This window comes from Rhamphochromis longiceps, linkage group LG12, assembly GCF_057381845.1.
Source record: "Rhamphochromis longiceps isolate RC_006_pf linkage group LG12, R_longiceps_female_GT1.1, whole genome shotgun sequence".
In the NCBI taxonomy this organism is placed as follows: Eukaryota; Metazoa; Chordata; class Actinopteri; order Cichliformes; family Cichlidae; genus Rhamphochromis; species Rhamphochromis longiceps.
In genome coordinates, this window is record NC_140568.1 from 4,921,297 (window position 1) to 4,993,385 (window position 72,089).

Genomic DNA, 72,089 nt, shown 5'->3' on the forward strand with positions numbered 1-72,089 from the left:
ACCTGGTCTTGTTAGGAGAGACGGCATCCATCCCACTTTTGATGGAGCAGCTCTCATTTCTAGAAATATGGACAAATTTATTAAACCCCCCCAAAATATGGCTATCCAGAGTTGGGACCAGGAAGCAGAGTTGCAGTCTTACACGCCTCTCTGCAGCTTCTCTCCTCCTGCTACCCCCCAAAAAACCCATCTCCATAGAGACTGTGTCAGCTCCCAAACAGACAAAAAACAAACTAAAAACCATCAACAAACAACGTAAACATAAACAATTACAAAGAAAGAACAATACAGTATCCACATCTGAACCAAAGAGTAAAACAGTGAAATGTGGATTATTAAATATTAGGTCTCTCTCCTCCAAGTCTCTGTTAGTACATGACTTAATAATTGATCAACAAATTGATTTACTCTGCCTTACAGAAACCTGGTTGCAGCAGGATGAGTATGTTAGTTTAAATGAATCAACACCCCCGAGTCATTCTAACTACCAGAAATCTCGAAGCACAGGTCGAGGGGGAGGTGTGGCAGCAATTTTTCACACCAGCCTATTAATTAATGAAAGACCAAGACAGACTTTTAATTCATTTGAAAGCCTGATGCTTAGCCTCGTCCACCCCAGCTGTAAAACTCAGTCTTACTTGTTATCATCTATCGTCCACCTGGGCCTTACACAGAGTTTCTCTCTGATTTCTCAGACTTTTTATCTGATTCAGTTCTCAGCTCAAATAAATTAGTTATTGTGGGTGATTTTAACATCCATGTAGATGCTAAAAATGACAGCCTCAACATGGCATTAAATCTGTTATTACACTCAATTGGTTTCTCTCAAAATGTAAAAGAACCCACCCACCACTTTAATCACACTCTAGACCTTGTTTTAACATATGGCATAGAAACTGAACATTTAACAGTGTTTCCTGAAAACCCTCTCCTGTCTGATCATTTCCTGGTAACATTTACATTTACAATAATTGATTACACAGCGGTGGAGAGTAGACTTTATCACAGTAGATGTCTTTCTGAAAGCGCTGTAACTAAGTTTAAGAATATAATCCACCCACTGTTATCATCTTCAATGCCCTGTACCAACATAGAGCAGAGCAGCTATCTGAATGCTACCCCAACAGAAGTCGATTATCTTGTTAATAATTTCACCTCCTCACTACGTACGACTCTGGATACTGTAGCTCCTGTGAAAACTAAGGTTTCTAATCAGAAGTACCTGACTCCGTGGTATAATTCTCAAACACGTACCCTAAAGCAGATGACTCGTAATCTGGAGAGGAAATGGCGTGTCACAAATTTAGAGGATCATCATTTAGCCTGGAGAAATAGTTTGCTGCTTTATAAGAAAGCCCTCCGCAAAGCCAGAACATCTTACTATTCATCACTGATTGAAGTAAATAAGAACAACCCCAGGTTTCTCTTCAGCTCTGTAGCCAGGCTGACAAACAGTCAGAGCTCTGTGGAGCCAACAATCCCTTTAACGTTAACTAGTAATGACTTCATGAACTTCTTCACAAATAAAATTTTTATCATTAGAGAAAAAATTACCAGTAATCATCCCACAGATGTAATATTATCTACAGCTACTCTTAGTACCATTGATGTTAAGTTAGACTCTTTTTCTCTAATTGATCTTTCTGAGTTAACTTCAATAATTACTTCCTCCAAGCCATCAACGTGTCTTTTAGACCCCATTCCTACAAAACTGCTCAAAGAAGTCCTGCCATTAATTAATTCTTCGATCTTAAATATGATCAACCTATCTCTAATGATCGGCTATGTACCACAGGCCTTCAAGCTAGCTGTAGTTAAACCTTTACTCAAAAAGCATCTCTAGACCCAGCAGTCTTAGCTAATTATAGGCCAATCTCCAACCTTCCTTTCATATCAAAAATCCTTGAAAGGGTAGTTGTCAAACAGCTAACAGATCGTCTGCAGAGGAATGGTTTATTTGAAGAGTTTCAGTCAGGTTTCAGAGCTCATCACAGCACAGAAACAGCTTTAGTGAAGGTTACAAATGATCTTCTTATGGCCTCTGACAGTGGACTCATCTCTGTGCTTGTCCTGCTAGACCTTAGTGCAGCATTCGATACTGTCGACCATAATATCCCATTAGAGCGATTAGAACATGCTGTAGGTATTACAGGTACTGCACTGCAGTGGTTTGTATCATATCTATCTAATAGACTCCAGTTTGTTCATGTAAATGGAGAGTCCTCTTCACACACTGAGGTTAATTATGGAGTTCCACAGGGTTCAGTGCTAGGACAAATTCTGTTTACATTATACATGCTTCCCTTAGGAAGTATCATTAGAAGACATAGCATACATTTTCACTGCTATGCAGATGACACCCAGCTCTATCTGTCCATGAAGCCAGATAACACACACCAATTAGTTAAACTGCAGGAATGTCTTAAAGACATAAAGACCTGGATGGCCGCTAACTTTCTGCTTCTTAATTCAGATAAAACTGAGGTTATTGTACTCGGCCCTGAAAATCTTAGAAATATGGTATCTAACCAGATACTTACTCTGGATGGCATTACCCTGGCCTCCAGTAACACTGTGAGGAACCTTGGAGTCATTTTTGACCAGGACATGTCCTTCAATGCACATATTAAACAAATATGTAAGACTGCGTTCTTCCATTTGCGCAACATCTCTAAAATTAGAAATATCCTGTCTCAGAGTGACGCTGAAAAACTAGTTCATGCATTTATTACTTCCAGGCTGGACTACTCTAATTCATTATTATCAGGATGTCCAAAAAACTCACTGAAAAGCTTTCAGCTAATCCAAAATGCTGCAGCAAGAGTACTGACAGGGACTAGAAAAAGAGAGCATATTTCTCCTGTTTTGGCTTCCCTTCATTGGCTTCCTGTTAAGTCCAGAATTGAATTCCAAATCCTGCTCCTCACATACAAGGCCTTAAATAATCAGGCCCCATCTTATCTCAATGACCTTGTAGTACCATATCACCCTATTAGAGCACTTCGCTCTTGCTCTGCAGGCCTACTTGTTGTTCCTAGAGTATTTAAAAGTAGAATGGGAGGGAGAGCCTTCAGTTTTCAGGCCCCTCTTCTGTGGAACCAGCTTCCAGTTTGGATTCGGGAGACAGACACTATCTCTACTTTTAAGATTAGGCTTAAAACTTTTCTTTTTGCTAAAGCATATAGTTAGGGCTGGACCAGGTGACCCTGAATCCTCCCTTAGCTATGCTGCAATAGACATAGGCTGCCGGGGGATTCCCATGATGCATTGAGTTTTTCCTTTCCAGTCACCTTTCTCACTCACTATGTATTAACAGACCTCTCTGCATTGAATCATATCTGTTATTAACCTCTGTCTCTCTTCCACAGCATGTCTTTTATCCTGTCTTCCTTCTCTCACCCCAACCGGTCGCAGCAGATGGCCGCCCCTCCCTGAGCCTGGTTCTGCCGGAGGTTTCTTCCTGTTAAAAGGGAGTTTTTCCTTCCCACTGTTGCCAAAGTGCTTGCTCATAGGGGGTCATATGATTGTTGGGTTTTTTCTCTGTATCTATGAAGCGCCTTGAGGCAACTTATGTTGTGATTTGGCGCTATATAAATAAAATTGAATTGAATTGAATTGTATGACTGTCATTACACCATAGAAACACAAGACAAGAAACAGGGGTGGATAAGGGTATGAGAGAGCCAGTGTAGACAGCACATCCGGTCGAACCTGCCATCTGCCCTGGGAGGGGACAAGCATCAAAGGCATTTGAAAAGGGCGGGGGGTGAGTGTGTATCAGTGTATGTGTATGCGTGTGTGTGTCCTGAGTTTAGCTGAGAGAGTGTCCTTCGCCCTGCCAGGCTAAGTAACAGTCTTCCATCTGACCCAGGTGGCCTTGAGGAGGGAGAGAGTCACAACAAACAGTCTGATTATGTAAGGGAGAATTGTTATTCCCGTCAGCTTCGACCTTGAGCATCCAGCTGCGCCAGGGGGCCGCATGAGATGAACATGGTAGCTGTTTTGGTTAGTGTGACCAAACTGCTTCCAATCTTACAGTAGGTCCAATGTCCGTCACTGGTCACCAGGTGTCATATTCCTGGGTCTGTTGACCCAGCGTTTTAAGTTTTAGTTTATTTGGATGTTGATGTTTATTTTTAAGTTTATTAGATTAGCGAAGTTCATTTGTTATTAGACTCCTTGTGTTTTCTTCCCCTGTATTTAAGTTTCCCTCACGTTCATGCCATGTTCTCCACACCATATTTCTAGGTTTCATGTCCAGGTTTTTCATGTTGTTTGTTTAGTTCTCCTAGTTTAGGTTTATGTTAATTTGGCTTCGGTTTGCTTTGCCCTTTGTTTGTACCTTTTACCAGCCTCATTAAACGGCTCACTTTTTGTTAACATTCAAGTTTTGTTCCCTGTTTGGTAGAGTCTGAGTTTTGGGTCCTTTTTCGTCAATTCATACAGTCTGCCTCAGACAGACTGTGACACCAGGTCTCTCAATTCCCGTTGTTCTTCAAGATCTTATCCATATAGCAAAGCCATGAGATTCTCCAAGATCTTATCCATAATCTGTTAAACGATGGGCAGGGCTGTGTTTTCTTTTATTATATCGGCCAGCCTTGTGGGATTTTGAACAGCTGTAGCCGCTTCTTGTTCTTCAATAAGCCAGGTTCGAGCAAGCTCCAACTGGCCAGAACTCTGTTATCATGGTTCTGAATTGGTAGATGTCATTCATTGTCCTCCATCGAGAGTGTCGCCAGAGACACAACACAACCGACCATCGGGTATCCGACAGCAAACGTCTCCCCAGGACAATTGGGCTCTCCCAAGGACACGAGAAGCCAAGCAGGGAAGATAAGGGAAAGGGAGAGGAGAAAAGTGCGACTGCCTTTGTCAAGAGCCAGAAGAGAAAGCCCCAAAATACAATATGATAAAAAAGGAAAAAAAATGCCGTTTCTAACCAGATTCTTACTCTGCATGGCATTACCTCAGGTTCCATCAACACTGTAAGGAACCTTGGAGTCATTTTTGACCAGTATATGTCCTTCAATGCACATTATTCACATTGATGCACGTAAACTGCTGTTAATCCTCCCTTAGTTATGCTGTAATTAGTGTTGGCTGCTGGGAGATTCCCATGATGCATTGATCATTCTCTTCTTTCTTCCATCCAGCTGTTGCAAAGTCGCTTGCTCACAGGGAGATGTATGATTGTTAGATTTTTTTTTTATCAGTTTTCTTTGTATTATTGTACAGTCTACCTTACAATATAATATACCTTGAAGCAACTATTGTTGTGATTTGGTGGTATATGAGTAAATAATATTTAATAGAATTGAAATCACCTGGACACTCTTGTTAGCGCTGTTAGAATTGTTCCTAAATACTTTAGTAACAACAAGTAAGCCTGCAGTGTTAGAGCGAAGTGCTCTAATGATGTGATGTGGTACTACAATACCATATCACCCAATACACGTGAAATATGCTCTCTAGTCCCTGTCAGTACTCTTGCTGCAGCATTTTGGATCAACTGAAGGCTTTTCAAGGAGTTTTTAGGACATTCTGATAATAATGAATTACAGTCGTCCAGCCTGGAAGTAATAAATGCATGAACTAGTTTTTCAGCATCACTCTGAGACAAGATATTTCTAATTTTAGAGATGTTGCACAAGTGGAAGAAAGCAGTTCTGCATTTTTGTTTAATATGTGCATTGAAGGACATATCCTTGTCAAAAATTACTCCAAGGTTCCTCACAGTGTTACTGGAGGCCAAGGTAATGCCATCCAGAGTAAGAATCTGGTTAGATACCATATTCCTAAGATTTTCGGGGCCGAGTACAATAACCTCAGTTTTATCTGAATTAAGGAGCAGAAAGTTTGCGGCCATCCAGGTCTTTATGTCTTTAAGACATTCCTGCAGTTTAACTAATTGGTGAGCGTTAACTGGAATCATGGATAGATAGGCAGTATCATCATAAAACATATAATACATTTTCACTGCTATGCACATGACACCCAGCTCTAGGGGAAGCATGTATAATGTAAACAGAATTGGTCCTAGCACTGAACGCTGTGGAAAGTCTGTGCTCAGAGCATGAAATCTATCAGCGAATCTTGATGATCAGAATGTGACTGCACCTGCACATTTCACCTTCCTGTCCCCTAAGATAACTTCTTTGTGTTTGGACCCAGATTTATTTTTCCCCTCTTACCTTCTCGGACTGCCCTCCAGTCACAGAGATTTGTGTGGGGTCCTGACTCAAGATGGTCTGTGCTTTCTTTGTGAGGTCCGACACAGCTGCTGACACTTCCTCGAAGTACCCAGAAGCAGAAAGGCTGATGTCAGCTGAGCATGTGCGTTCACTGAGGGCAGACAGTGAAGAGTACCTGAGGAGAAACTGGCTGTACACCTCTGTGTGTGACAGCTCCTCCAGCTCAGCATCTCTCTTCCTCAGCTCAACGATCTCCTGCAACAGTTTCTTCTCCAGCTCTTTGGCCTGACCAACTTCAGCTTGCCACTTGGATGTGATCAGCTCCTGTACCTCAGAGTTTCTTTTCTGCACCTGATCTATCAGTTGTGTGAACATGGTCTGGCTGTCGTCTGAGGCTTTTTTATGAGATATGTTGTTGGCCATCACGTGCTTGTTTAGCATCGCTATGTCTTTCTCTGTGTCCTCAATTCTCTGCTTGATGTCACGCCTCCTCTGCCCTAGCTGTTGCTGCCTCTTGGTCTTCTCTGCTGCTACTAAGACTGTGTCATGGCCTCTGTGTTCAGTTATAGCACAGAGGGTGCAGACGGACTGCTGATCACTGCAACAGAACACTTCCTTCACTCTGCTGTGAAGAGAGCAGATGATCTTCTCGAGTTCTGCCGAGGCCTCCACCAGCTGGTGTTTGTCAAAAATCTGGCGATCATAGTGAGGCTTGAGGTGGCGCTCACAATAAGACACCCCACACTGTAGACAGAACATCAAAGCTCTAAACTTGTAATCACCACACACTTCACAGGGCATACCGCCCCACATAAATCTTTTCTGTTCCATTTCACGTCCTCTCAGCAGATGAAATCTTATCCTAAACTGTGTTTCTGTGCTCAAATCTGCAGTGAATTAACTCGTCAGTTGCTTGCTTCTGCCAGAAATAAGAAATACTGCCTGCATGGAGAAACAAGTCGCTGTGTTTAAAAGGAGACAGGAGAGGGAGGAGTCATGAGCTTTCACTTCATTCCAGGAGGAGTGGCTTCAGTCTGACACTAAGCAACAGCCTCAGCTGCAAATATGATACCACATACCACATGTACATTAGGCAGCTTCTCGCTTATTCCAAGATTTAAAAAAAATATGAGCTTGGAGTTTCAACCACTAAGTGTAGCCTACTCCTCTTCCTGCAAATACAGATGTTATCTGATCCTATTTCAGTGACTTGATCAGGTTAGCTTGTTTTTATCAATCACTTTGTGCACATTTCTAAACCTTTCCTTGCAACATTTAAAAATACATATACTGTCAGGTTTTTAAGCTTCTTGGACTACATAGATCAGCACTTTAATACCAAGTTCAACATTATTTTCTTCTTCTTAAGGTTGTATCATTTCCTGGTGTTTTATCTTGAAAACTTGCAGAAAGAACTCTAAGAATGAAATGTAGAAAGTCAGAGGATAAAATCAGCTCCCTAGTGCAGTGTAATCAATTATTGTAAATGTAAATGTTATCAGGAAATGATCAGACAAAAGAGGGTTTTCAGGAAATACTGTAAAATATTCTGTTTCTATGCCATAAGTTAAAACAAGATCTAGAGTGTGATTATAGTGGTGGGTTGTTTTATAACGTTTTTAAAGAAGCCACATGCGTGTGATAAATAGATTCAATGCTGTGTTTAGGCTATACTTTCTGGTAAATGGTAAATGAACGGCTAACAAGCAGTAAATATACCATTTATATATCGAGTGTTTTGTTGTTTATTGGTGTTTATTAGTGGATTCAAAAATATATGTTATGTTCACAATCTATAATATAATCGTCTGGATAACTTGTAAAACTCATAAACCCTTAAAACATCTTCTTAAAAAACGTATTTTATTAAATCTTAAAACTTGAAAAGACTTCTTTGCCAACTTTGCCTTTGTCTTAGCTCTTCACCAAGAGCAATTTAACTGCCTCATATATTATCATCTTTTGGATGGCTGTGGTTCAGGTGGTAGACTAGATCGTTTACTAATCAGAAAGTTAGTGGACCCATACACTAATCCAGGTTGAAGTACCCCTGGGTAATACAGAATCTGGGCTTGGCCTTGGTGTATCCATTACAATGGGAATATAAGATAAGAGTGTTTATGCATAGGTAAAAAGAAAAATGCTATATGAAGGTGTTTGATTGGGTGAATGAAACTTGTAGTGTAAAACACTTTAAGTGCTTGAATTTATTAGAAAAGCATGTTTTCAGTGGGTGGAGGTGCCCAAAGAGAACCCAGACAACAACAGAGAGAGACAGTTACCAAAGGAGGAAATACAATACACCTTGTTGTTTTCTGAAAAATGATATTTTACTGTGGTATGATAAGATGTTGTCTGGGGGCCTAAAAAGATGTCAGAAAATAATGACGATCTATATCCTCGAAGACATTTTTATACCTGTTCGATGTTACCAAGTTTTTCCAACAATTGGTTTCAGGCTTGAACTCATGTGAGGCATCCACGAGAAGTTAAGTCCACTCCTAAGCAACAGGCTAAGTTTCCTCATACAATCAGACAGAAAGTGAGTCCACACATGATAGTTCGCTTGTTTCCTTGTGGAACTTGTTAGATGAGTTCTTGGAACATTTGAAAAGTTCAGTGAACTAACAGGAGTTTCAGTGTTCACATAGCATCATGGCTAAATTTTGTGTACCACCATCAAGTCCAAGGACAGAATATAATGTCACTTAGTTGGTTCATTACTATTAGCAGTCCTACAGCAATTACACTAGTCAGTTAGTGACCCAAATTAATGCCCCCTGACTGTGATGTGCACAATGCAAACATGAGAAACAACACGTCTAAACAACATGTAGGAAAGCTATCATGTCTATGACACAGGGGGAGTTGCACCTTAATTTACAGGCTTGCTACAATATATGGTTATATCTTTGATATTTGTGCATTTGTACATTTCTATAAAATATTGATGTAGATATTTCCTGGGAAGAAATGCAGTATAGGTTGTTCCCACTGAGCAAACAAGAATTCAATTAAAATCAATTAAATATATTTATATACCACCAAATTACAATAAAAATCACCTCAAGGTGATTTGTATTGTACGGTAGACCCTACAATAATATATGCAGAGATATACCCAACACTTACATGACCCCCTATGAGAAACTACTCTAGTGAAAATGGAAAGGAAAAGCTACCTTTGACAGCAAGAAACATCAGGCTGAACCTGGCTCAGGGAGAGACAGCGATGTGCTGCGAATGATTGGGGTGAGAAAAGGAGGACAGGATAAAAGACATGGTGTGGAAGAGAGACGGAGAATAATAAGAAGTATTATTCAGTGAAGAGAGGTCTGTTAACAAATGATAATTGAAAAAGAAACACCGAGTGCATCACGGGAATCCCCCAGCAGCATACACATATTGCAGCATAAGAGAAAGAGGATTCAGGGTCACCTGATCCAGCCCTAACTTTATAATTTAGCAAAAAGGAAAGTTTGAAGCATAATGTTAAGAGTAGAGATAGTGACTGTCTCCTGAATCCACACTGGAAGCTGGTTCCATAGAAGAGGGGCCTGAAAACTGAAGCCGCTGCCTCCCATTCTACTTTTAAACACTCTAGAAACTACCCTACCCCTAACCCTAGAGAGACAGTGGTGAGGTGTGTGGTGAGAGACGGGTTCAAAGTGGGGTGGGATTCAGATGCACTACATTTAAACACTGAAAAAAATGAAAAACATCTCAAATAGCCATGATGTCAAAGTGTGTTTGTGTGAGCACTGAAGCTAATGTGAGTTCACTGAATCCGTCAAATCTACCAAGAACTCATCTAACAAGTTTGACCAGGAAACAAGTGAGCCACCACATGTCAACTGCATTCACTTTCTGTCTCTTGCTATGAGGAAACTTAGCCTATTATTCAGTTGATAACACTACTACATTTGGATACCTCACATGGGTTTAAGCCTGAAACCGAGTGTTAAAAGGAATCTGAGATATTAAACAGAAACAAAAATGTCTTGAAGGATATCCTCATTCTTAACTGACATCTTTTTATCTGCCAGACAATGTTTTTCATACCAAAGGAAAAGAGAAGGTATTCGAGGGGGGAGGGGTGTTGTGCTTTACTAAAACAACAAGGTGTATTATAGTTTCTCCTTTGGTAACTGTCTATCTCTGTTGTTGCGTGGGTTCTCTATGGGCACTCTGGCTTTCTCCCACCACCTGTCATGGTCCTGGGTCGTTGACCCAGCGTTTTGTGTTTTGTGATTATTTTCCTCTGTTCTAGTTATTCTGTGTCCTCCCCCCTTGTGTCCGGTTCGGGTCCTAGATTTCCTGTTTTGTTCTGAAAGTCTGTGTCTGTTGTCATTGTGTTCAGCTTGTCTCCTCCAGTCCTCATGTGTATTAGGTTCAGCTGTTCTTCCCTCCTGTGTGTGATTACCTGATTACCTTGTGTGTGTATATTTAGTGGGTGTCGGTCTGTGTTCGTTGTCGGCTCGTCTGCGTTCGTCTGCATTCATCCATGTATCGCTGCGTCTCTCTACCCCGCACCCCTTTTGTATGGTCTCAGGTTTGTCAGTTAGTTTCTCCCAGTTTAGGTTTCCGTTTGTAATTACTCGCGCTTCGTTGCCTGTTTTTGCAACTCCCACTTTGCAAATAACATCACTCGTATCATCAGTCACTGCTGCATTTTGGGTCCTCCTTTTCCTCCACACCACACGGCTCACCCCGCCAGCCGTGACACCACCAAAATCAAGTGTGTATGTTTCAAGGTTGCTTTGGTGCAGGACTCAATCGCAGGACTCCAAAACTAGTGAATCGTGAACCAGGTGGAACACATACATATGCACATGTCTCAACTCTGTATATTTTTATATATTTTATTTATTGTTTACTCTATTTAACTTGTAAAATATGTGTGTGTACACACACACACACACACACACACACACACACACACACACACACGTAGAAAAATATTTAGTATACACATCCAGGAATACATATACTATTATATATTGTACATATATTTATTAGTTTCAGATTTAGCCATTCTTGTATTTTTCTTGTTTACATTATTGTATTTGCACAACTGTGTTGCTTGTGAAGCTCGCACACAAGAATTTCACTCACATGTACTGTACCAATGTACCTGCACATGTGATGTGACAATAAAAGTGATTTGATTTGATTTGATTTGACATATGCACAGTGAATAAGGGGAAGAGGGGCTCTGGGGAATCCAAGGGGGAAAGGTCCAGGGCAGGCACACTTTCACAGTCCTCTTCACACTGTCCGTGACTCACAAGCGACTCCAATCCAATCCTCAAATGTCCACTCATGTTCACTCACATGCACTCGGGGTCCGAAGGGCAGGGAAAACAGGTTGGGGTCCGGGAAAGTATGTAGACGGAGAAGAGAAGGTCATTGGGAGCGAACACTAAGAAACCACAAAAAATTACTCAGAGAGCCAGGGCAACACTGACACTAATTGTCACAACGATCCAGTGAAGAAGCAGACTCTCCTGTGGTCTTAGGTAGTGTAAGGAGAAAATCAGTCATGATGAGAAGCCAGAGGGTGATTACTGTAGATGAGCAAAAGGTGAGCATTGTAGGCGATGCCAGTGACGGGGAGCTTATTCCAGCTCAGCCTTGGCAAGAGAGGGATGATTTCCTGTGTCGTTCAGGGGTGCTTTTTGGTAATCTCAGTCTCTCACTGAAAGTGCTCCTGTGGCTAGCCAGCATGTCATGGAGTGGGTGGGAGGTATTATCCAATGTTGTCTTTATCTTGGACAACATTCGCCTCTACGACACCACCTTAAGGGAGTCCAGCTCCATCCCTGAAGCAAGCAAAACTACAACACATCTTTCAGATTCATAATTGGTTTCAGCCATTAGACAGCTACTTATATAATGCCTTTCTAATCAATTTGAGTATTCAAAGTGCTTTCTACTACAAGTTTTGTTCAGCCCGTCGCACACATTCATTAGGCGCTTTTATTTAACATTCAAACATACTCACACTCCTATGGATGTAATGAAGGCAACTCAGTATCTTACCCAAGGGTACTTGGGCACGACCTTCTGATTCAAAAACAACCCGCACTAAATGGCCTGTATTTGTATAGTGCTTTATTAGTCTCTATGACCCCAAAGCACTTTACACATCCAGTCATTCACCCATTCACACACACTGGTGATGGCAAGCTAGATTGTAGCCACAGCCACCCTGGGGCGCACTGACAGAGGCGAGGCTGAAGGACACTGGCGCCACTGAGCCCTTTGACCACCAACAGTAGGCAACAGGTGAAGTGTCTTGCCCAAGGACACAACGAGCGAGACTGTCCAAGCCGGGGCTCGAACCGGCAACCTTCCGATTACAAGATGAACTCCCAACTCTTGAGCCACGATCGCACTACCAACTAAGCCACAGCTGCCCAAGGATGCAAGGTAGATAAATTGCTTTGACCTGGTCCTGCACCAGTAGGCACATTGGCAATAAAGTAACTTGCCAAAGAAGTCAAGTTGTCAATTTTTATTTCATTTTTCAAATTACAAGCAAAATGTAACTAAACAAGTGTTCAAGGAGGTAGTTTAGGAGTTTTGAGGCTTTTACAAATCATTTGGATCATTACTCACAAAGTGGCAACCTTAGTTATGCTGCAGTAGGCCTAGACTTTCTTCAGTTTCAGTTTTCAGGTAACTTGATTCATCCCCATGGGGGCATTTAAAAAGAGTGGTAAAAACAAGAAAATAAAACTGAAAAGAAAAAAAAAAAAAGAAGAAAACAATAAAAATCAGATGAGATGGAATACATAGCTCCATATTGGCTGAGGTATAGTGTATAGGATATGGAATAGACTATGCTTAGAAAATTATACAGCTATTGACTTGGTAGTCAGCTCATACAATATATATACATTAAAGTGGAAAAAATGACTAGTTGCCAATACTGATATGATACACAGTTTGAAATAATGAAATAAATACATTTAAAAAAATCCTTGAGAGGCATGGCATTTCAAAGTGGAGAAAACCTGAGGAACCAAGGTGCTCTTCTCGTCTTGGTCCAGCATGCCGGACAAAGAAGACTTTGGCCCAATTCTTCAGGGTCACCTCAGTGTTGGAGGACAATCTCAGATGGTCATTGAAGCTAGTTCCCAAGTACATCTCTACTGTTGACCCATGGGTAGCAGTGGAAACAACTACAGCCAACTCTCACTGCCTGATAGAGAAAGTAACCACCATTTCTTTGGTCTTGCTGATGTGTGACTCAAGCTGGGAGAAGTCACACCACTCAACAAACCGCTGCAAAGCCAGTCCATGGTGGTGCAAGACAGGAGTCGGGCCTGAAAACTGAAGCCGCTGCCTCCCATTCTACTTTTAAACACTCTAGAAACTACCCTACCCCTACCCCTAGAGAGACAGTGGTGAGGTGTGTGGTGAGAGACGGGTTCAAAGTGGGGTGGGATTCAGATGCACTACATTTAAACACTGAAAAAAATGAAAAACATCTCAAATAGCCATGATGTCAAAGTGTGTTTGTGTGAGCACTGAAGCTAATGTGAGTTCACTGAATCCGTCAAATCTACCAAGAACTCATCTAACAAGTTTGACCAGGAAACAAGTGAGCTACCACATGTCAACTGCATTCACTTTCTGTCTCTTGCTATGAGGAAACTTAGCCTATTATTCAGTTGATAACACTACTACATTTGGATACCTCACATGGGTTTAAGCCTGAAACCGAGTGTTAAAAGGAATCTGAGATATTAAACAGAAACAAAAATGTCTTGAAGGATATCCTCATTCTTAACTGACATCTTTTTATCTGCCAGACAATGTTTTTCATACCAAAGGAAAAGAGAAGGTATTCGAGGGGGGAGGGGTGTTGTGCTTTACTAAAACAACAAGGTGTATTATAGTTTCTCCTTTGGTAACTGTCTATCTCTGTTGTTGCGTGGGTTCTCTATGGGCACTCTGGCTTTCTCCCACCACCAAAATCAAGTGTGTATGTTTCAAGGTTGCTTTGGTGCAGGACTCAATCGCAGGACTCCAAAACTAATGAATCGTGAACCAGGTGGAACACATACATATGCACAGTGAATAAGGAGAAGAGGGGCTCTGGGGAATCCAAGGGGGAAAGGTCCAGGGCAGGCACACTTTCACAGTCCTCTTCACACTGTCCGTGACTCACAAGCGACTCCAATCCAATCCTCAAATGTCCACTCATGTTCACTCACATGCACTCGGGGTCCGAAGGGCAGGGAAAACAGGTTGGGGTCCGGGAAAGTATGTAGACGGAGAAGAGAAGGTCGTTGGGAGCGAACACTAAGAAACCACAAAAAATTACTCAGAGAGCCAGGGCAACACTGACACTAATTGTCACAACGATCCAGTGAGGAAGCAGACTCTCCTGTGGTCTTAGGTAGTGTAAAGAGAAAATCAGTCATGATGAGAAGCCAGAGGGTGATTACTGTAGATGAGCAAAAGGTGAGCATTGTAGGCGATGCCAGTGATGGGGAGCTTAGTCCAGCTCAGCCCTGGCAAGAGAGGGATGATTTCCTGTGTCGTTCAGGGGTGCTTTTTGGTAATCTCAGTCTCTCACTGAAAGTGCTTGTGAAATGCACTATACACAGGTACACCCACACACAGGTCTTTATCACCAGGTTCCACATTTATTTACAATTTTCCCCGGTTATGACTGAACACAGTCTGACAGCTGTCAGTCCCGGCTGATTTCCCTCTCTCCCCGCTCCTCTCCGTCTCACTATAAAAAGGGAAGGAAACCATTATCAGTCCAAATCGCCATCAGCTGTTCTCACCGGCATCTCAAGCACCGCCCCGTTGAGCCCACTGCACCACTCCTCCCCTGCAGCCGCGCCCGGGACCACATTTCCGCCACACACCCCCACCGCCCGACTGAGGCCGGGGAGCCGTCCGGTCGAACCTACTCCCCCCCACGAGCGAGAGAGGAAATCGGCCACCGCCATCTGCGCCCCCGGCCTATGGACCACCTTGAACTTAAAGGGCTGTAAAGCCAGATACCACCGGGTGATCCGGGCGTTGGCATCCTTTATGCGGTGGAGCCACTGCAGCGGGGCATGGTCCGAGCAGAGGGTGAATGAGCGCCCCAGGAGGTAATAGCGAAGGGAGTCGACCGCCCACCGGATAGCCAAGCACTCCTTCTCCACAGTGTTGTACCGTCTTTCACGCTCTGCCAGCTTCCGGCTGATGTAAAGAACGGGACGGTCGGCCCCCCTTACCTGCTGGGACAAAACGGCCCCCAGCCCTCTGTTCGAGGCACCAGTCTGCAGAACAAAAGGGAGGGAAAAGTTAGGAGTGTGAAGCAGCGGCTCCCCACAGAGAGACTTTTTCATCTGCACAAACGCCGCCTGGCACGGCCCTGTCCACTGAACCAGATCCAGAGCACCCTTTCGGGTGAGATTGGTCAAGGGGCTGGTCAGGTGCGCAAACCCTGGCACAAAACGGCAATAGTAACCTGCCAGCCCCAGAAACCGTCTCACCTCCTTTTTCGTCCTGGGGCGCGGGCAGGATGCGATAGCCGCCGTCTTCTCCACCTGTGGACGCACCTGCCCGCCCCCCAAGTGGTACCCCAGATACTGTACCTCCCTCCGTCCAACCGCACACTTCTTCGGGTTGGCCGTGAGCCCCGCCCTCCTCAGGGACTCCAGGACCGCGGCCACCCGCTGCACATGCTCCGCCCAGGTGTTGCTGTGGATGATCACGTCATCCAGGTAGGCAGCAGCATATGCAGCGTGCGGACGCAGCACCCGGTCCATGAGGCGCTGAAAGGTGGCAGGGGCTCCTAACAAGCCGAACGGAAGCGTAACGAATTGGTACAACCCGCACGGAGTGGAGAAGGCCGTTTTCTCCTTGGACTTGGCAGACAAGGGAATCTGCCAGTAGCCCTTGGTTAAATCCAGTGTCGTGAAAAAACGGGCCGTGCCCAGCCGATCCAGGAGCTCGTCAACCCGGGGCATGGGATAAGCATCAAAACGTGACACTTCATTCACCTTGCGATAGTCGACACAGAACCGTATAGACCCATCCTTCTTCACCACAAGAACGATGGGGCTACACCAGGCGCTGTGCGACTCTTCTATCACTCCCATTTTCAGCATTTCCGCCAATTCCCTCTGAACAATTTGCCGCTTATGCTCAGGAAGCCTGTAGGGCCGTGAACGCACCGTCACGCCAGGCTGCGTTACAAAATGATGCTCAATGAGAGACGTTCGGCCGGGCAGGGGGAGAACACATCTGCAAAACGCTGTTGTAACGCAACAACGTCCGTCCTCTGGGCCCGTGTGAGATGGTCATCACAAGGAAGGGAGGTGGGGATGATGGAATTTGGCACCTCCGGCCCCAACTCATCTCTCTCCTTAACCAGGCTTACCAGAGAAGCGGTTTCAACCTCTCTCCACTCTTTAAGGAGATTGAGGTGATAAATCTGCGTGGCCCCTCCCCTGTCCGACCGAGCGACCTCATAGTCAACGTCCCCGACTCGCCGTGTGACCACAAAGGGTCCTTACCACTTGGCAAGCAACTTCGAGCTGGAAGAAGGGAGTAATACAAGCACTTTGTCTCCCGGTGAAAATTGCCTCTGTCATACAGGCGTTGCTGACGCTGCTGAGCCTGGAGCAAATTCTCCCGTGACAACCTCCTCAAAGTGTGGAGTTTCGCTCTCAGGTCCAACACGTACTGAATCTCCTTCTTGGCGGGGCTCGGACCGTCCTCCCAGCTTTCTTTAATCAGGTCGAGCACCCCATGCGCCTTCCTGCCGAACACCAATTCAAAGGGAGAAAATCCCGTGGAGGCCTGGGGCACCTCCCGCACTGCAAATAACAGAGGGTCTAGCCAGCGATCCCAATTGCGTTCATCCTCATTAATGAACTTACGAATCATGGACTTTAAAGTCTTATTCAGCCGCTCCACCAGCCCATCCATCTGGGGGTGGTAGACGCTGGTCCGAATAGATTTAATGCCCAGTAATTCGTACAGTTCCCGCAGTGTACGAGACATAAACGACGTGCCCTGGTCAGTCAGTATCTCTTTCGGGATTCCGACTCAGGAGATGACCTGAAACAGTGCCTGCGCCACACTCTTTGCAGAGATGGTGCGCAGCGGGACTGCTTCCGGGTACCACGTTGCATAATCCACCAGGACTAATACAAAGCGGTAGCCGCGTGCACTCCGATGAAACGGCCCGATGAGGTCCATGCCAATGCGCTCAAACGGGACCTCTATGAGTGGGAGCGGGCGCAAAGGCGCTTTTGGTATGGCCGGCTGATTAACGAGTTGGCAGTCCGGGCAGGACGCGCACCAGCGGCGCACATCCGCTCGGATGCCCGGCCAATAAAATCGGGCCGTTATTCGCTCCAGAGTTTTTTCGTATCCCATATGCCCTGCCATGGGGTTATAATGAGCCGCCTGGAAAATCGTTTCCCGGCGGCCCTGCGGCACCAACAACTGGGTGTGAGTCTCCTCCGTGCGAGTGTCACGACTCACTTGATATAGCCTATCTTTTGATAAAATGAAGCGCGGGTAGGTCCGCACGGCTTCAGGGCGCACCACGTGACCATCAATCTCAATCACCTGGTCAAAGGCTGAGCGTAGGGTGTCATCACGAGACTGCTCCAGTGGGAAATCACCCTTGGGGGAAACCTCCGGAGCTGGCGGGGCTTCCCATGAAGGACCCGCCGTCTCCTCCTCCCCGGAGTCAGTGTCGGACGACCCCGCGTCACCGCTGAGCGCCGCGCAGACACTACATGCTACTAACGGTCGTGATCGCATCCCCGCATAATGTCCCAACAGATGATGAAACCCCGGCCAATTCGTGCCCAGAATTAGGAGATGCGACAGGCGCGGGCTAACCGCAGCCGTTACTCTATGCGTTTTGCCCTTATACTTTAATAACAGCGGCACTATGGGATACCTGTGAACATCACCATGAACACACTTCACCTCCACCCATTCCGCCTCCAGCAATGCCCTGGGGCGAACCAAGCCTTGGTGCACGAGGGTCTGCGTGCAGCCCGTGTCCACCAAAGCACGGCGTATACCCCCTCGAGTCCTTACCGGAATGCTGTATGTCCCTCCTGGACCAGGAGAGGGTGCTGGGGCACCGGCAACGTGGAACACCCGCCCCACTTCCATCAGAGGACAGTCCCTCCTCAGATGTCCCAGTTGCCCGCACTTCCACTCTGTTGTTGCGTGGGTTCTCTATGGGCACTCTGGCTTTCTCCCACCACCTGTCATGGTCCTGGGTCGTTGACCCAGCGTTTTGTGTTTTGTGATTATTTTCCTCTGTTCTAGTTATTCTGTGTCCTCCCCCCTTGTGTCCGGTTCGGGTCCTAGATTTCCTGTTTTGTTCTGAAAGTCTGTGTCTGTTGTCATTGTGTTCAGCTTGTCTCCTCCAGTCCTCATGTGTATTAGGTTCAGCTGTTCTTCCCTCCTGTGTGTGATTACCTGATTACCTTGTGTGTGTATATTTAGTGGGTGTCGGTCTGTGTTCGTTGTCGGCTCGTCTGCGTTCGTCTGCATTCATCCATGTATCGCTGCGTCTCTCTACCCCGCACCCCTTTTGTATGGTCTCAGGTTTGTCAGTTAGTTTCTCCCAGTTTAGGTTTCCGTTTGTAATTACTCGCGCTTCGTTGCCTGTTTTTGCAACTCCCACTTTGCAAATAACATCACTCGTATCATCAGTCACTGCTGCATTTTGGGTCCTCCTTTTCCTCCACACCACACGGCTCACCCCGCCAGCCGTGACACCACCAAAATCAAGTGTGTATGTTTCAAGGTTGCTTTGGTGCAGGACTCAATCGCAGGACTCCAAAACTAGTGAATTGTGAACCAGGTGGAACACATACATATGCACATGTCTCAACTCTGTATATTTTTATATATTTTATTTATTGTTTACTCTATTTAACTTGTAAAATATGTGTGTACACACACACACACACACACACACACACACACACACACACACACACACACACACACACGTAGAAAAATATTTAGTATACACATCCAGGAATACATATACTATTATATATTGTACATATATTTATTAGTTTCAGATTTAGCCATTCTTGTATTTTTCTTGTTTACATTATTGTATTTGCACAACTGTGTTGCTTGTGAAGCTCGCACACAAGAATTTCACTCACATGTACTGTACCAATGTACCTGCACATGTGATGTGACAATAAAAGTGATTTGATTTGATTTGATTTGACATATGCACAGTGAATAAGGGGAAGAGGGGCTCTGGGGAATCCAAGGGGGAAAGGTCCAGGGCAGGCACACTTTCACAGTCCTCTTCACACTGTCCGTGACTCACAAGCGACTCCAATCCAATCCTCAAATGTCCACTCATGTTCACTCACATGCACTCGGGGTCCGAAGGGCAGGGAAAACAGGTTGGGGTCCGGGAAAGTATGTAGACGGAGAAGAGAAGGTCATTGGGAGCGAACACTAAGAAACCACAAAAAATTACTCAGAGAGCCAGGGCAACACTGACACTAATTGTCACAACGATCCAGTGAAGAAGCAGACTCTCCTGTGGTCTTAGGTAGTGTAAGGAGAAAATCAGTCATGATGAGAAGCCAGAGGGTGATTACTGTAGATGAGCAAAAGGTGAGCATTGTAGGCGATGCCAGTGACGGGAGCTTATTCCAGCTCAGCCTTGACAAGAGAGGGATGATTTCCTGTGTCGTTCAGGGGTGCTTTTTGGTAATCTCAGTCTCTCACTGAAAGTGCTCCTGTGGCTAGCCAGCATGTCATGGAGTGGGTGGGAGGTATTATCCAACGTTGTCTTTATCTTGGACAACATTCGCCTCTACGACACCACCTTAAGGGAGTCCAGCTCCATCCCTGAAGCAAGCAAAACTACAACACATCTTTCAGATTCATAATTGGTTTCAGCCATTAGACAGCTACTTATATAATGCCTTTCTAATCAATTTGAGTATTCAAAGTGCTTTCTACTACAAGTTTTGTTCAGCCCGTCGCACACATTCATTAGGCGCTTTTATTTAACATTCAAACATACTCACACTCCTATGGATGTAATGAAGGCAACTCAGTATCTTACCCAAGGGTACTTGGGCACGACCTTCTGATTCAAAAACAACCCGCACTAACTGGCCTGTATTTGTATAGTGCTTTATTAGTCCCTATGACCCCAAAGCACTTTACACATCCAGTCATTCACCCATTCACACACACTGGTGATGGCAAGCTAGATTGTAGCCACAGCCACCCTGGGGCGCACTGACAGAGGCGAGGCTGAAGGACACTGGCGCCACTGAGCCCTTTGACCACCAACAGTAGGCAACAGGTGAAGTGTCTTGCCCAAGGACACAACGACCGAGACTGTCCAAGCCGGGGCTCGAACCGGCAACCTTCCGATTACAAGATGAACTCCCAACTCTTGAGCCACGATCGCACTACCAACTAAGCCACAGCTGCCCAAGGATGCAAGGTAGATAAATTGCTTTGACCTGGTCCTGCACCAGTAGGCACATTGGCAATAAAGTAACTTGCCAAAGAAGTCAAGTTGTCAATTTTTATTTCATTTTTCAAATTACAAGCAAAATGTAACTAAACAAGTGTTCAAGGAGGTAGTTTAGGAGTTTTGAGGCTTTTACAAATCATTTGGATCATTACTCACAAAGTGGCAACCTTAGTTATGCTGCAGTAGGCCTAGACTTTCTTCAGTTTCAGTTTTCAGGTAACTTGATTCATCCCCATGGGGGCATTTAAAAAGAGTGGTAAAAACAAGAAAATAAAACTGAAAAGAAAAAAAAAAAAAGAAGAAAACAATAAAAATCAGATGAGATGGAATACATAGCTCCATATTGGCTGAGGTATAGTGTATAGGATATGGAATAGACTATGCTTAGAAAATTATACAGCTATTGACTTGGTAGTCAGCTCATACAATATATATACATTAAAGTGGAAAAAATGACTAGTTGCCAATACTGATATGATACACAGTTTGAAATAATGAAATAAATACATTTAAAAAAATCCTTGAGAGGCATGGCATTTCAAAGTGGAGAAAACCTGAGGAACCAAGGTGCTCTTCTCGTCTTGGTCCAGCATGCCGGACAAAGAAGACTTTGGCCCAATTCTTCAGGGTCACCTCAGTGTTGGAGGACAATCTCAGATGGTCATTGAAGCTAGTTCCCAAGTACATCTCTACTGTTGACCCATGGGTAGCAGTGGAAACAACTACAGCTCACTGCCTGATAGAGAAAGTAACCACCATTTCTTTGGTCTTGCTGATGTGTGACTCAAGCTGGGAGAAGTCACACCACTCAACAAACTGCTGCAAAGCCAGTCCATGGTGGTGCAAGACAGGAGACGGGCCTGAAAACTGAAGCCGCTGCCTCCCATTCTACTTTTAAACACTCTAGAAACTACCCTACCCCTAACCCTAGAGAGACAGTGGTGAGGTGTGTGGTGAGAGACGGGTTCAAAGTGGGGTGGGATTCAGATGCACTACATTTAAACACTGAAAAAAATGAAAAACATCTCAAATAGCCATGATGTCAAAGTGTGTTTGTGTGAGCACTGAAGCTAATGTGAGTTCACTGAATCCGTCAAATCTACCAAGAACTCATCTAACAAGTTTGACCAGGAAACAAGTGAGCCACCACATGTCAACTGCATTCACTTTCTGTCTCTTGCTATGAGGAAACTTAGCCTATTATTCAGTTGATAACACTACTACATTTGGATACCTCACATGGGTTTAAGCCTGAAACCGAGTGTTAAAAGGAATCTGAGATATTAAACAGAAACAAAAATGTCTTGAAGGATATCCTCATTCTTAACTGACATCTTTTTATCTGCCAGACAATGTTTTTCATACCAAAGGAAAAGAGAAGGTATTCGAGGGGGGAGGGGTGTTGTGCTTTACTAAAACAACAAGGTGTATTATAGTTTCTCCTTTGGTAACTGTGTCTCTCTGTTGTTGCGTGGGTTCTCTATGGGCACTCTGGCTTTCTCCCACCACCAAAATCAAGTGTGTATGTTTCAAGGTTGCTTTGGTGCAGGACTCAAGCGCAGGACTCCAAAACTAATGAATCGTGAACCAGGTGGAACACATACATATGCACAGTGAATAAGGGGAAGAGGGGCTCTGGGGAATCCAAGGGGGAAAGGTCCAGGGCAGGCACACTTTCACAGTCCTCTTCACACTGTCCGTGACTCACAAGCGACTCCAATCCAATCCTCAAATGTCCACTCATGCTCACTCACATGCACTCGGGGTCCGAAGGGCAGGGAAAACAGGTTGGGGTCCGGGAAAGTATGTAGACGGAGAAGAGAAGGTCGTTGGGAGCGAACACTAAGAAACCACAAAAAATTACTCAGAGAGCCAGGGCTACACTGACACTAGTTGTCACAACGATCCAGTCAGGAAGCAGACTCTCCTGTGGTCTTAGGTAGTGTAAGGAGAAAATCAGTCATGATGAGAAGCCAGAGGGTGATTACTGTAGATGAGCAAAAGGTGAGCATTGTAGGCGATGCCAGTGACGGGGAGCTTAGTCCAGCTCAGCCCTGGCAAGAGAGGGATGATTTCCTGTGTCGTTCAGGGGTGCTTTTTGGTAATCTCAGTCTCTCACTGAAAGTGCTCCTGTGGCTAGCCAGCATGTCATGGAGTGGGTGGGAGGTATTATCCAACGTTGTCTTTATCTTGGACAACATTCGCCTCTACGACACCACCTTAAGGGAGTCCAGCTCCATCCCTGAAGCAAGCAAAACTACAACGCATCTTTCAGATCCGAGACAGTAAGTTTAAGAGGAGATTCATAATTGGTTTCAGCCATTAGACAGCTACTTATATAATGCCTTTCTAATCAATTTGAGTATTCAAAGTGCTTTCTACTACAAGTTTTGTTCAGCCCGTCGCACACATTCATTAGGCGCTTTTATTTAACATTCAAACACACTCACACTCTGATGGGTTTAGATTTTATTATTGTCATTTGTATTAGGAAATATTTAACCATATATGCTTAGAGGTGTATAATCAATTGTGTAGTGATAGGATGTGTGATCTTTAGCAGGCTACAAAGGCTTGGTGTGTATTCCACACTGGAATGCACACCTACATCCTAGGAGCATGAGAGAGGTCGTACCTTGTTTTATTGTTTCACGGTAGGATTGACGTAGCTACGTCTGTTCTAGTCTAAGTGCTTTTTGTTTAGATGAACTGCTGGACTTCCTCACCGTGTTATCTAGGGTGAACCATCTAGGGTGAGGGGGAGACTACCCTCTTCCTGACCAAGGATGTTTGCTTTTGTGCTTTCATGTTATATGACCCTTTGATCAGCAGTACCCCCCCCCCCCCCACACACACACACAGTATTCCTTGTTCACATGTATACCTATGTAAGATGCTATATGTTAATGACCCTATGCATATTCATGTAACCACAATAAAAGGAGTGCTATGGGGAACCTGGCTGAGAGTCTGACAGAGGTCAAGTGGTGGAACGACACTTGGCTCCAGGCAGGTCTCCCTCATGCATTAGTAACACGAAGAACTTTGCTGCCTTGTGTCTTGCTTTTTGCTGTGTAGCAAGTTGTCCTTAACGTTCCAGCGAATAGGTTTATGCTACGAACCTATCACACTCCTATGGATATAATGAAGGCAACTCAGTATCTTTCCCAAGGGTACTTGGGCACGACCTTCTGATTCAAAAACAACCCGCACTAAATGGCCTGTATTTGTATAGTGCTTTATTAGTCCCTATGACCCCAAAGCGCTTTACACATCCAGTCATCCACCCATTGACACAGGTGATGGCAAGCTAGATTGTAGCCACAGCCACCCTGGGGCGCACTGACAGAGGCAAGGCTGAAGGACACTGGCGCCACTGAGCCCTTTGACCACCAACAGTAGGCAACAGGTGAAGTGTCTTGCCCAAGGACACAACGACCGAGACTGTCCAAGCCGGGGCTTGAACCGGCAACCTTCCGATTACAAGATGAACTCCCAACTCTTGAGCCACGATCGCACTACCAACTAAGCCACAGCTGCCCAAGGATGCAAGGTAGATAAATTGCTTTTGACCTGGTCCTGCACCAGTAGGCACATTGGCAATAAAGTAACTTGCCAAAGAAGTCAAGTTGTCAATTTTTATTTCATTTTTCAAATTACAAGCAAAATGTAACTAAACAAGTGTTCAAGGAGGTAGTTTAGGAGTTTTGAGGCTTTTACAAATCATTTGGATCATTACTCACAAAGTGGCAACCTTAGTTATGCTGCAGTAGGCCTAGACTTTCTTCAGTTTCAGTTTTCAGGTAACTTGATTCATCCCCATGGGGCATTTAAAAAGAGTGGTAAAAACAAGAAAATATAACTGAAAAAAAAAAACAAAGAAGAAGAAAACAATAAAAATCAGATGACATGTAATACATATCTCCATATTGGATGAGGTATAGTGTATAGGATATGGAATAGACTATGCTTAGAAAATTATACAGCTATTGACTTGGTAGTCAGCTCATACAATATATATACATTAAAGTGGAAAAAAATGACTAGTTGCCAATACTGATATGATACACAATTTGAAATAATGAAATGGTCTCTGAATGCTATTGACACCATTTTCTCAACGAGAAGTCTGGGCTCGGGATAGCCCGAGTGCCCTGGAGGTACTTTCCCTGCCGGATACACGATGGACGGGTTGCAGAAATGGAGGATCGTGTGCCTGGCCGGACTGTCGATCGAGGACACTGAAGATATCTACCTATTCGGAACCATGATAACAGGGTTCTTGATGATCGTAGCTGGCTTATCCCTGGCTTATCGAAGAATTAAGAAAGCGGAAACGGCTGTTCAAACGCCCCCCAAGGCTGCCTGCTGGGATTGAAACGATGGGATGAGGCGCAACTTCTCAGAATGGGCTCACTGAGTGCAGCATGGATAAGATGTTGGAGAAGCTTACGGCTGCCGTGAATACTCAGAATAAGACCTCTGAGCGTAAATTTGATAACATCATGGAGAAGCTCGCGGCTCTCCAACTGGAGATTGAGAGACCAGTGTTGGAGTCTTAAGAACAGCTTTGAAATTCAGCCTTGAGCTGCGGGCTCAAGGCTGAGCCGAACAAAAACTCCCTGATAATCACTGTGTTTAGACTGTTCCTCCCTCTCCATGCAAGGCCACCTGGGTTGGCTGGAAGACTGTTTACTTAGCCTGGCATGCCAGACAAAGAAGACTTTGGCCCAATTCTTCAGGGTCACCTCAGTGTTGGAGGACAATCTCAGATGGTCATTGAAGCTGGTTCCCAAGTGCATCTCTACTGTTGACCCATGGGTAGCAGTGGAGACAACTACAGCCAACTCTCACTGCCTGATAGAGAAAGTAACCACCATTTCTTAGTTGTAGAGCATTTATTTATATGTTTCCGGTATGATGGTGCCTGTGTTTGGCTCTGCCGCTGCTGGGTGCAGTTTGTCGCGCTCTACTACTGTTGTGTTGTTTTTTTCTGCTCTACTGTTCTCACTCAGTTTTAATGATGTATTTGCTGCCCTGGTGTATGATCGCCTGACTTTGCTATCCATCCGATCCTCTATGATGCCACATGATGTCTCGTCATCCTCTGGCATTTTCCACCCTCCTCCATTAGCTGGATCCTCGTCTGGCGATTTCAGTGGTCCCTCTAGACCACGGAGAAGGAGAGGGAGAAGAGGAGGTATTCAGGTAAAGCTCAGGCTTTACTGGCGGCGTGGTTTGGCTGGTAAGCGACGTCGAGCGTGCGTTGTCTCCTGTGTCCAGAAAAGCTCCATGGAGGGGGACTTGTTTTCCACGGCCTTGATTGGATACGCTGGGCCCGGCTCTTTGAGACCTTGCCACCTTAGGAGGGTTTATCCAGACTCTTCTGCTGGCTGGCTTTTTCTTCCCTCGGTGAGTGGATTCTACGAGCATGACGGCTCGAACCCTTTGTATTTACGTCCCTTAACTCGAGCCTCTGCAAATAACGAGGCTTCTAGCTCACTGAATATGGCGCTTTTTAACGCTCAATCTCTGTCTAATAAATCATTCTTGTTGAATGATTTTATATTATCTAAAAAACTGGATTTTTTATTCCTGACTGAGATCTGGCAGCGGGATGTAGACTACTCATCACTTATTGAACTCTGCCCGGATGGCTATACTTTTATTACCCAGCCTCGGTTGTCTGGTCGGGTTGGTGGGCTTGCCGTGGCTTTCCAGGACCGTTTCTCCTGCCGCTCCATGAAAACTGGACATTTTCGTTCGTTTGAGCTGCAGCTGCTTAAAATTGGTAACAAGGATCCTTTCTACTGTGCTGTGGTGTATCATCCACCTGGATATAACAGGTTATTTTTATCGGAGCTCAGTGACTTCTTATCCGCTACTATGAAGCTGTCTAGAGTGCTTATAGTTGGGGACTTTAACATACACGTTGATGATGACTCCGACCCATTCCCCAGAGACTTTATGAACATTATGGATTCTTTTCATTTGACTCAGCATGTGTCCGGTCCTACACACAGCAAAGGTCACACACTGGACCTTGTCTTTTCTTTCGGTTTAAATATTGATTTTATTTGCTCTGAGGACATTTTTATTTCTGATCACTATGTTATTGTTTTTAGCTTGTCTTTTAATGAGCCTTTGTCCCCCGTTAGACGGATGGTTAGCTCTCGCATCTTAAACTCCTTCACAGCGGAGAAATTTGTGGATGCTTTTAACTTACAGCTATCTCCGCAAAATGGTGTTGATTTCTCAACCAGTCTTTTTAATAATTATTGCCTTTTTATTTTAGATGAAATCTGTCCGGTTAAGACGAGGAGTGTTTCTGCCTCCAAATCTCCTCCTTGGCTCAATGACAGCATTCATTGTCTAAAACGTGATTGTCGTAAAACGGAGCGCAGGTGGAGGAAAACTCATCTAAATGTTCACCTCCTCTATCTTAAGGACCTTTTAGCTTCTTTTAATAATGCGATTAGAGATGCGAGGGCTGCCCATTTCTCACACTTGGTTACAAAGAGCAGATGGTAAATGGCCTGTATTTGTATAGCGCTTTTCTAGTCCCTAAGGACCCCAAAGCGCTTTACACAACCTGTCATCCACCCATTCACACACACATTCACACACTGGTGATGGCAAGCTACATTGTAGCCACAGCCACCCTGGGGCGCACTGACAGAGGCGAGGCTGCCGGACACTGGCGCCACCGGGCCCTCTGACCACCACCAGTAGGTAACGGGTGAAGTGTCTTGCCCAAGGACACAACGACCGAGACTGTCCGAGCCGGGGCTCGAACCGGCAACCTTCCGATTACAAGGCGAACTCCCAACTCTTGAGCCACGATCGCCCAGAGGCAATCCTAAGGTGCTATTGTTACTCCTGCTCTGCCTGCGGCCCCTACTGTGAAAATTTTCTCTCTTTTCTGCTTGCAAAAATTCATAATGTGAGAATGAATTTTACACACTCATCGATCTCTACCCCATCTCAGCCCATCATCTTGGATACTTTCTCTCCTGTTTCACTACCTGAGCTGGTAAAATTAGTGAATTCAGTAAAAGCATCCTCCTGTTCACTTGACATTGTACCTGCATTATTATTCAAAAATGTCTTCCAGTCTATTGGCCCATGTGTGCTCACGTTAATGAACTCTTCACTGGCATCTGGTATAGTTCCGGGTTATTTTAAAAATGCTGCTATTCTCCCACTTTTAAAACAACCTCAGCTTGACCCCTCTCTTTGGAGCAGCTACAGACCTATCTCTAAGTTACCGTTAATTGCTAAGCTTCTAGAAAAGGTTGTGGCTAAGCAACTTATGGCAGCTCTAGATAAACATGGCATTTACGATAAGTTTCAGTCCGGTTTTCGTTGATTTCACTCCATGGAGACAGCTCTTCTTAGGGTCTCAAGTGATATCTTGATGAATAATGATGCAGGAAAATGCTCTGTTCTACTCATGTTGGACCTCACATCAGCTTTCGACACAGTTGACCATCCCATCCTCATTGACAGGCTGAAAAATTGTGTTGGTGTATCTGGAACTGCATTACAGTGGTTCTCCTCTTATCTCCATCACCGATCCTTTTCTGTGGCAGTCTCCGATTTTAGGTCATCCTCTACCTCCCTTACTTATGGTGTCCCTCAAAGGTCAGTTTTGGGGCCTTTATTGTTTTTAATATATCTTCTCCCCCTCCAGCATATAATGGGCTCTTTTGAGGACATTTCTTATCACTGTTATGGTGATGATATTCAGTTGTACGTTTCTTTTATGCCCGAGGATTTATCTAAGCTTCAGCATCTAAATGATTGGAAAAAAGATGGCGGCGCGCGCGGGTGCAGCAGCTCTTAGCTCTCCAGTTTGGTGCTTGTTTTTACGTTTACTGTGTATATTTTTTAAATGTTTGCAACGCCGCCATCTCTTACAGTCGCCAGAACCTAATTGACCTAGGTTTCAAATATAGTTTGTCTGTCTCTGGCGACTATCAGCGAACACACAACATCCTGGGGGAGATAGCGACACCGCCTGGGTCACCGTGGATGGTCTGCCCACCCAGCAAGCGTAGGAGGCGACGGAGGGAGAGAAAGCAGATGAGGGGATGCCAGTCGGGCCCAGATGCTAGGCTACGTAAACAACCATACCGGCCAGCACTTCCGAGCCTTTTCCTATCGAATTCCAGATTCATCACCCACAAATTGGACGAATTGGCGCTACAGATAGCCACCACGAGCTTTGCACGTAACTGCAGCATTATTCTTATCACGGAGTCGTGGCTTCACCCGCTGATTCCCGACGCTGCAGTTGAGTTAGCAGGCCGCACGCTACACCGGCATGACAGAAACAGCAACTCAGGTAAAAGCAGAGGAGGGGGGCTATGTGTTTACGTGCATAACGAATGGTGTTGTAACAGCAGGATCATTCACACACACTGTTCTCCTGATTTGGAGGTTCTGGCAGTCTCGTGCAGACCTTTTTACATCCCGAGGGAGTTTACAGTAGTTATTGTGGTAGCTATATATTTATATACTGCCGGATGCTAACGTTGGCACGGCTCTCAGCCTCTTGCTCAACACCATAAACAAACAACAGCTTGCCCACCCCGATGGGGTTTTTATTGTCGCCGACGACTTTAACAAAGCATGCCTAAAGACTGTGCTTCCCAAATTTGTCCAGTTTGTGGACTTTGCTATGAGAGGAGAAAACACTTTGGACCATGTCTGTTCAAACATCAGGCATGCTTTCAGAGCGACACCCGTGCCCCACCTGGCTGGATCTGACCACCTCTGCATGTCCCTCACCCCCACCTACACTCCTCTGCTGAGAAAAACAAAGCCCCAGACAAAGACAATAAAAACCTGGCCCGTTTTTTTAACATACTGAGTGAGTTTACACTGAGATACGCTCAACTTAGCGAACAGATAATCTAGACTTTATTCAATATGCACACTTCGAAAGTAAACAGGTGGTGCTTACCTTTTAAATGATAGAGCCGGCTCTCTGTTTGCCTCGTTTTCACGATCTCAGCTCTGCCAATTCGTCCTCTCTGGACCTCGAACGAATCCCAGGGTTTTCGGCACCAAAACTGTTACGAAATCAGTTTTACCCCGGTTCTTTTCTTCATCGAGGCATCCAGAGACGGCACCGGAACTCAGTAGTTATTTTCACAAAACCTTTATTCATCTTCATTTAAGCATGCACTTCTAGAAGGGAAGACAAGGCCGGTGTCCCTCTAAAAATCTTCACTCCTTTGTCTGTGAAACACAGTTTTATAGGGGCGACCCTATCATAAAACCCCCCACGGTGTGCTGCAAACTCTGTGTCTGTGTCTATGTGCACGAGCACATGAATGCCTACATGTGCGCGTTCCCGTGTGTCTATGTGAGTGCTCGTGTGTGACTGTGTACGCATACCTGTGTGTATGTGTGACTGCACATGAGTGAGTGTGCGTGTGGATGTGTGTGCGTGACAGTTAAAACACTGTGGGTGTAGGTGACTCCCTAGGTCATGGAACCCATCTCCCTTCCAGACCACAGTTTTAATTTCACAGTTCAAGTGGGGGAGGGGTCTCCTACAATCTACTCCTAAGTTCACGACACAGTGAGGCCTTTATTATATTAAGGGCAGTATCTCTACAATAGTTCTACATTCTATGTTAACACATTTCTAAACTCTAAAATAAGCTAAACACTGCTACAGCGGCCAGGGCATTCCTGAGTAGAGGCATCAGGAAAGCTTTTTTTTTTTTTTTTTTTTTGCCTGTCCCGTTTGGCTCTTTTGCCATCAGAATTATTGTCTAAAGGCAAAGAAAGATGCCCAACGGATTTATTTTACCAAATTGACCATCCCAGCCTTGCCATAATTGTCCATTTGATTCACCTTTTATTGTTTATTTTATTTTCACTTGCTGAATACGGGAAAGACTTGACTGGAGGAAAGAAGGGGAGAAAGAAAGAGAAAGAGCTGAGAAGAGGGACGGGGGAGAAGGGAAAAAAAACAAAAACCAACAGAATGGGCAGGAAAAAAATGCATGTATCGATCACCTGGATCACCTGTTGAGAAAGAAAAAAGAAAACAAGCAGAAGAGAACAAGAGTAATAGAATAAACAACATCACAATGATATATGGGAATATGACAGTAAATACTAAATAATAAACATTATTGTGCAGCACATAAGATCAACAGAACACAGTGTGCTTTGAGGTAGGAGCCAAAAAGGGTGTAGTTTGTGGGTGTGATCACCTGTGTGTACACCTTTGAGCATGGACGCGCTTGTTTTTTTTAAAAGGTTCCTTCATGTAATGATCTGCTAGAGGGTGTGTGTGGGGGGGGGCAAAGCCAGGGCATGAAGCAGGTATGGAGGAGATCAAAACTCCAGACATCCAGAGGCCCCCAGAACACAAGAGACCAAGGAAGACTAACAGAGAGAGGGGCAGCCGCGCCACTGTCCCAGAAAGAGCTGAGGAGAGTCAGCCGCCGCGGAGCAGAAGCCAGGGGGAGTTGCAGTGACACGCCCGTGAGCTCCGCCGGCAGCCAGCTGTGCCTGAGTGACCGAGCCCCAGGCCGAGAGGCCGGGGGCACCCCACCTCCGAAGTGGCCCGAGCGAGCCCCAGGCTCCAGGCCCCGATAAGCGGCCGCCAAGGAGTGAGCCGGTGTGTACCTGGATGCCCATCCCCAGACACAAAGAACCACCAACGCACCGATGTCTGAGGGAGTCCGCCACTGGCAGGGGAAGTGGTGGTGGGGGGGAGATAGACCTCCAAACCTTGGAGGGCCTGAGATGTCCCCAGAGAGGTGGGACCCACCCACGTGCTCTCATATGCACTTACTCCACACTCAACCAACGTGGAGACAGACATAAAGAGACGCTGTACACACGATCACACTCCGCAAGCGTACTCTACGAACCGGGTCTAGGTACCCTTGCCCCTGGAGGGGGGAACTGCACCCAGACCCAGGTGGTGTTACCCTTTTCCCTGCGGTGGGGAGAGGCAGACCGCCCCGACTCCGTAGCAGCAGGGAGGCCCCACACTCCAGACCGCAGTCGGACGGCCAACTCCCCCTCGTAGCCCCCCCGCTCCAGCAGGTCGCAGAGAATGGGGGTGAGAGAAAACTCCAAACCTCCCTCCACCCGCTCATTGTAGTGTTGATGCATGTGTGTTCTAAGGTGCATTTAAAACCCAGGAGGGCATGGAGCTACCTGCCAGAGAGCAGCAGGTAAGCGCATAGTCCCTCCTGATAGCCCTCAATGTCTACGTGTATTTAAAATTGAGAGGTGGGCAACGACGCCAGGGGTGAGGTGTACACCCTGATGGTCTGTTGGAGTCCATGTAGCGTGCCCACCCCCAAGATGCTATATGTATGTGTAATGAGAGTGTGAGTAATGTGAATGTCTAAATTGTGGGATAAAATTGAGGCACAGGCAGCCAGAAGGGGACGGGGGGGGGGGGGGGGGGGGGGTAGCCTCCTCTGCACCCTGGTGACATACCCCTACTCCAAGGCCCTGCATGTGTGGGTGGTTGTGGTGGAGCGGGAAAAGGGAGGCAGCTGGAGATGGGGAGGGAAGGAAGGGAGGGGCAAGTGACCCCTCCCTGGGGCCAGCTCCCCCGCTGACCCCAGTAGGCACCCCCATACTCCGCGACCCGCCAGGGAAAGGGGGCCAAGGCCCATCCAGACCGGGGCCCAGTGCAGCAGCGCCTCCCGGCCCCACAGAGCCCGGGACAGTCCACCTAACCCCACCACAGATAAAACTGCACCCACCCCACCATCCACTCATCTTCCAGACTACATAAGACAATAGACGCCCAGGCAGAGATCTTCCTCCACCTCTCCTGTATCTCCCCTTCCTGCAGAGAGAGTTCCTGAAGAGAGGAAAGATCCTGCAAGATGTGACAATCTCCCCCACCAGTTGAAGAGCCGCCCAGGTGGCTCGACGCACCGGCGGCACCCTGTGCCAGGGCTGGGCCCCCATGCACCCACCCGCCCACAACCCCGGCAACACACCAACCAGGACCCAAGCCCCCGAGGCCCGGCCAGGGCCCCAGCCTAGAGACTGAGTGCCCCCAGAACCTCACGCCCATCCCGGATCCACCCAGGGGCAGCCAGGCTACCAAGTCAGTAACCCACGTCCGTCAGCACAGACCCTCCCCTAGCCCCGCTGCACGCAGCCACGAGGAAACAGTCACCTGAGAGCCAACAGAGCCCCTAACCGGACATGACCGCTACCCCGGGTTGAGCCCCCCAAGGAAGATGCTTCCGGGGAACCCCCTGACGCCCTAAGCCTGACCCTACCCCCACACCAATCACAACAGTGAAGGCGGGACCAAACTAAGACACCCCCCCCCCACCCCCACTAGGTGATGGAGCTGATCAAAGGAGCCCAGAGCAATTGATCTGATGTGGTGGCAGAGGCTGTATCAAGACTAATGTAATCTAATAGATAATTTCTATATTGGTTAGAATTAAGATTGTTTTTATTTTTCCAGTTCATGAGGACAGTTTTCTTGGCTATGCATAGGGCAGTGAAAACCATATGGGCTATATTCTTTTCTGAAGTGACATTATCTAAGCTGCCCAACAAACACACTAAGGGGGAAGTTGGAATGTTACATTTCAGACACTTTGATAAGTCTTCACATATCTCGCACCAAAACTTCTGAACTGGTGGACAGAACCAAAGAGCGTGGATATAATTGTCCGGTGAATTGGTTTGGCAGTGTGAGAAGTCGTTGGTAGACGTAAAGCCCATCTTGAACATCCGATGACCTGTATAGTGCACTCTATGTAATATTTTGTATTGAATTAATTGAAGACTGGGATTTCTAATTAGATGAAAGGTTTTTAAGCAAATCTGAGACCAGAAGTTTAGGTCTAAGTTAACTGATTAATCCGCTTCCCATTTTGCAATAGGAAGTGATATTGATTCATCTGTTTTAGAAAGCATTCTGTATATTTTGGATAGTAATTTGGGGGTTTTAAGAGTAAGAAATTGAACCACACTTGGTGGTGTTTGTAGTTCAACTTGACCCGGTTTAAATTTCTTTTTTACTATGGATTTAATTTGTTGATATTCTAAAAATCTTTTCTTGTTGATCCCATCAGGAAAGCTAAGGCTGCCTATAGGAGGAGGATTGAAAATCACTTTGTTGTCGACAACGACCCCAGAAAAATGTGGCAGGGGATCAATCACATTACCAACTATAGAAGCAATAACCAGGCGAGACATCTAGGACTGATGCCTCACTGGCTGAGCATCTAAACCGTTTCTTCGCCCGCTTTGAGACAACCAGGCCCTCAGCTGTCACACCACTTCCACCCGCCCCCAGCACCGGCACACTAATATTTGGAGAGCATCAAGTGAGGTGTGTTCTAAGGTCAGTGAATCCCAGTGTGGAGCAGGGAAATTATTTTACTGCTATTGTTAAATAATCATCATCATTACTATTGCATTAATAATATAATCTGCAGCATTGATATTGTATTCAGAGGTTTAAACAGTGTGTGTCTTTTAGAAAGACTAAGTGCAGCAGTTGAAAGGAAGTTGCAGAGAGTTTGCAGGACTGAAACCGAAAGTTATTCTGAGGAGCAGGCTAGACGAGGCTATTTGAATTACTAGGTTATTCAAATTGTCTGTTATACTTTGTGACAAAGTGGCTAGGACAGAATTCATTTGCCATTTGTCACTTGCGTATATTGTTATTCTGTGTTCTGTTATTTTACAGTAAGCCATAATGCTTTAATTTAGACATTGCTGGTGTAACTTCTCTTAACACACAATATCCCGGGTTTTGTTTGTGGTAGCAGTAGTTACATTCTTTACATCCATGCATGTGTTTTAAAGCAAACACTACTAACCATCAGATCATCTGAATTCTCTTCTGTTTACAGGCACATGTCTAGTAATTTATGTTTCTTTATGTTGCTTTGGTTATACTTACCATGGTGTCCATGTTGTGCTTGCAGGTCCTATATGTGAGACAGGTGTATGGGAAGGGCCGCCCACTACTTCCTGTTTATATAGGGTCATGAGGTCAATGATTGCATCACTGGGTGTAACCAAATGGAGGATTTTTCATTTTGTATAGTATTGTTTGTTTTCTTTAAAGTAGTCTTTTGAGTTATATTGTATGCAGTGTTTTACTTTACAAACTATTTAGTTGAGTAAATGAGTTTGTCAGTTTCATGCATGACTTTATTCCTGTTCTTTGTTTAGAATTGTATAATTTGGTTTGACCTATTTTGTTCAATGGTAGGGACTAACGAGGTCAGGTGTGGGCAAAGTCTTGTATAAAGCCAGTAGGATTTTTGCATGCCTGATTGATTGTTTTATGGTAAAAGGGAGATGCTAGCAATAAAGTATGTTTAAAAAGAACTTCAATTGTCTGCTAATGCTATTTACTTATCACCTTCCTTGCTGCTTAAGTTATGCTACTTCACATACTTTTATATTCTTTTACTAAGCTTTTAGTAGAGGTTCTTGAGTAAAACATTTATTCAACATAGTACATGTAATTTCAGTTAGGTTATTACACATAAGGATGAGCCTCTGGTCTGGTAAAAGGTCAGAAGTGCAACGGGTGAGATGAGAGAGCATTTGAGGACGACACACACACACACACACACACACACACACACACACACACACACACACACACACACACACTCAGTTAGAGAGAATCATTTATAGGTGGAAGTTTAATCATGTTTTGCTTGGGGTTGCAAAAAGAGCAGTTTGTCGCAGAACTGCTGCTGAGGTGTCAAGATGACAAGAGAGCATCCGGCAGTGACAGGAAGTACCGGCCATGAAGACGAAGACAATGTTCCTTTAAACTGTGTTAAAAGTCATTGTGGTTTTGATTTGACGTATGTATATATTCTGTCTGTGACGTATGAAGGGGCGTCGTTAATTCAAACCCTGATGCTATAAAAATCTGTGTATGCTTTGATTAAGTCGAAGATCAAGTGCGGTCTGCGTACAGTGGTCTTCCCACGCGTGTATTCATTAAAATCAATTGTTTGACCAAGATCTTCTGGACCTGGTTGTTTGTACTCTCCTTCCTCAATTATGTGAACCTTAACACCAGGAAGGCGGCAGGTCCTGATGGAATACATGGAAAGGTTCTCAGAGCATGTGCTGACGAACTGACCGGAGTCTTCACTAAAATCTTCAACCTTTCCTTGGCATCAAACACCGTCCCACCCTGCCTCAAAACCTCAATCATCATCCCCATCGCTAAGAAGACGGCTGTAGACAACCCAAATGACTACAGGCCTGTTGCACTTACGCCTGTAGTGATGAAGTGCTTTGAGAGACTGGTCTGTCAGCACATCAGGGCCGGTCTGCCTCCCACTCTGGACCCCCATCAATTTGCCTATAGGACAAATCGATCCACCGAGGACGCCATCACCATAGCACTCCACACTGCGCTGAGTCACCTGGAGCACCGTGGAAGGTATGTGAGAATGCTCTTCCTGGACTTCAGCTCAGCATTCAATCACATCATCCCGGGGATCCTAGTCCAGAAACTGTCTCACCTGGGACTCTCTACCTCCATCTGCCTCTGGATCAAGGACTTCCTGACAAATAGACCACAGTCTGTTAGACTCGGCCCCCACCTGTCCAGCACCATCACACTCAGTACCGGGTCTCCACAAGGATGTGTTTTGAGTCCCCTTTTGTTTACGCTCTACACATCCGACTGCTCCCCTACCCATCTCTCAAACACCATCATAAAGTTCGCGGATGACACCACAGTGGTTGGACTCATCTCAAGGGGGGATGAGTCGGACTACAGAGATGAGGTAAACAGATTGACTGAGTGGTGTTCAGTTAATAACCTCCAACTTAACACCACGAAAACTAAAGAACTAATTTTGGACTTCAGGAAGGGCAGAGCAGACCCGGCCCCACTCTACATCCACAGGAACCGTGTGGAGAGGGTACACTCCATGAGGTTTCTGGGCGTGCAGATCTCTGATGATCTCTCGTGGACTGCATATACCACGGCGGTGGTTAAAAAGGCCCAGCAGCGTCTCCACTTTCTGAGAGTGCTCAGGAGGAACAACCTGGAGGACAGGCTGCTCGTGACATTCTATAGAGCCACCATAGAGAGCATCCTAACATATGGCATAACAACATGGTATGCAGGGTGCTCAGTTGCAGACAGGAAAGTACTGTAGAGGGTCATCAACACAGCCCAGAAGATCACTGGCTGCTCTCTGCCCAGCCTGGAGGTCACTGCAAACTCTCAGTACCTCAGCAGAGCTGGCAATATCATTAAGGACTACTCTCACCCCAGCAACCAACTGTTTGAACTATTACCGTCAGGCCGACGGTACAGGTCACATAAAACCAGGACAAACAGATTCAGGGATAGCTTCTTTCCCAGAGCTATCACCGTAGTAAATAAACACAAAACAATTGAACCTGCTTAACTATACCATACTTGCCACTGTCACTATATTATGCTGCTATTCATACTATCATTATATGAATGTTGCTATTCTGTATATATCGTACTCATTATTGTTTGAGTACTTCGGTTGTTTTATTGTACTTTTTATATTTTATATTTATATTTATTATTGCATTTTGCACCAAGGGAGTGGCACTCCAATTTCGTTGTACCTTGTACAATGACAATAAAGGCTATTCATTCATTGCTTAGATTTGATCAAACGCTGGATGGCTGCAAATTTCCTCCAAATCAACAAGGGGAAAACTGAAGTCCTCGTATGCACCCCTGATAGATTTTTATCGGAGATAGTTAAAGCCCTTGGTCCTCTCTCACTCTATGTTAAATCCTCTATCAGCAATTTAGGTGTCACCTTTGACTTGAGTCTCACATTGGATGGGCATGTGAAATCTCTGGTTCGGTCTTGTTTTTATCATTTAAGAAATGTGGCTAAGCCAAGCCTGAATTTATCTCGCTCTGAACTGGAGATTGCTATACATGCATTTATTTCGTCATACTTGGATTATTGTAATTCTCTGTTTATGTGTCTAAGCAAAGGTTCTCTGGATCGTCTGCAGGTTGTGCAAAACGCTGCAGCCAGGCTTTTGACAAAATCCTCCAAATACTCACATGTGACACCGTTGTTAACTCAGGTACACTGGCTTCCGGTTAAATTTAGAGTCAATTTTAAGATCCTGGTCTTGACCTACAGAGCTGTGCACGGACAGGCACCAGCCTACATCTTTGATCTGCTACAGCCATATGTCCCTAGCATCAACTGGTCTTTGAGGTCATCTGATCAGGGCTTACTTGCTTTAAAAAATACTAAGAGGAGGACTAAGGGTGATAGAGCTTTTGTCACTGTGGCCCCTAGACTGTGGAACTCTCTCCACCAAACATTAAGAACTGCAGACTCAGTAGCTGTTTTTAAAAAACAACTCAAAACTCACCTTTTTAAAACTGCTTTTGGTTAATTTTTTGCCTGTTTTATTTTCTCTTTTTAAATCTTTTTATGACTTGTAATCTTATGTGCAGCACTTTGTGATTCTGTCTTGAAAGGTGCTATATAAATAAAAAATTATTTATTTACTTATTTATTTAGAGTATCTCTTCCTGTTCTTGCTCAAACACAGTGGTGTTTCTGAGTATCAGAATCAGAATCAGAATCAGAATACTTTATTGATCCCTGGGGGAAATTATTTTTTGTTACAGTGCTCCATTTTAAACCAACATTAAGACAAGACAGACAATACACTAACTAGGAATAGTACAATATATACATATATATACATACATACATACATAAGTCACTCATAAATAAATAGTTGGAAAAGAAACGTGTAGTTGTAGCAGCAAACAGTGTGTTAAGTGGATGCGTTGTACAGGGAGATGGCCACAGGCAGGAATGATTTCCTGTGTCGTTCAGTGGTGCTTTTCGGTAATCTCAGTCTCTCACTGAACGTGCTCCTGTGACTGACCAGCATGTCATGGAGTGGGTGGGAGGTGTTATCCAACATTGTCTTTATCTTGGACAGCATCCGCCTCTCCGACACCACCTTGAGGGAGTCCAGCTCCATCCCCACAACATTGCTGGCCTTACGGATTAGTTTATTAAGTCTGTTGGCATCTGCGACCCTCAGCCTGCTCCCCCAGCATGCAACAGCATAGAGGATCGCACTGGCCACAACAGACTCATAGAAAATCCTCAGCATTTTCTGGCAGATGTTGAAGGACCTCAGTCGCCTCAAAAAATAGAGACGACTCTGGCCCTTCCTGTAAAGTGCTGTGGTGTTTTTAGCCCAGTCCAGTTTATTGTCAATGTGTACTCCAAGGTATTTATAGTCCTCCACAATGTCAACACTGACCCCCTGAATTGAAACAGGGGTCAAGTGTTTCCTGGTCTTCCTGAAGTCCACGATCAGTTCCTTGGTCTTTGCCACGTTGAGCTGCAGATGATTCTGCTTACACCACGTGACAAAGGAGTCGACCACAGCCCGGTACTCTGTCTCATCATCCCTGCTGATGCATCCAACCACCGCAGAGTCATCAGAAAACTTCTGAAGATGGCAGGTCTCTGTGCAGTGGCTGAAGTCTGTGGTGTAGAGGGTGAAGAGGAAGGGGGAGAGGACAGTCCCCTGTGGTGCCCCTGTGTTGCTGATCACCTTGTCAGACACACACTGTGGGAGACGTACATATTGTGGTCTTCCTGTCAGGTAATCAACAATCCAGGACACCAGAGAAGCATCCACCTGCATCGCTGCTAACTTATCACCCAGGAGGGTCGGCCTGATGGTGTTGAAAGCACTGGAAAAGTCAAAAAACATGACCCTCACAGTGCTCGCCGGCTGGTCCAGATGGGTGTAGACACGATTGAGCAGGTAGATGATGGCGTCCTCAGTTCCGAGACGAGGCTGATAAGCGAACTGAAGGGGATCCAGGTGTGGTCTTACTATGGGTCGCAGCTGGTCCAGGATGAGCCTTTCCAGGGTCTTCATGATGTGGGAGGTCAATGCCACGGGCCTGTAATCCTGGGGGCCACTGGGACGTGGCGTCTTTGGTACAGGGACGAGGCATGATGTCTTCCACATCACCGGGACACTCTGCAGACTCAGACTCAGCATAAACAGTTTATGAAAGACTCCACACAGCTGGGGGGCACAGGTCTTGAGGACAAGGGGACTCACTCCGTCTGGTCCAGCAGACTTGCCTGAGTGAAGTCTCCTCATTTGCATCTCAACCTGGTATTGAGTGAAGGTGATGGGTGGGGGAGGGGTGTCAGGAATCTCACAGGAGGCAACAGCGCCATGTGAAGAGAGAGGCTGGCACAGTGGTGTGGCTCTGGATTCCAGGCTGACTACAGGTGAGGTTGTGGGGGTGGGAGCAGACACTGTGGTGTCGAATCTATTGAAAAACAGATTCAACTCGTCGGCTCTATTCTCACCTCCCTCAGTTCCCCTGCTGTTGGTTGGCCTGAATCCAGTGATGGTCTTCATGCCCCTCCACACCTCTCTCATGCTGTTCTGCTGGAGTTTCCACTCCAGCTTCCTCCTGTAATTGTCCTTAGCCTCTCTGATCTTGTCCTTTAGTAACACCTGGATCTTCCTCACCTCCTCTTTGTTGCCCCCTCTGAAAGCCCTCTTCTTGTTGTTGAGGAGGGCTTTGATGTCCTTAGTCACCCACGGCTTGTTATTTGGGTAACAATGAACAGTCTGAGCTGGAACAATGGAGTCGGTGCAGAAAGTTATGTAGTCTGTGATACACTCAGTAAGCCCATTGATGTCCTCGGCGTGAGGCTCACAGAGTGTTTCCCAGTCGGTCACCTCGAAACAGCCCTGTAGTTCTGCAGTTCTGCTAAGGCCTCCTCTGACCACCTCCTGACAGTCCTGGTGGTCACAGGTTCCCTCCTCACAATTGGCACATAGCGGGGGGTGAGGTGAGTAGCTTATCTGCTTAGCAATTTAATTAAAAACTTTTAAATACATAATTTTTTCATAGTATAATCTTCACGTGCTTCATCCGAAGCACACTTTCTATGTACTCACTACCTAATTTATAGCCAAAGTATTCACTCACTGTCTCTGTACTGTTTTGCTAGCTTAGCTTAGCTCGTAGCCGACTCGTTAGCACCATGACTACTTCACCTGTCCCTCCTGCACTTTCCTGCTCATTGTGTCAGATGTTTAGCTACTCCTCAGCCTCCTTTAGCAGTAATGATGCCTGTAACAAATGTAGCACATTTGCAGCACTGCAGGCCAGGATTACTGAATTGGAGACTCGGCTTCACACTGTTCATTCACTCGTAGCTAGCCAGGCCCCTGTAGCTGGTGCAGCCGAAGGTAGTGTAGGCCCCGCTAGCTGTTTCCCCGCAGACCCCAAGCAGCTAGGGAAAGAGGGCGGCTGAGTGACGGTGAGAAGAAAGCATAGTCCTAAACAGAAGCACCAGGTACACCACCAACCTGTTCATGTGTCTAACCGTTTTTCCCCACTCGGCGACACACCCGCCGGGGGTCAAACTCTGGTAATTGGTGATTCTGTTCTCAGACATGTGAAGCTAGAGACACCGGCAACCATAGTCAATTGTCTTCCGGGGCCAGAGCAGGCGATATTGAGGGAAATTTAAAACTGCTGGCTAAGGGTAAACGTAAATTCAGTAAAATCATAATTCACGTTGGCAGTAATGACACCCGGTTACACCAATCGGAAGTCACTAAAAGCAATATTGAATTGGTGTGTAACTTTGCCAAAACAATGTCGGACTCTCTAGTTTTCTCTGGTCCCCTCCCCAGTCAGACCAGGAGTGACATGTTTAGCCGCATGTTCTCCTTAAATTGCTGGCTGTCTGAGTGGTGTCCCAGAAACGATGTGGGCTTCATAGATAATTGGCAAACCTTCTGGAGGAAACCTGGTCTTGTTAGGAGAGACGGCATCCATCCCACTTTGGATGGAGCAGCTCTCATTTCTAGAAATATGGCCAAATTTATTAAACCCCCCAAAATATGACTATCCAGAGTTGGGACCAGGAAGCAGAGTTGCAGTCTTACACGCCTCTCTGCAGCTTCTCTCCTCCTGCTACCCCCCCAAAAACCCATCTCCATTGAGACTGTGTCAGCTTCCAAACAAACAAAAAAACAAACTAAAAACCAGCTATAAACAACTTAAACATAAAAAAATCACAAAGAAAGAACAATACAGTATCCACATCTGAACCAAACAGAAAAACAGTGAAATGTGGATTATTAAATATTAGGTCTCTCTTTCTCCAATTGTCTGTTAGTACATGACTTAATAATTGATCAACAAATCAAATTACTCTGCCTTACAGAAACCTGGTTGCAGCAGGATGATTATGTTAGTTTAAATGAATCAACATTCTAACTGAGGCATTCTAACTACCAGAAAACCTCGAAGCACAGGCCGAGGGGGCGGTGTGGCAGCAATTTTCCACACCAGCCTATTAATCAACGAAAGACCAAGACAAACTTTTAATTCATTTGAAAGCCTGATGCTTAACCTTGCCCACCCCAGCTGTAAAACTCAGAAACCAGTCTTACTTGTTATCATCTATCATCCACCTGGGCCTTACACAGAGTTTCTCTCTGATTTCTAAGGCTTTTTATCTCATTTAGTGCTCAGCTTAGATAAGATAATTATTGTGGATGATTCTAACATCCATGTAGATACTAAAAATGAGAGCCTCAACATGGCATTTAATCTGTTATTAGACTCAATTGGCTTCTCTCAAAATTTAAAAGAACCCACCCACCACTTTAATCACACTCTAGATCTTGTTTTAACATATGGCATAGAAACTGAACATTTAACAGTGTTTCCTGAAAACCCTCTCCTGTCTGATCATTTCCTGATAACATTTACATTTACAATAATTAATTACACAGCAGTGGAGAGTAGACTTTATCACAGTAGACTTTAAACAGTAGACTTTCAGAAAACCCTGTAACTAAGTTTAAGAATATAATCCACCCACTGTTATCATCTTCAATGGCCTGTACCAACATAGCACAGAGCAGCTATCTGAACGCTACCCCAACAAAGGTTGATTATCTTGTTAATAATTTTACCTCCTCACTACGTATGACTCTGGTTACTGTAGCTCTTGTGAAAACTAAGGTCTCTAATCAGAAGTACCTGACTCCGTTTATATAATTCTCAAACACATAGACTAAAGCAGATGGCTCGTAAGCTGGAGAGGAAATGGCGTGTCACAAATTTAGAGGATCATCATTTAGCCTGGAGAAATAGTTTGCTGCTTTATAAGAAAGCCCTCCGCAAAGCCAGAACACCTTACTATTCATCACTGATTGAAGAAAATAAGAACAACCCCAGGATTTTCTTCAGCACTGTAGCCAGGCTGACAAACAGTCAGAGCTCTGTGGAGCCAACCATCCCTTTAACTAGTAATGACTTCATGAACTTCTTCACAAATAAAATTCTCATCATTAGAGAAAAAATTACCAATAATCATCCCACAGATGTAATATCATCGAATTTCCCAGAGGAACCCACCCGAGGGATTAATAAAGTTCTATCTAATCTAATCTAATCTAATCTACAGCTACTCTTAGTACCATTGATGTTAAGTTAGACTCTTTTTCTCCAATTGATCTTTCTAAGTTAACTTCAATAATTACTTCCTCCAAACCATCAACGTGTCTTTTAGACCCCATTCCTACAAAACTGCTCAAAAAAGTCCTGCCATTAATTAATTATTCGATCTTAAATATGATCAACCTATCTCTAATAATCAGCTATGTACCACAGGCCTTCAAGCTAGCTGTAGTTAAACCTTTACTCAAAAAATCCATCTCTAGACCCAGCAGTCTTAGCTAATTATAGGCCAATCTCCAACCTCCCTTTCATATCAAAAATCCTTGAAAAAGTAGTTGTCAAACAGCTAACAGATCATCAGCACAGCACAGAAACAGCTTTAGTGAAGGTTACAAATGATCTTCTGATGGCCTCTCACAGTCGACCCATCTCTGTGCTTGTCCTGCTAGACCTTAGTGCAGCGTTTGATACTGTTGACCATAATATCCTATTAGAGCGATTAGAACATGCTGTAGGTATTACAGGTACTGCACTGCAGTGGTTTGTATCATATCTATCTAATAGACTCCAATTTGTGCATGTAAATGCAGAGTCCTCTTCACACACTAAGGTCAATTATGGTGTTCCACAGGGTTCGGTACCCGGACCAATTCTGTTTGCATTTTACATGCTTCCGCTAGGCAGCATCATTAGAAGAAATAGCATAAATTTTCACTGCTATGCAGATGACACCCAGCTCTATCTATCCATGAAGCCAGGTAACACACATCAATTAGTTAAATTGCAGGAATGTCTTAAAGACATAAAGACCTGGATGGCCTCTAACTTTCTGCTCCTTAATTCAGATAAAACTGAGGTTATTGTACTCGGCCCTGAAAATCTTAGAAATATGGTATCTAACCACTCTGGATGGCATTACCTTGGCCTCCAGTAATGCTGTGAGGAACCTTGGTGTCATTTTTGACCAGGACATGTCCTTCAACGCACATATTAAACAAATATGTAAGACTGTTTTCTTCTATTTGTGCAACATCTTTAAAATTAGAAATATCCTGTTTCTTAGTGACGCTGAAAAAACTAGTTCATGCATTTATTACTTCCAGGCTGGACTACTGTAATTCATTATTATCAGGATGTCCTAAAAACTCCTTGAAAAGCCTTCAGCTAATCCAAAATGCTGCAGCAAGAGTCCTGACAGGGACTAGAAAGAGCGAGCATATTTCTCCTGTTTTGGCTTCCCTTCATTGGTGTCAGGGTTTCTGGGTCGTTGACCCAGTATTTTCAGTTCACGTTCACTGTTTATCTACTGCCTGTTCCACTTCCTGTTTTATTGTGTTAGCCTTGGTCTGTGTGCATTATGTTCAGTTCTCTTCCCATTTATCATTAGTTCATTATGTTCAGCTGTTCACTCACCTGTCTCCAATTGTTGTCATTGTTAGTCATGTATTTAAGCCCTCTCTACCCTTCAGCCCTTGTCGTGTCATTGATGTTAATGTCGTCTCTCCGTATGTATGTTCAGTTCAGTCAGTCAGCCCGCCAGCCAGCCATCCAGTCTTTCAGCCAGTCAGTCCTTCGTTCCTGCCCTGTTCATCCACGATTCATAATAAACCATCTTCAGTTCTTCACTATCCACGAGTCCTGCGTTTGGGTCACTTCCTCGCCTCCGCACACGACACTCCTGACAATTGGTTTCCTGTTAAATCCAGAATTGAATTCAAAATAATAATAATAATAATAATAATAATAATGGATTGCATTTATATATTATATATTATATTGCATTTTCGGGGCCCTCAAAGCGCTTTACAATTCCACTATTCACTATTCATAGCTTGCCTCCACACCCTGGTGGAGGCAAGCTACAGTTGTAGCCACAGCTGCCCTGGGGCAGACTGACAGAAGCGAGGCTGCCATATCGTGCCATCGGCCCCTCTGGCCATCACCAGTAGGCGGCAGGTGAAGTGTCTTGCCCAAGGACACAACGACCGAGACTGTCCGAGCCGGGGCTCGAACCAGCAACCTTCCGGTTAGAAGACGAACTGCCAACTCTTTTGAGCCACGATTGCCCCTGCTCCTCACAATCAAGCCCTTAAATAATCAGGCCCCATCTTATCTTAATGACCTTGTAGTACCATATCACCCTATTAGAGCACTTCGCTCTCGCTCTGCAGGCCTACTTGTTGTTCCTAGAGTATTTAAAAGTAGAATGGGAGGCAGAGCCTTCAGTTTTCAGGCCCCTCTTCTGTGGAACCAGCTTCCAGTTTGGATTTGGGAGACAGACTGTTACAGGAAAAATGATTCTATGTTTCTTTACCTTCTTTTAAATGTACAAAGATGCCCTTTGTCTGCCCTTTGTCTATGGTTAGATTAGTTTAGAATTATCCTTTTAGACTTTCCCAGCAAAGACATATTGTTTTGGGACACATTGTTTTAGATTGTTTTATCTCTCACAGCTCTCTCCCAGCTCTCTGTTGACGAGACTAGTACCACATATGGAGTTGTTTATTTTATCTGTTTATTATTTTCTTATCCTGTTCTCACTGTCTCTCTGCTCTGTGCCTATAAAAAATGCCAAGCCACTGTGCATGGTGTGAGTTGTTCTCAGCAGCTCACCCGTGTACACGTTTAGCAAAGAAAGTAACTTTGTCTCATTGTGTCTTTATTTCTCCTGGGTTTTTTACAGAGTTTTCTCCTAACACAGACACTATCTCTACTTTTAAGATTAGGCTTAAAACATTCCTTTTTGGTAAAGCATATAGTTAGGGCTGGACCAGGTGACCCTGAATCCTCCCTTAGTTATGCTGCAATAGACGTAGGCTGCCGGGGGATTCCCATGATGCATTGAGTTTTTCCTTTCCAGTCACCTTTCTCACTAACTATGTGTTAATAGACCTCTCTGGATTGAATCTTATCTGTTATTAACCTCTGTCTCTCTTCCACAGCATGTCTTTATCCTGTCTTCCTCCTCAGCCCAACCAGTCGCAGCAGGTGGCTGCCCCTCCCTGAGCCTGGTTCTGCCGGAGGTTTCTTCCTGTTAAAAGGGAGTTTTTCCTTCCCACTGTCGCCAAAGTGCTTGCTCATAGGGGGTCATATGATTGTTGGGTTTTTCTCTGTATGTATTATTGTACGATCTACTGTGCAATATAAAGCGCCTTGAGGCGACTGTTGTTGTGAGTTGGCGCTATATAAATAAAATTGAATAGAATTGAATTGAGAGCTTCTGGGATGTCTGTGTGTATGTGAAGCGCGAGAGGTTGCGTCTCGATTGAAATCGAGTAGTTAAATTCACCACAGTTTACAGCCTGTATGCGAGTGGGCCCAAGTTCTTTAGCCAGTTTGATTGCGTGTATTAAATCTGGTTCTTGTCATTCTTTTACTGCATAGAGAGATCACGACTCAGTTAATCAAAATATTTATAATTTATACTTAATCATCTTCCGGAAGAGAGAGACCTGCATAGTCCAAAAAGCCAGTTGCAAAATCTCTAGCTTAGAAGCCAAAAATGTGTCTCATATAGGTGTTATTTTGGTCCTTTACACGTCACACATAGTTTCGATAAAAACAACTCCTTCTGTGTTACTAGTTCCGCTTTTCCTGTCTGGTTTCCTGTATTTTATTAATATGCCTCTGCAGCTCTGCACTAAACTTCCTGTTACTTAACTTCCCCTTTCTGAAGCCTCGGTTGCTAAGGCGACCTGTCACCCTCTGACCTAGTTCTCTCTCACAGCTGGCCTTGCTTTATATAAGACTTTATTCTAAAGTACAAAAAACAATATAATCAGAAAATAAGCACTAATAACATATATTTATTCTTTAACAGTTCCCCCTTTTTAACTCATATAATTTTATGAGTTAACCTAATTAACTGACTCCCTCACTAACTTTACTTGCATGAGAGAATAATAGCTAAAGTATAACAAAAGAAACCATACTAAACAAAATGAAACCTTTCAATTACCCAACCATATATGTCATCCGTCCCCTCAACGGGTTGTATATTTTCAATGTTCCCTTATTTTTGTGCCATAATTACTTCTATCCACAACAAATAAATCAAAAAAATAAGTCAAGCCCTAAGACAGCACCTCGCGTTTACGCTGGGCTGTGAGCTGTCCTACCTTCAGTTCCTTCCACCCCCCTTTTTAACCAAAATCCCAGTTTAAACCCACTTCTGACGTCTCTCAATGCTCACTGTAAAATCCAATCAGATCTAATTAGCTTTTCCTAGTAAAAGGTCCTAGATTACTTTTATTAATCTTTGGAAACAGTCTCTCTATGGTTTAACCCGTTTCCTCTTTAAAACTTACTCCTGGTTTCTAAGCACACACTTACAGTTCACTTCATTGTGCCTTCGCCCCCTTTAACGGGTAGAGCATATCCTGGCATGACCACAGTGTTTGGGCAATTGACATAACATAAAAATCATTCTAACTATTACTAAAGCTAATCCTCCCATTACCCTTCATTACTTTGTACTCACATTATAACCTCTGTCTAACGAGCTTTTAATCTTCTTTACAATCTAAACAACTTCTCTTCTGGTAGGTTTCTCTGTGCTCTGTGCTTCTTTTGGGTCACATCAGTGTCCCCCTCTCTTGGCCAGATCCGTTCGGTCTGATGCTTCCTGGATTCTTGCCAACCCCTTCGTGGTTTTGCTGTGGTTCTGGAATCTGCTCCTTCTTCTGTAAAGGACAGTAAACGAAAACACCTCTCTGCCGTGCCTCAATAATCTACTGTGTTCGTCAATTGTTTGTTTAGTTATTCAAAGTTAGTTCAGACTATCACGTTCGGGACTCTCTAATCAAAAGGATTAGCCCAATTATTATTTATGTGTGTAAGCGTGTTTGCATTTACCCCGACGTACTCTAAGCCATTCCTACAGTATATCAGTTCAGATAGTCACGCTGAACGAAGCTTATGACCTTCACAAGACTGAGTAGCAACTCCTATGAGCACAATTGCAATGTGTGTATGAAAAATGATTATAAACGCTTATTCTAGTAAAGGAAATCAATATGAAATCAAACATTTTCAATCCTAACATCTTCCCTCCTTTCACCAAAGCAGATGTTTCATTCAGCCTGCTGTCCCACAGTTCCCCTTAAGTGTGGTACTCAGCTTCTCCTGAACACGGGCATTTTATCTTCTGCACAGGATTCAGTTTATTTTAATCCTTTAAGCTTAAAAATGAAAACAATGATTTATGCCTAAGTTTTACCGTACCTAAATTATCAAACACACAAAAAGACATACACTGATCATATAATCCATTATTTCAAATTAGACCTAAAACTCCTCCTTTTTGACACATTTCCATGTGTCAAACAAAACAACTAGAAAATTAAAAGAAAAAGGTTAGTCATATTATTTCTCAGAAAATCTCAGCAATTCTCCTCTCGAGCATGTTTGCTCCGGGGCTGCAGACCTGTGTTAAGGAATAAAATCAGTTAAATTATCATGTTAAATCTTTTGAACTCCTGGCGCCACACAGAGCCTGCATCCTTGAAACTACCTAGAAACAAAACCTGTGTGTTAGCATCAACTTCACATTTGAAATTCAGTTTTCCACTGTCCTTCCCTCACTGATCACAGCAGGGAAATTTGTGTCTTTATCCAGCCATTAATCCAGCTCACCTGATTCATCACTGAGCCCAACCGTCACTCACATCTGATAGTGTGGCACTGCATATTTTTTCCTTAAACTATAACAAACAAAACTTAAGACAGACCAGTTATCAGTCACGTACTTCATACAAAATTTGCATATGTTTTAATTTCATCTTGATCCTCTGAGTGTAAAGGTACATTTGAATTTATCAGAGCTAACCAAAATAGGTTTGTTTTCTTTACTTTGCTCCTGTTTTCCTCCAGTACCATGTCGAATCACATGCCCTTACTGGTTGTGCTCTTTTTAATAGTTAACTATTTGAAAGGGAAAAAACCTCAGTCACTTGGACCAGTGTTTGTTATTCCATAACTGTAGTTTTAATGTGACAAGTCTACCAATCCCCTATGGAATTCATAAGTATTGTTGTGGTTCTGACTATTTTCCTCTATAAAATTTAATTGACTCCTACAGTGGCCTGCTTTGGTTAATGGTAACATGAGTAATATCAAAAGTTTTCTTTAAAAAAACATCAGCAACCTCAAATTAGCAGCCGAAGGGTTAAGTCTCCAGCTCCACAGTCTCAGGTGAACCTACAGTCTCCCCTCCGGTCTCTGTTATCCTCCTGCCCCTGGCAAAAGCAAAACTAAGCAAAGCAAAGCATCCACCTTTTTCTTACCGACATTGTGAATTGTTTTTCAACTTTTACTCATCCTAACGTTGGTCCAGTCTTTGTCTCAGTGTCAAGTCAGTCAACACTTTAGTCCACATCATCAGTCAGGACTGACACGCTGATCGGGTTCCCATAGTTAACCTTTTCATCAGCCAATTGTAATCTGGAAAAGCTCACCTTATATTTGCTCTCACGAAAATGTTTTATAGCGCTGTTAATTCAGTCTTCCAGGCCTGCTTAGAACTAAAATGAGAAAAATGGGGCTGATTATTAACTCATCAGAACACAAAACATCATCACCATAAGGGTGACACCTGACAGGTTTTCTCTTAGTGTACTGTTAAAAACATACTGGGCCCCGTCTTAGGTTTGGGTTGTTTTCTTCTTTCAATAGAGGGAGTTTTTAATGATGGACATGTCTAACTGCCAGAATAAACCTATCAGTAAAACAAAAAAAACCCCTAATCTGCCAGATTAATCACAGAAAAGTTTTGCTTACTAGTATGACAATATGTTATGGGAATTAGAACTTCTGAGCCATAAAGGTTTTGCCCTATTCCTGCTTAACTACTACTTACATGGTCTGTAATCAGACTTAAAAATCACTCCCTCTGTTCATCTTCCCCACATCATATTTTAGTGGTTGCCCTCAGGTGCTTCAGCGTCTTGAAAGTCTGAGGTCCACTGACATAGTTTCACCTGGTAAATACACATGCCCGCCTTCTTCTTCTTCTTCATAGTCTTTGTCTTCTTCATCGTCATCGTTATAATCATCAGCGAGGACGTCTTCTTCTTCTTCTTCTTCTTCTTCATCATCATCATTGGCGAGGACGTCTTCTTCTTCTTCTTCTTCTTCTTCTTCTTCATAGTCTTTGTCTTCTTCTTCATCGTCATCGTTATAATCATCGGCGAGGACGTCTTCTTCTTTTTCTTCTTCTTCATCATCATCATCATCATCATCATCATCATCATCATCATCGGCGAGGACGTCTTCTTCTTCTTCTTCTTCTTCTTCTTCATAGTCTTTGTCTTCTTCGTCATCGTCGTAGTCGTAATCGTCGGCTACATCCGCGTCGCGAGTTTCACCGACAGCGCCGCGGCCGCGATCACGCCCAGGATCATGAACGCCACCTGCAGCGCGGCCGGCCTCGTCCTCTTGCCAAATCTCCCGAGTCCGCCGCCCCGGTGGGTCGGCGCCTGCTTTTTCTTCCTCTCCCTCTCGGCGGTTCGACTCGCCTTGCGAGCCGCCGTCCTGGCAGAGTTGCGACGCCATTTCGTAACCGCGATCCTCTTCCCCGAAATACCTATCCACCGCATCGTTTTCGTCCTCCTGATCCTCCGAGTGGCTCTCCTCCTCGTCGTCTGCGAGCGTTCGGGCCGTCAGGTCGTCGTTGTTGTCCCCCTCGGCCTCTTGCTCCTCTTCCTCCTCGCTCTCGTCCTCCTCCAAGTTCTCCTGTAGCTGCTGCTGCTGCTGCTGCTGCTGCTGCTGCTGCCGCCGCTGCTCTTGGTCTTCCTCGACCCCTAGCCCTCGATAGCGAAACGTGGCCGGTCGCAACAATGGAGCCACCGGAGTCGACCACGCAGCGTACGCCAAATGCGATGGCGACGGCGACGGTGATGGTGAGCGGGAGGAGGAGGAGGACACCGCTGGCGATTGCGATCTGCCTGTACCGACCTTAGTGCTCTTTGGCTCCCACGGTCTAGTGCGTGACATTGTCTTCTTCGTCTTCTTCTTTCTCGTTGGCGGCACCTTGTCGCCGTTGTTGTTGTTGTTGTTGTTGTTGTACAGCACGCGCCCGGACACTGCCTCTGTAACCTCTGTAACCTGTAACCCCGACACGCTTAGTACCCGCCATCCACGCTCTTATCATCTCGCCGCGCGACGCGCTGTGCTTTTGCCGGGGTGTTTCTCGACCACCTTTTACAAGACTTTATCGTCCACGCTTGCACGTGTGGTCTCTGTCAAACTCACGTCTCTCTCTCTCTCTCTCTCTCTCTCTCTCTCTCTCTCTCTCCAATCCCATCCCATCCCATCCCCATCCCATCCCCTCGGGGGGGATCTCGCGACCCCAACCTCCTCCCTCCCTCCCTCGGCGGGGGACCCGCATCCCCCCCCCCCCCCGAGCCCGCCATCTCATCCCATCCCATCCCATCCCCTCCCATCCTATCCCATCCCCTCGGGGGGGGGGGATCTCGCGACCCCAACCTCCTCCCTCCCTCCGCGGGGGACCCGCATCCCCCGACCCCGCCCTCCCATCCCGTCCCATCCCATCCCCCTCGGGGGATCTCGCGACCCCAACCTCCTCCCTCCCTCCCTCCCTCCCTCCCTCCCGCCGCAGGGGACCCGCATCCCCCGACCCCGCCGCTCTCCCCCTGGCGGGTGCATCAGGGTTAACAGCGGCCTCCGTTGGCCGCGCGCCATAGAGCCTGCGCGAAAACGCTCTCATTTCAGCGAGGAAGATCGCGGTCGCAGACGGAAAGGTGGGGCTCGCGGGGGACACCTGGGGATACCTGGGGATACCCGGGGATACCCGGGGTATCTGGACCACGGACCCCCATTTTGTACTCTGCTTGGCGCTAGTGGGACTCGATCGGGGTTACTAGCATGTCAATCGCACTGATGTTGTGCGTTGTGTGCGACCATTTCTGTGCATTTCTCGATGCGGCGCTCGGTCGACAGAGACACTAACTTGTGTGACAGACAAAAAACAAAACGCATGGTAGAACGATATCTTTGCATCCACTGCTCTTTATTCCTCGTCATCATCACATTACATTCTATTGAAAGGTAGCAAATGGTACGAGACAGATAACGACACAGACAACGGTGCACTCTCGATTGACATAAGTCATTACTCGACGTCCGCTGTCCCGTTCCACCGCCTTGGCGAAGTGCTTGGTTGGGGATAGCTGCGACTGTTCATTGATCGTGATGGTGGTTACTTGGTTGCGGTGGATCGAAAATCCATTCGTAGTGCTGGAATACGAGTCTCGCCGTGTTTGTTCTGCGCCGTGCCGTTTCGTGGGCTACGTCGGGAGCGTAGCGGGCGCTGTTTGCAGCATTACAAGCGGTACATGTGCACGTCTTGTCGAACGGAGCCACGGCTTGAACCGCTGCATTTCTTTTGTATCTGTCCCAGTACTTCTCGGGTGAACCCTGCACTGGTTCGAGGCGCTCTGTTGTTCCCGGTGTCGATCGCACCTCCTGTACATGCTCTTCGAGCGTACCGTGGTCTGCTTGGGAGAGGCGAATCCTCTTATTCTTCTTCTTCTTCTTCTTGTCGTTGCGATCGAACGACTCCATCGTGAGCCACGTATGTCGTCGTGCGGAACGGGGAAAGGGGCTAGTAGTCAGACTTTGACTCTTGGTCTTCATTGTGTCAGTACATGAGTTTTCCTCTAAGGTCGTTCTCTTTCACTAAAAGACATCGAGCGGTTGAGCGTTCTTTGACCACGATTACTTTCGGATAGGTGGCCCTGATGATGGCTGTAGAACCAGCGCTCAGACATAACAACTTAGGAACGGGCTGGATCGCTTACTACGCACACCAGGTTCGCGATTGTCGATACCATCACCGTTGTGAATAGCGCTAGCAAAGCTGGGATGCGTGTCGCGTTTTGTACCACAGCCGTACATCTACACGACACACGGTGCCAGTACAACAGCACGCATAGCAGATATACACAGGTCGGTGGCCGCCTGGGTTATTCTTCGCTGTTTCACCCCTACTGAGAACGGTATATAACCTGGACAGATCCACAACTGCCACCAGACGCTTTGAGACGAAGGGTTGACAGCGGCCGTGTGTAACGGAGACACAGATACTGTCATGTCGCAGGTCTACAGCGTACGTTTGGTGCACCCAAGGACGGGGCTCCCGGACAGCGAGATACGCCGCGTGTGGTTCCTGTGCTGCCCTTGGGCTGAAGACATCATGAAAACACACATGTTATCTGCTAACACGTTGGACAGGATCAAATGCCCGGAAGAGTTGGCTGTGATGGCACCCTGTCACATAGCCCTCATGGACCTGGAAGACATGAGTGACATGTGCTTAGACGGCTTTCACATGGTGGACTTTTGGTTTCATTGTAAACTCGAGTCGTTCGTGGCCGGATGGGCTCGTTGCTACGTGCACGTGGATCGGGTGACTGGTGTGGGATGGAGTATGACCCTGCTGCTAGATGGCGAGGGCAAAACGGTGGCGGACGCGGAGGTCCTGTCGAGGAAGCTATGGCTTGCTTACAAGACATACTTTGAATGGCAATGGGTTGTCAAGCAACCTGGGCGGCCGGGGGATACGCGTAAACCCGACATCATGTATGGGGAACACGAATACGAAAACCGACGGGATAAACTGCTGTGTGTCTCCATCGAGGGCGAGCGAGGCGACTTTGGGCGAGTGGTTGACGATCGGATGACCGTGATGCCGCGTATGGGCGAGGTTTATCGGACCGAACGACACGAAGGAGAGTGTCTTCTGTGGTGTCACACCAACGATGCTGATGACAAGCGAAAGGCGTCGACGATTAGGCTGTGGTACCCGCAAACAGTAGAAGAATCGACAGATTAGACCGCGGCTAGTGTGCCGGGCAGCCTATCGTCGTGTCACACTCTCTGCTTTACGCTTAATTGTATTGCTGTTGTGTTTTTTCATCGTATCCAAATGCTGACTGTAATAAAAACCTGACCTGATGTGTGTCTTTTTCTGATCGCACCACAATGTTGATAGCAATATAACAAACGACCTGATGTTTTTGGAAGCCACGTAAAGGATTGCGGTGGACTGAGGGCTGTCACAAATGTTACTGTGTGCATTGTATCACCATTGCTGACCGTAATAAACTAAATGGAATGTTACATTCTGTTGTTCTGCGTGTGATCCTCTGTGTTTGGTCTCTGTGTTCTCTCATACACCGGCTACAAATTCAAGCGCATTCTATGTCATCTGAACGTAAGCTCATTTTGGTACGGGGGCAGGTACAATAAGAGCTGACATTCGACCGGTACTGCTTATGTGTGGGTATGTATAGTTCACTGCTTCTGAGACTGTCAGGGCCGTTCCTCGCTTTCGCCGCCTGCGGTTACGTTCTGTATCAAATACAGACATCCAGAGACCTGCGATCGTGATGCCTTTGGCGATTCAATACCAACCGAAACCAAGGAGAGCGAAAGTGCTACATTGGACACCCGTGCGACGAGACGGACGCGTCTGAGACGGCATCCTACGTTGTACATTATCCCCGACCTGGGTAAGTGTCGAGCTGTGGGATGCTATATAAGCTGTATGGATGTGATTGCAAGACAGTGAAGCTCACTCTGTGACAGTGTCGGTGTATAACGCAGCAGCAGCAGCAGCAGCAGCAGAGCAAAAGCCAGTGATGCCGCAAGTGCACAGCATACGTTTAACACACCCGAGGTTGGTGTTCCCCAACGGAGAAATGACAAAGCCTTGGACGGTGTATAACGGTTGGGCCGACGAGATCCTGAAGATACACATGTTGTCTGGCAAGATGTTACAGAGGATCAAGTACCCGGAGGAATGGGGCGAAATGGCGCCCGATTGCGTAGACTTTATGGACCTAGAAGACCTGAGTGTGCTGTGCCTTGACGGATTTCACATGGTGCAGTTTTGGCTCGATTGCAAGCTCAAGGCTTTGCTGGTCGGATGGGCTCGTTGGTACGTGTACGTGGACAGAGTGGCCGCGGTGGGATCACGTATAACACTGCTGTTAGAAGACGACGGCAAGGCGGCGGCGGACGCGGAAGCGCTCGCTCGACAGCTGTGGCTTGCTTACAGGGATTACTTCGGATCGAGATGGGTCGTCGAGCAACCTGGCTTGTGGGGTGACATGCGAAACCCCGAGACCGCGTACGACGACTGCGAATATGAAGCTGAGGAGGACAAGCTTGTGTGTGTCACAATCGAGGATGAACGCAGTGACTTTGGAAGGGTGGTCGACGAGCGGATGGCCGTCATGCCGCGTCTGGGAGAGGTCTTTCGGACGGAACCCAACGGCAGCGACTGTCTTCTGTGGTGCAAGACCAACGACACGGATGCGAGGCGAAAGGCCGCAACTCTTAGGCTCTGGTACCCCGAACAGTAGAACGGAGGCAAAGTGTTCACTGTATTGTATTGTATGGGCTTGTTATCACACTGCTTGTAATAATAAACCTACGTGAAATGTTACATGTTGTTGTTGATATGTGTGGGACTCTCATTTCAGTCTAGTCCGTCCGCTCTTCTAACACCACAAACACTGACTTACGCCGTTGTGGTGAAACACGCACACCCTGCTACTGCGTTTACCGTGCTGTGCTTGTATATAAAATCACACACATCGGACAACTATAAGTGAGAGACCTCGCAGTTACAGCGTTCGTTTCTTACAAAAGACCGACGCACGTGGGGATGGCTAGGCCTTAGCTGGGTATATGTGGTCGATGCGAAACACGACAGCTGGGGGTGGGATTGTCGGTCGGACAGCGAGCTTTGTTGTGAGACGGCCGAACCGTTGGCGAGTGTATTTGCCCGAACACTGGGAGAGTTGGACTCACTTGCATTTGCACACCGCACATAATTGAGGTAGTTCTTACGATGGACGCGTGGTATGTGTTTTTGTACTTTGTCACTCGTATGCTGACAGTGAATTCGGCAACTCATTCGCTGATCTACATTTATACAGCGCTGTCCGCAGACCTTGGATTGCCGGGTGTGCACAAGTTTACAGCAATAGGTCTAGTGGACTGTAAACCCTTTGACCGTTTTGACACTGACAACCCATGGACGGAAAACCCCCACAACAAACTGGGCTCGAGAACACTTAACTAGTGACTACTGGGCTAAGGGCACGCAGAGTCGACTCAGCAAGCAGCAATGGTTTGGCGTTAACCTAGATGTCGTGATGACTCGGACGGGACACTCTGCGTCCGATGGGGATCTACATGTTCTACAGTGGTTGCACGGATGTTACGGGGAAACGAACCCCTCCGAGGAGAGGCTGCGTTTTGTCAGTGGGGTGGATAAGTACGCTTACGATGGTGACGATTTAATGTCTTTTGATTATGTCACAGGAAGGTGGTCGGCTGAAACCGAAGCGGCGAAAACCATCGCGGACAAATGGAACGCTGTGACCCTATTGACCAAATACACCATCGGCTACTTGCGCGGCGAGTGTATCGAGTGGTTGACTAGGTTTGTTGAATACAGCAAACGGGGACCCAGAGAAAGGGCAACCGCCCCTGACGTGTACGTGTTTACGCTGAAGACAAACGGCACTACTCTCACATTGATTTGTCTGGCCTCTGGTTTCTCCACAAACACGGCTTCGATGAGGCTGATGAGAAACGGCCGAGTTCTCGACACTGAGGACGGACACTCTCCCAAACGACGACGACACGTTTCAACGACGCATCGCTGTGGATATCTTACCATCTGACATGGGGAACTTCACCTGCGACGTGTCGGAGGAAGACATGGGGTATCACATTGTCAAACACTGGCTAGCGGGGGATCGCCAAACTCTTCGCGCACTTGACTGGCCGAACGCTGTTTTGCCGTGGGCCTTAATGTCAACAGTGTTGTGTTTGTGCACTGTAGCTTTGTGTCTGGTGGTGGTGTGTATCGTACGAAAACGGAGGACTGGACACATTGTAAACCAAACCGATCGTTGCCCACAACACCACGGGCTAGGAGATGAGACATCTGGAGTTTGATACATAGTGCCTCGTATGCCTCAAGAAATGATCTATGTTTCAATAAAACCTCTACTGTTGTGTTTACGTGTATGTGTGGCGGCAAGTGTCCCAGATTCAGTGTTGTATCAGTTATTCTGTTTGAGTGTGTTACGACACAACATTAAACTTTTTTTTTCAACTGAACACGGCTTGTTTCTTTTCTAACTTGTACATTAGCAGAGGAACGCGTAACGGTTGGGGGTCCTGAGGACCCAATGAATCTCGGATGGCTAACAACATCAGACGACATGCGTGTGTTGTACGGCGGTGGTGGTAACAGACACCATTGATTGTTACTGCACTTTATTTTCTAGAACATAGCGTAGACCGTAAACCATGACATCTGTGTATACAACACATTGTTTTCATAGGACTCTGCTTTATTTTATATTCTTCACCGCAACGGTATAACGTTGGATATCATGGGAGTACATTGACAACAATACAAAATGTAACAGTGTAAAATTCGACCCATAGGAGTACATTGACAACAATATAAACAGTGACAATGGTGATTACATGTAATACGTTAGGCTGTATGTATGATACAACCAAATAAGACTAAATCTTCCTCCGCAGGCTACAATGTTCATCGCATTGGTCTCCGTTGTATACAAACATGGTACGAAAACACAAGAGTACCATCGTGTACTAGTACATGGCGCACACAATACTTCATGACCATTGGCATGCTTTATATGGAATACAAAAAACAATCGTAACACACAATATTCAGCATTATCATTTCTTACAGCCCTGTCATTTCTTGCGGATTGTGCTGCTGCAAGTTATAGTCCACATTGACCCTTTTCTTCTTTTTCAAGCACATCCTCCTGCAGCATAGCACACAGCACACGCAGCTGGCTATCGCTACTATAACGACTACAGCGATAGCTATGTACAATCCGTAGGTTGCCAAGAACGAGTCTTTGCCGTCTTGATACAAGTCTCGCCCGCTTTCGACGCGAGCGGCCTCTTCTTTCAGAGCAGCGAACACGCCAGAATACTCAACCTCTTCGTCCTCGCTCATGTCATTGTCGATAGTCTTCTCATCCTCTTCGGTCAAAGGGTGACCCGTGAGCTCAGCCAGGGCTGTGAGTCCGCCGTTTAGGTCTTTCGCGTACAGGCTGTTTCCCACTTTGATTATCTGCTGAATGGTCGCGAGTTTCTCCTCGGGCACCCCTACGGATTTGGCGAACTTGACGATGACATCTTTGTTGCTGACCACGGCGGCTCCTATGGCTTTAGCTGCCCCCTTTGCCTTATCGGACGTTGCAATCCTTTTGACGGCCTCCAGCTTCTTCTTCAACTTCTCTGCCGTCGAGGCCTTTGTGTCGATCCTATACATACCCTTGGCTACCGCCACTTTGCCCAAGCTGACCTTCGTCGAGCCCGCGTACACCTCGCAGTTTGTCGAGGAACACTCTTGGCACAGCTTCACCAGGCACTCTTTCAGCGTCTGCGCGGTTTGGCATTGAGCGGACCCTAGGGTTTCTGTGTTGGGGCATCTGTATGACACTTTGGCCTCGGTCGAGCCGTAACTCTTCAACGTCAGCCCTTCCAGGCTGGTGGTGAGGATTCTACCGTTGTCGTCCTTTTTGGAGTACCCCTTGAACAGCCTGGTGTCGTCGCACCGCTGCACGGCGCAGGCTTTGCACACCAGTCGCTTGTACATCTTGTACGTGGACGTGCGGCCCACACTAGACGCGTCCACTGTCACAGTCTCACCGTTCAGACATGTCGCGCTGTAGCTCTTCTTGGTCGAACTGCAGCTGGTGGAGTAGAACAACGCTCCTAAGCACAGGATAGTGTAGACCGCTGTCTTCATAGTTGACAAATTAACCGGAGATGCTTCTGCGTGACTCTGATGTCTACGTCTGGAAACGCGTTATGTCCGTAAGCTGTTGCGTTTTCTCAGCATTGGCAGACTGTTGGGATAAAGCGGCCCGTTTGGGGTAGTATTTAATCACAGTCAGAGCCGCCGACCCGCAGGTCGGGAGCCGCCGACCCGCAGCACCAGGCCAGCCGACCCGCAGCACCAGGCCAGCCGACCTACAGCACGGAGCCAGCCGACCTGCAGCACGGCTGAATATGGGCAACCTGGGGCTAGTAATGCTATGAGGATGCATTCCCTGATCATTGCTTGCAGACATGATGCGTGTTTTGCTTATGTTTCTATGTGGAACTACTTGTCTGGCCTGTATGACTGACACCAACTATTGCTGCTTGTGCCCTCCTGGTTCAATAATGGCAGGGTTGGGGGATTGCGATAACCCGCGGTGTGTATATTGTCACCTATACGAATACATGGACGTACACAACAGACTGACTAGCTGTATATCACAACCCTACTGCGATCCCAACAAAAACTTTACAGTCAGAAGGTTGTTTTCCAGCGAAAAGTACGCATTTTTTTTCTTGAACGGACAACCTTTCATTACATTCGTAGAAGATGAGAATAACCGCGTACTATATGAGAATCGTTCACCTTACAACCTTCCAGTGTGTTCACACCTGAATCGCTTCAAGACGCAGTGTGTAATGTGTTGGACTTCTGGCGGCGACACTGCGGTTGTCTGCAAAACGGGTGTGCGTCCTAAATTTGTGGATGGGCAAAGCATGTGGTCCGACACATACGAGCCCAAGTACATTGTGTATAACCCACAAGAACGGCTAACATGTGTGTGTGAGCATGGATTCCACTGCTCTAGTGAAGAATGTATGACCTGCATTGAATCTGAACAGCCCGCTGCCGTTACCCAGGCACCTGCGCTTCTGTCTGAGGACTCTGACGCGAGAACATCAACCCCGGGGATTATCTCTGCTGTGTGTGTCGTGCTTGTGCTGTTGCTGATGTGTGGCCTAAGCTTCAGATATCACAGTGCGCTACGCGTTGTGTGTGCGCGCGCTGGGAACGAATGCCGTGTTGGACTATCGGCTGTCAACGACTGTATCACAGGATTTGTTAGGCGACTCAACAAAAGACCAGCTACACAGACTGCCCTTGTGCTTACTGTGTCGCATGCCGACAATGTCATCTCCGATACACCTAATCGTGAAGAACCCATGACTGACTGTGACCAAGTGCGTAGAATCGGTGAGCGGAAGATAGCGGGGGTCCGAGTGACTATCGTCTTGTATGCTGTCGCGCCTGTCTCCATATTGAGCACACTTACAGTTGGAACTCTGTACATAACAGACCGATTGCTGACGACCTATTGCGACTCGACCATCTCTGTTTACACCTTTCCGCTGGGCTACACTGTGACAAGCAAAGGCATGGGGAACTTGGAGGCTGTAGCGCTCTCGGGGTTCTTGGATAGATGCAGGACACAAAACGAGTTCGTGGTGCCCGCCCGTATCAAGTTCCACAAGGCCATCAGGTGTCTGAGAGGTAGCAGAGAATACAAGAGAGCATCCGGTGACGCATCGCAGTTCAAGCAATCGCATGATACCGAGGACTCTGACTCTGGTCACGCAGGAGTGTCGGGGTCCTTTGCTGGTGTAACGGCCTCGGCCGAAGTGACGTTCAGTAAGACTGATGCCGTGGAGAGGTCGATGGAGAGGACGGTGTCTTCGAGCAGCAAAATGTCAGTCTCGTCATCTTCGTATCAGTGCCAAGTGGGCAGCGCAACCTTCTCGTCCTACGAACCCACCACTGCGCTCCGCGCGTCAGTGAAGGAGCTTAACAGCAACCCAGACGGATACATCGATGAGTTCCTCCACACTTGGGGCTATGAGTTCGTAAGCTCAGTGGAGGTTGGTGGATATTACAGCTCGTTTGAGGTGTTCTCTACCTGCAACAAGGACGCTGAAAACAGCTTGAACGATGCTGCTGAGCGCTGCAGAGAGAGGGGAGCTAAAGTCGAAGTCTCTGGCTTTGGTGTAGGAGCTAGCGCTGGTGGTAGCACGTCACGTCTTTTTCATTTGTGCATCCCATCACTTGAACATTTTGTCTTCCAGCTTTCGAGAGATTAATCAACAACCGAGACGAGATGGCTTTCAAGTACTGGCTGAACTCGCCCATGCCGGAGGCGATGGCCTACAGATTTGTGTGCATGCCGCACATTCTGGGCTTTTGGGATCACATCACCATGGGTTGCCACACGCCTAACACCCAACTCATGTTGTCGCCCGATGTGTACACGCCACAACTGTTCGATGTGAACATGGGCGGTCTGCATTTCCACTGGTGCTGTTTTGTGTTTGTTGACCAGACTATACTGGCCGTGTGGTGCTCAGGGCAAACCAACACTGGTTTGGCAGAAGTTCTGCCTATCACAGACAGAAGGGACCAGAGAGTACGCCAGTTGACGTCGTCTAATGCGTTCAACTCTATGCTATATTATCTACACAGATGGATCCGCGTACACTACGGTAAAGGTGATGCGGATGTCGTTGAGGTTGTGTTTGACTGTATGCCTTCCGAGAGCTCAACCTTTGCGCATTTCATCTCTATGCTGGCAGCTAAAAGTTTAGCCTTGTCCGTGTTCTCGCCTGCGATTACACAACGCAGGGCGCAGACAGATTTGCATTATACCATCGACCACAGATACCCAGAGCAACTATTCAGTCAACCTCCAAATGATTTTGACGGGGGTGTCAAAATTGACATCAGACAAGAGTTTGGATGTCACCACGACGTGGAAATACAATCAAAGCTTTACTTCACTTCTAACGACCACAGGGTATACACTTGACACTTTCGTGTAACATAAGTGTTGTAAAACCATGAAGCTAAGTCTTTCTCACTGTACTTATATATATATATATATATATATATATATATATATATATATATATATATATATATATATATATATATATATATATTCGTGTTTTTATATGGTTTTTGATATACATGCACATGTGTTGTAAACCATAAAGTCTTTCTTACCAATGTGTATCTGGTATAATTGATGAAGACAAATGCTACACTGAAGGGAATGTGTCTCGCTTGGTGCCTAAAGCGTTATGTGCAAACGCGGATGCTACTGGTATTGTGTCTCTTATTGTAATCACTTTTGTTTATATACTCATGTATATAGCACATTCTGGTTCGCTGTGTAAATAATCCAAGTGTAATCTACAAACGGGTGAGTTTGCCTATGGCAAGACAAATAAAATGACGATAATATCAATAAACAGTTACTCTGCAATTCAACAAAACATCACGTCTCCTGTCGTCTGTACAACAAGCAACTGCTGTAACCCCCGACAGCTCCGTGCTGCAGGTCGGCGGGCTCCGTGCTGTAGCCCGGACAGCTCAAAGCAGGCTTCATGTTGCATCTGAATTCAGTGTAGCCTGACAGCAGTCACTCCTTCTCCTGTTCTGACATGGAACTATCATGGCATTTCCGTATATCTTATTACCTGAACAAAGAACCGTCCGCTTTTCGGTGGTTGGTGAAAACGCTCAGCGAAGACACTGAGTTCGTCTACGAAACCCGACAACATCAAGAGATCAAACGCGTCTTGAAGAAGTACAACAAGACCGACGGGCACCCGGAGTGTCTGATCGTACTCTTTTGTCAGCATTTATGCTGCGATGTGACGAGAGAAACAATCGAAGCTTCGTTCCGAGCTATGAACCCCGACGCGCTGACAAACGACAAGCATTACAATGCGACATGTCCAACCCAACTGGTTCTGGAGGACGTCGACCACGTTCACGCCCAGCGCATGCTTTGTCAGTTGATGTGTGAACTCAGCGACAGTGAAATCCGTAGGGTTAAAATGCTTCTTGCTTGGAACATTTTGGATGGTCGCGATTGTCTGCACGTTCCATATGGTTGGATGGAAGACAAGAGCATCTACGAACTGGCCCCCAAGATTTTAAACTACTGTAAAAAATATTACAAGTGTGTCATGTTTGCAATCCTGAACCTTTTGGACCGTAGGGATCTGCTGGTCTATCTGGGGATCTCTTCTGAAACGGTGTTGGCCTCGTGAAAAGGCACCACTGATTGTATGTTGTACCGCTCCTATGTATCTGTGCATACATCTCATTACTAATGATGCTTTTTAATAAAAACAAGCTCTTATACACATTGACGCTCCTTGTGCAAGACTGTGATTTTTGTCTAATACCACCACACATTACACGACCAACCATGAGCGGTCACAATGATTATAGCCCATATTGGTGGTGGACGGAGAACGAGGACTGGCTTAAGGTCACAGTTATAGCGGCTCCGGTCTTCATTGTCTTGGGGTTGGCACTGATCGGCTACAAACTGTACAAAAGACGAACCCCTTCGTACATTTACAAACCGGGGGATGGCACCGCAGTATACAACGCCGTGTACAGACCCACCACCTGTGCAATGGACGACGAGTGCTGTGACGGTGGGCACTCGGTCGTCGTTGGGCCACAGAGTCCATCGGTTATGACCGTGGTAACCGAGCAAGAGGAATCACTGCTGAAACATCATCGCAAGAAGGTCCAAGACTGACACTGCTGGACCGTGTGTCTGTCGCCACGCTTTTTGGTTAGAAGCAGCATTTGTGACACAGGAGGTCCGAGGAGCCCCGGGTCGCGGAACAAGCCTTCTTTGTACTTTTGTGCGTTTTTTTTTATTATGAGTATGTGCAAAAGAAGACAACAATGTAATGTGAAAATGTTTTTGCATATTACTGGGGATTACGTGAAGCGGCGAGGTGGCGTGTGATACGTCGTCGTTCAAATACGTGTAACGGTTCAATTTCAACAACTCGCCGGGCGTGCTACGTTCTTGGGGAAACAAGGTGATGCAAAGCACGCCCATGTTAACAAAAGCTTTGTCTCGAATATTGCGGCCCATTTCACCCAGCGTACGCCCAATGGCTGCGGCGGTGGGCCTAGAGTGTCCGTACTTGCCGTACAGCGTCGCGCCGTCGTACGCTTTCATGTAGTTGCTTTGAAATGCAGTCGTGGGGTCTGAAGGCGTGTACACGCCGACGAGTTTAGAGAGGCTATCCGCGTAGGTCTTCTTACAGAATTCGGACGGCGTCTGAGCACGCCTGTATTCTATCAACGGGGATCCCGTGTACAGTTCCCACATGACACAATACCAGCTGAACACACCGCTGGCCGTGGTGGAATTTAGGCACCAAAGCACTTCGGGGGCCGTGTGCACTCGATTGCCCCGTTGCTGGTCTGGAGTCGAGTAGTTGCAGGCTGTGCCGAAGTCGCTGATCTTAAATGACAGCTCCACCGGTTTTCTATTGGGTTGATGGCACACGAGGATATTTCTGTACGTCAGGTCTCGGTGTTGAACATGTCTCGCGTGTAGGTACTCCAGTCCTCTCAATGTATCCAATTCCACAATGGGTATCAGCGCCAGGTGCACGGCGCTGTCGGTGGAGGTGCTCGATTCGGGCCTCTGCAGGTTGTTCATCCTGGCCATGAATTCCTGTAAGGAGAATAGGGCTCTCTCCATCACGATCACGGCCCTGCCGCCTAACGGATACTGCGGTATGTCGCACCAATATCCTCCAAAGGTACGTAGTATGTTTGGGTGCTTCATCGAAACGCCTATGGCGATTTCTTCCACTTGAGTGGCGATGTGCGCGTATCGGTAAAACTGATCCTCTATAAACGGCAGGCTCCAGTCTGCCATTTCTGGGAACATGTTAACTTTTGCAACTTGCACGTTGGAGGTTTCCACGATGATGCCGAACCCGCCTCGGCCCAACAGCATACAACATACATATCTTGCATTGACTGCTGAATGTCAATGGAACACTGCAGGTTACTGGGTAGTCCGCTGTACACGGACCAAGGGTTTACCGTAGTAGCTTCACAGTCAGCTACGTCGACGTACTCTCTATGGAAACTGTCTAGCGAGCTGGAGCGCTTTCTTTCTTTCGCGGGTGAACTGTAGCTTTGTGGTCGATGCACGTGGAGTATCGGGTGATCGCCCTGGAGCCTCGGATGTATCTGTTGGTGTGGTTGCGCGGCAAACGTGGGTAGGAACGAAGTGCGTGTGGTGTTTGTTTTGATCAGCCGGTTTGTATTGTCCAGTAGGTCGCTGACATTCTTAGAGTACGGGGCCGTAATCTTAGGGTTAGTCATGAGAAACACCACCACAGAGTTGTACTTACTGGATATCGCATTTATGTACACCAGGAGGTATTTTGTTTGCTTGCTGATTTTAACCTCTTCCTGTACGGCTATCTCCTGTATGGCTAACAGCTGCACATCGCTCCGATCTTCCTCTCGTATATATCTTTCCAATTCGGCCACCGTGTTGCAACTGGGAACTGACACGAATCCGCTTCGGCCGGTCTCCGAGACGACAGACAGTATCCCTTGTAGATCATTATAACGAAACGTCCTCACGTGAAATGGACTGTATTTTTCGACCAGATCCAAAAGCAAGTCGCAGTGTCGTTTGCCCCTGCCGGGGCGCGCAGGGGCGGCCATTGGCAGAGCTGCGGGTCGGACGTTGAAATACAGCGAATCCAGATTAATCTTCCGTCCTTTCTCTCTCTCGACAGGTAAATAAATATGAACTCTCGCAGAGAGATCACGTTTTCGGGTACAGCGACAGCCAACCTGTTTGAGTGTTTGGTGATGAGCGGCTCGCCTGCCACGGGCTACCTGCACGCCGCCTCGTTCAGGGATGTGAGGACACTTCAGATGGGCCTACAGCTTCTAAGGGACATGTGGACAAAGGTAGATGGGTTGTACATCCCGAAATTCGACTTAGAATCCCTGCATGCGATGGAATATAAGAGCGCTGGATCCCACACTCCGGATATCCCTCAGTGTATTGCAGTAGACACAAGGAAACTGGCTAGATATTACATATATCTCCTTTTCCGTTACTGCGTCAGCGCAGCGGAGCACGGTTCAGCTGGCAGAGTTCACAAAGAGCACACGCTGCATCTTACGGACATCCCAACATCTTGGATGCAATCTGTGACATCCACGAATTTCCCCTCCGCTCCTCCGATGATGATCACACACCAGAGCGTTCCCGGTGTGCGCCAGCAGCAACAGCCTCAACCTAGTGGAATGACACAGATGAATAGTACCCATCAACACGAACAGAGGTATACCGCTACACATGCTCAGGAACACTTGACGCTCCGTGACATTACACTGCAACAACATCATCAACACCAACAACTCTATAACCCCGGCGACGTCCCACTTCGGCGTACTCTAGTACACGAACAAACAGTAGCCGAACGTAACAGACAACTCACCTCGACGCACAAGGTCAACCCGGAGATCCCACCAAAGAAGCCTTGTGCTAGTGTCGGCAAACGGCCCCACGTGCAGCGTCGCCTCGGAGGAGGTTATCAGTCCGCTGTGGAGAGCGAGGATGATAATTAGAGCTCTCTCTATCTCTCGCGTGCACACACACACACACATACAGGACTATGTAGAGGAAGGGAGAAGGAGGAAAAGGTGACACGTTGGACACCAGTAGAATATACGGAAACAGCTCTTATATCAAACAACTATGGCTTTGCAAGGACACAAGGCTGAGGTTGGTCATTTCAGGGAAGGAATGTATGTCAAGTCTGAGCACCACGTACACAAAAAGCCTGGCCAGAACATGTGGTGTGTGTATGGACGTCATACTCACCAAACAGATGTTGAGAAAGACAGATGTTGTGTCGTACAACGCGGCGAAGGGATGCCCTGAATGTCGGACTGTGTCCTTTTACTTCATACCGTCTAACTGCTGGGTGACAGATGAGAACGAAAAGAACGAGATTATCAGCCTCTACAAGACGAGTATTCTGTCCAATATTACATGCAAATATTTTCTCAAAGGCAACCGTGTGTTTGGCCCGGCCTGTTTTTACAAGCACAGTGTAGTATCGCCCAACAGACCACTGTTTTACTAGCGGATCGTTACAGTCGTCACAGGGAAATGACTGTGGACAGTGTTACACGGCCTGCAAGTGACTGCAAGCGTCATATTTGGAGATACCGTGATTCATAATACTTCTGTGCTCTTTCCTTTGTGTGTGTGTGTGTGTGTGTGTGTGTGTGTGTGTGTGTGTGTGTGTGTGTGTGTGTGTGTGTGTGTGTGTGTGTGAGCTGTAATCATTTAACCCAATGTGTATTCAAACACTAACAAACAGAATCACTGCTGTTTAAATGTTGACAATAAACTTTTTTTATTACATGCCACAGTTGGTACAATATTGTCGTACATTTGTTGTCAGTCAAATAACTGTCATATGCACTTGTTACAATATCTTCATACATTAGTTGTCTTGTATTGTACAATTTTCAAGTAAAGTCCAGTCTTCTTCTCAACTCAAGTCTTCGTCTCACACATCGGTGAGACATACTTGGTTCACGAAGTTTCACTGGGGCTCCCAGTCTGGCTTTGACAGGAACCCGAGTCCCCTTCGAGGTGTGCTGCTTATTCCTGCGTGGCGTATAGTACATATTCACAGCTTCAAACTCATACGACAGGTTTCTGCGAATACGGTCCTTGCCACCCGCACGCTTCAAATCGGACCGGTCTCGACGTCTCAGCCCGAGACGACTTTTAACCGGAGCTCTGGGTGGCACTGGCGACACGGCAAGCTGCGCAATGGGTGAAACGACCCCTTCTGTGGGATAGCCACCTGTCCCTTGAGCCAGTGCAGACGTAGTCTCAATGCAGGTAGCCTCAGTCGTCTGGCCCTGGACTTCTTTGTTCCACGCTTGCAAAGAGTTCTCGTGCGTTGTATCCATAAGTCGTTTTGAATACAACACGCTTCTAAGTTGGTTACACAATCTTTGATGGCGATCGGCGAATTCTTCACCGTATTGATGCAGAGCGTGGTGACGCGTCATGCCCAAGAAGGTCGCAAAAGACGTGTTTTTAAACCGATCGCACAAATGTCCAAGGTTCGAGATGGTCAGGTAATGGTGCACAGCCATAGCTTGTGTACGAGGTGTAACTCGAGAAGCTGTGTTGGATGAGACTTTGTTTCTTGGGTGGGTTGTCTTATACTCCGGGTCGGCTGGGTAATGCAGCCAGGTCGGCCGGGTAATGTAGCCAGGTCGGCCGGGTAATGTAGCCAGGTCGGCCGGGTAATGTAGCTATGGACCCCCCCCTCCCCCCAGTGTGTTTGTGAGAATAAGGGGGTAAGTCGTCGACCGACTGACACAGAACACAGTGATCGTGGGAGCACAAAAAACACATAATACTGTTTATTTCCAAATAGTATGCGTTAAACACGATACAGAATGAATGGTGATAACACAATTGCCATACTTTCAAGCAAGCTGCTCCTGTAGCAAGCCTATATTATGTTACATTTGCAAAAAACATTAGACCGCCAGGATGAACGCCAACATGCTCAGGGAGGCTATCACAACGGAGCCTCGTGTGGATAGTGTAGAACGCGAATATGCACCATCTCCGTGCATTGTGGTCTCGCCGTGTGCTGTAGTTGTGGGGTCGAAATGGCACGGGATATCTGTTTAGACCGTGAGCTCTCCGTGCATAGTGGTGGACTCGCCGTGTCCTTCGGTCGTGGGGTCGAAATGGCGCGGGATCTCTGTTGAGTCTGTGAGCTCTTCGTCCATTGTGGACTCGCCGTGTTCTGTGACTGTGAGGACGATAAGGCATTCAAGCTCTGTGGGGTCTCTGGATTCACCTGTCCGAACCATACACGAGTACAACCCTGTGTCAGCCACACTGACGTTCCTTACAATCACAGAAACGTTTCCGTTGTTCATGGATGGGTCGATCAGCCGCACTCTACCGTGGAAGTCTGCGTGTTGCCCGATCTCGTCAGAACTGTTATTATAAACCAAAGACACAAAACCGCCATCGGTGTATCCTTCCTTTGTCCACAATGCGTACAGGTTGTCGTTGGTACGCCTCAGACTCTCACAGTGAAGAGCGACATCTTGTCCACTCGTCGCGCTTACGTGTTTGGGATCTGATGGCAAGAAAAAAAAAACATTCGAGTAGTCACACAGCGGGGTACGATCGAAAGGTGACAACCTTGCTTTGGGCGTGCAATGGACAGTGTTCACGTAAAGCAAAGGCAAGAGTGTGCAATGCAGGCCATTGCACTTAAACGTTGCAAGTGACTACATACCTGTTGTGTTGAGAGCCGTAGCTAGGGACAAGGCGCACAGCAACATCCAAAAGCACGAAAGGCGTAACGTTGCCATATCGTTCGCTGTCGATTCACCGAGGTTATTGTTAACGTGTGATACTTGTGGCTCCTATTACTGTCTGTGCCGTTCGGACTATATGAGTCTTAATAAAATACTCCCCCTCCCCTCCCCAACCCCGACCTAGGTAGTTCGGATCCCCGACCTAGGTGAGTCGGATCCCCGACCTACAGTCAGACACACAAGCAAAAAAAAAAACACAAACAAACAAAAAAAAACCAAACCACACAACAAGACCAACCGATGTGCTCAACGAGCGTTTTATTTCGATGTGACATATGAATTAGGCAGTGTGGTTCCTATACTCTACAACAACAAAAGGTTCACACAGTCTATCGTTCACCTGTAATACACTTCGCCCTGCACACGGACCATTTCGCCCCCTTGTTGTAACTCTTCTCTGGTGTGACACAACAAAAGGAAAGCTGAAATCATGTCGTCTCTGGTGTACTGACCGTCCACGGACCTTTTGCCGCCCGTGCTCACGACATCCAAGCCCTTCTGTGATTTTGTTACGGTGACCATGGACATTTCCTCTCTCAGTTTACCCAGTAGCAACTTGCCCTGCTCCGCGTGCATTTTGTCCGTCAACCTGTGATCCGGTAACGATATCACATCGTGCGACTCCAGCACACTCGAGGTGATAGCTGTGGGGAGATTGCCACCCCTGCGAGATCGCTTGTACATGCCCACGTTCATAGTCGAACCCATTCGGTTGCTGGAACCGGCACCCTTGGTGTAGCCCATAGTCATTTCTACAGCGTTGGTCTTCTTCGTGGCCTCGGAAAGCACGGCCCAGCCTAGAGACATCACGGTGTCGCAGTAACAAAGCGCACCCTTGCATATGCCGGAGACCGCGCTGAGCACCATGTCGAGTTTGGTCTTGGCGCTGACATGTTTCCCGAGCATGTATTTGTTGTTGACGTGAGACCATTTGCTGTAGAATTTGATCAAAGACCCCGAACCCAACAGCGATTGTTCCATCAGGTTCTTCACGTCCACGAGTGCGTTGACGTACGTGTTTTGTTCGAATACTATAACCACAGGAACTTCCTTCCACATGACTCTGGGCATGAGCACCTTCAATAGCCTGACGTGAGCGCACAGCAGAGCCGAGTACACGCGAGTCACTTGATCCAGGTCCGCTATTTCCAACTCCTCTAAGCCCACCACCTGTAAGGGCAAAGAAAAAAAAAGAAAAGGACACCGACACACATCATTGCCGGTCTGAGTAGATTGCGGACACAATGTTTTGCGATACGTGTGAGATGTGCAGAAGAGACATCCGCCAGTTGCTCGCTGCTCCGTGGGACTATGTGATATCGCACTACGAATTCATGATCATGTTCACCGCCTACCGCCGCAACATGACGTTCTACTCTAACATGGACTTGGGACAACTTAAGACCATGTATGCTCAACTGGTCTCGTACTCCCCTGCCAGGATCCTAGTGATCGACAAATTGGCGTCTACGTACAAGGCGCAGCACCGTCGCGCCGCGGAGCTCGTCAGGCCCACCGTGCCTTGTACGCTGTCGGACGTTATAACCCTGGCGTTGGGCAACAGAGTGCCTAAGCGGTTTGTGCACGTTTGCATAGCCCAATGTAATTTTCTCAGTTACGACAATATGACATTGGCGTCTTTCGCGTCCGTAGAAGGCATCCGCGGCGGTGTTCTGAGATACATGGCTGTGTTACAAAGTCAGGGAGAGCGGGGGCGACGCGATCTGCACGTAATCATTTCCACCGCCATCACGGGGTGGATGATGAGATTGGCAGGTTTAGAGTGTACGTGCGGAACGTGGGCTCAGGTGATGGACATGGTGTCGTGCTCTACTGCGGATACCGAAACCTCGCTGACGTTACAATCGGAGGCCAGGGTGACCGCTTACATTTGTACACTGCTAGACCTCCACGCGGACGACTTGCCTCAGGGCGACACACAGGGAGACTCGCGACGACAACAACGGGCTAAGGTGGATTACGACTACGTGTTTGACGAACTGCTCGTGTCGGGCTTGTCAGCAGACGACCGCACTCACCGCCAATTGTCCGCCGCTTAGCTCCACGGCGCAGCACACTCCGGCGCAGGACTTGGAGCCTCCGCCGAACGTGGGGTCCATGCATATGTAGGCCCTGGCCACGCTACTCTGGACCATGCGTTCCAACTCCACGCAGTTGCTGGATAGGAACTTGTTTATGATACAAGCCTCGAACGGAGTAGTCGTGTCGCTCTTGGTATCCGAAGAGGACGTGCTGCTGCTACCCGTCACCTCGCTCTCGAAGCCCCTAGGCACAATTATGTTCATCAGTTGCTTGAGATGGCTGTCTACGGAAATGTGCTGTGGACAGTAGATTCCCATGCAAACGCAGGTGGAGTCCGGGTCCCTGGCGTGGTGTTTACATTTGCAGCTCTGCGATACAACGTGATAGGCGGGTTCCCCGTCGTCCCCTCGGATGTCTGCTACTTTATTCAACCAAGGGGTGTTGTTGACGTGACTGGTGATGTGCACTTGTTTACGTCCCCTGAACGCTATATTGGGGAGAACGGCTAGTAGCACTTTGGAGCTGACGAATCCCACCTCGTCTACCAAGATCAGATCGGCGCTCTGGCCCCTACTCGCCTGTAACGAAAGCACAAAAACACGGACAAAGTGCGATCAGAACCAACTGCGCGTCATCGCAATCGCGGCGAACGTGCATGCAACGGTC

At 46.5% G+C, this 72,089-nt stretch overlaps 2 pseudogenes; both read left to right on the forward strand.

The window, feature by feature from the left end:
- The first annotated feature begins 21,309 nt into the window (after positions 1 to 21,309).
- LOC146656668 (uncharacterized) lies at positions 21,310 to 42,829 on the forward strand (annotated as a pseudogene).
- A 13,279-nt stretch (positions 42,830 to 56,108) lies between these two features.
- Positions 56,109 to 57,210, forward strand: LOC146656669 (major histocompatibility complex class I-related protein 1-like; annotated as a pseudogene).
- The last annotated feature ends 14,879 nt before the right edge of the window (positions 57,211 to 72,089 follow it).